Source organism: Sciurus carolinensis, chromosome 4, assembly GCF_902686445.1.
Source record: "Sciurus carolinensis chromosome 4, mSciCar1.2, whole genome shotgun sequence".
Classification (NCBI taxonomy): domain Eukaryota; kingdom Metazoa; phylum Chordata; class Mammalia; order Rodentia; family Sciuridae; genus Sciurus; species Sciurus carolinensis.
In genome coordinates this window covers 120916906-120988994 of record NC_062216.1, presented here as the reverse complement: position 1 = coordinate 120988994, position 72089 = coordinate 120916906, and positions in this window count along the sequence as shown.

The following is a 72089-nucleotide window of genomic DNA, read 5'->3' as shown; positions in this document are numbered from 1 at the left end:
ATACTTTTTTTTCTCTTTCCTCATCTTTTATTGGTACATTACAGTTGTACCCAATGATGGCATTTGTTGTTACATATTCACATATACAAACCATATAACAATCCCTGAGTACCTCTAAGACCCTGGGAAACACTATTTAATTATTTGTTCTGAGTTTGATTTGTTCAGATTGTGTATGAGATCATACAGTATTTGTCTTTTGTCTCTGACTTATTTCACTTAGCAAAATGGTCTCTAGGTTCAACTATGTTGTCATAAATGACAGGATTTCTTTCCTTTTAAAGCTGAAAGATATTCTACTGAATATATATATATATATAGATATATATAAACTATACATATCTAGATATGTATATATGTGTGTACATATATATATTTAAATTTATGCATATTCATGTATATTTTTTCTTTCCTATTTTCATCTCTTCTGTCTTTCTGTTGATAGAATTTTTTTAGAATTTTTTTTTTTTTTTTTTACTTACCTGTAGTTATTTTGAGCATATTTAATTAGTTTCTTAGTGAATACTCCAGGGATTTCAATATAGATTCATTACTGATATCACTTTGCACGTATAAATATTTTGCTACTTTGGAATATAGAAAACAATACAATTTTAGTCCCTTTTATTTCCCCATTTAATACAATAATTATATTAAGATGTTCCTTTACAAACCCTGAGAATGATATTAATATAAAATTTTTATGTCCAATAGTAAAAACTTTTACTTCCAACAGTATATTTTTAGGAACTTAAAAGGAGAATAATGTATTTGATTTACATGTGTATTTATTTATTTTTTTCTTTTTCTTAATTCTAATTTTTAAAATTTCCTGATTTTATGCTTCCATTTGAAGGAATTCCTGAACAATTTACTTCTGGAATATATGTGAGCAATTATCTTACTTTTCTTGAAGAATGTCTTTATTTAACCTCTACTTTGATGAATAATTAAATGGTTAAGGAATTTGGCTTTGCATTTCTTTCAGCACTTAAAAAAATATATTGTACTACTTTCTTCTGAATGCCATGATTTCTGACCAGAATTCTGTTGTCATTCTAATTGTTTTTCCCCCTAGTGTTTCTCTCTCGCTGTTGTCGATAATTTGTCCTTCTACTTAGTGTTTTAAAAATTTGATTATTTTCTGGTTTTCTAACACTAAGGAAAAGCAATGGCATTAAATGTTATTTTTATTTTTATTTATGTATTTATTTTTTTAATTCATTTTTATTGTAAACAAGTGAGAGATACCTTATTTCTCTGTGGCACATTGTTTTGTGCCTTTCTTTACAATGTTGCTTTTCTTAAAAATGAAATACTAGAAATAATGAATGACTAAAATATACACCATATATGATATCTCTATTTATATTTAGTTTTAGGGTAGAACTTGATCCTCATCTTGATTAACCATTTGAAATAAAGTGCTCTTTGTCATAAAAGCATATATTATTAAAAAAATTCTGATTATAATGCTTTATTGAGTATATTTTTTCAGATTTTTTTCCATTAGGGTTGCTAAACTTCTGTTATGCTCACATCTTTTCCCAAATTTGGGGACCTGTTAACTGTTATTTCTTTGGTTGCTTGTTCAGATCTGTAGTCTTTCTCTTCTTCTGTGACATAAATGATCTGAAAGACAGATCCTTTTTTAGTCTACTACAAGTTTCTCAATCTGAAATTTTTTCAGCATAATCTCTTGTTCAAATTGGATAATTTTTATTGACTTATCTTCAAGCCTACTGACCATTTTTTCATTTGTTATCTACACTGATATTTATTCCATCCAATTTTTAATTTTCTTTATCCTATATTTTAGTTTTGAGATTTCCTTTGTTTTTCATTTATATCTTCCATTTATTTTTTAAGAGTACCTATTTTTCCCACTTTTAAAGAGTGTAATTGTTACTGGAAGCACATTTATGAGAAGGGCCTTCAAATCCACAGTAGATAATTCTAACATCTGTGCTGTCCTAGTGTTGGCGTTTGTTACTTGGTATTTCTCACTCGAGATGAGATTTCTCTGGTTCTTGGAATGATAATAGTTTTTCATTATATGCTAAAAAAATTAGGTATTATGTTACAAAACTCTTGTTCTATTTAAAATTTCTATTTTAGCAAAAAGTAAATCTGTTCCGGTTCAGAAAATAGGTCCTGTCCCACTTATATGTGCTACGGTTTAAGTGCCAATTTAATTTTTAGTTCTCCGTGCTATTCTGGTCTTCCCTGATGTGTGCTCCCCAGAGGTCAATATGAAACCTGGGCACAATTTCACTTTATATCTCACTCCTCGAACTGTCACAGTTAGGTCTGATTGGTTCAAACATAGGTCACTTGGGGCTTCTGCTGAAGACTAAACATACAAATTTAAGAATTCCTCTCCCACTGGCTCTTCTCAGTTATGTTCCCCCACATTCTATTCAGAGGGGTAACCTTGCTGCCTCACTTTTGAAGAGTAAATGTAGAAATCAATCTACAGGTAATGTTTCCATGTTCACTTTCCTATGATACATTTGTTTTAAAAGTAAAATTTTTTAAATTTAGTAGAATATTTTAATACTTTATAATGATATACAAAATGAACATTAAAGTTTTTAAACCAAAGTGAGTTTAACTAATTATCTCATGGGAAATTATATTGAAAGTATTATTGGTTTTAATCTGTAGCCACTTACTTTGAGGGAAGAAAAAATTTCCAAACAAAAGCTTACTACTAAAATCTTTTGAAAAGATATTTTATTATATAGAGAAAACTTAAAATAAGTTGTACAGAAAAGTAGAAAAGTTTCCATTTTAATTTCATTAGATATATCTATGTATGTGGTATATATGATATATATATATATATAGTGTGTGTGTGTGTGTATGTGTGCATGTATGTATATATACACACATACATATGTGTGTATATACATATATGTGTGGATATATATTATATATATATTTATATGAAAATTTAAGATCTCCAGAAACACCTATATATAAAATCAGGAAAAGTATGAGCATCTGTTTCTCAAGAGTTTAAAGCACCATCTAACTTTAATAACCATTTTCCAAGTATAGAAATGTAGTAGATCTTGAGCTGAAGTCCTAAAAATAAAAATTGTAATAATTTGATGTATTCTTGGGATATTTTCATAATGTAAATTTGACTTCTAATGGTCTTTGGGTTGATTAAAAAACTAAATACAGATTTTATTTTAAAGTAAATCATTCATAGGATCAAATAGAAGAAAATAATATTAGTTTTTAATATTTCTGAATCTTAGAAGTACAGAATCTTGGTATTCAGGGTTGTGTCCCATCTGGAAAACTATTCTCTTTGGTAAAATTCTACTCATTTAATTCAAAGCACATGTATTCAATTTGAATCCCTTAGTAACAATTCTTAGACAATATCTGTGATTTGTTATATAATTTACTATTGTGCAACAAAGTACTATAATGTATTTAAAGGCCTCTGTTTACTCATTTGATTTTCCACTAAAGTATAAATTTCTCAAGGTCAAGCCCCCTTGTCTTTCCTCTTTAAATTTTTAGTATCTAGCAAAGTGTCTGAAAATTAAGTGCTTGATAAGGTAACTGCATAAATGATTCTGAGAATTGAAATAGTCTCTAGAATGCCACACAACTTGATTGGAGCAAGTCTATTATTAGAGAATATTTTATAAGGGGGATTTCTGCATGGTGTGGAGTACCACTATTATAGAATCTTATTCTATATTACATATAAAAGCCATTATCATCAGTGCAAAATTGCTTGATGTAAGTGTCCACTTGGATTCTGAGGTCAAACTTGCAGGGATCAAAGTTCATCTCTACCATTCACTACCTGTGTTATCTTGGAAAGTAATTTTACTTCTCTTATATGTCCTTATCTGTAAAATTCTCATAATAAGTAATGTTTTGTAAGAATTAATGGCTTCAATAAATCATATTCCCATATACACTGACACTTGTTTTGTCCAAGGACCTGCTCAAAACAATAGGATAACAATAAATGTGTTGTAAGAGCTTGAAAAGTACTTGTATTTTGGGTTTGTCTTCTTCCTACTTCTGGAAAACTTGCAACTTCTTTTATATAAGTAAGACCAGATAAGCTTGCTGGGATGATATAACCCAATAATTCCTGTCAACTTTGATGACAGTAGCAACCAAGAGCATTAACAGACTTCTGAGTGAGAATAATCAGCAGCTAGCTGACATACCAGTTGACTACAGCTGTATTAGAGAGCTTTGCTGAGGTTGCCAGGTGAGCCTCACACCTGAGCCTTGTCCAAATGGCTAAGCCAATGAAAAGGGAATTAATGAATAATTGTTTAAATCACTGAGTTTGGAGAGGCTTGTTATATAGCAACAAAGTAAGCTACATAGTATAACACTATAATAAATCTTCATAGTACTTAACAGAATGCCTATAAAAGTAATTAACTACTCAATTCATTTTTGTTTTATCTACTGCTGTTATTACTTCAATATCTCTATTTAACATTTTCTAGGGTGATGTTTTAAACCAGAAAATTTAGGAAGATGAAGAGGATTTCTTGAGAAATAATACAGTTCCCATTCCTTAGTGATGAATATTTAGTTATTATGATTATTGCAAATATCATTCTATAGACATCTTAATGCAAGTGATTGTATCAATGTCTGAAAAAATATGTATACCTAACCATGTAAACAGAAATTGCCCCCTATCTCTACATATGTGTCATCAATAGGAACTCCACCTTTGTAGTCGGGACAATATTTTGATGCTGTTTAAATCTTCTATGTGCATATCATTGTTCTGTTAAAACTAGAACCCTTTTTAAAATTATTTTATTGCAGTCTCCACTAATCGCTTCTTTTAACCCCCAGGAATATTAGTGTCCAGAATATCACTATTTTAAGGTCCTAGTTCTTACTAAAGTTTAAATGCTAATTGTCATCAGTGTAATGTGAATTGTATGATAACAAAGCAGAGCATGGCTTTCTTTAGTCATCACCTATTTATTTACAGGGCAAAAGAAAAAGGTATTGATTGAATTAATATTTTTGCTAGCAATATATTTGCCATAATACACTGGGGCACATCCAAGCTGTGCACTCTGCAGTAAGGTCAATGAAATTTTATGAAAGAATTAATAATTTAGTTGCATTAGAAAATAACAGAGAATTTTTTGACTCCAAAGTACAGTTAGTATATTTGAAGACAAAATGTCCTTACACAAAACGAATATTAATTAGAAAATTATGCTTCTTGACAAAGTAGTCATTTTTCTTTGTTTACATACCAAAATACCTTAGGATAAAAGCAGCATTTTTCTAAAAGTGTATATTTTTAAGCATTTTATATATAACTGTGATTCTTCTAATTCTATAGGTAAAGTATTAATGAGAAATCTGATCATATGTAATTAGGGCATGGTAGGTTTTAATAAATACAACTGAAATATTCTTGCAAGCGCCCCTGTAAATTCTCGAGAATGAGTTAGATGGGGAGTTTGATGGTCCTAAAGAGGAAGCCCAGTTGTGCCCCCTGGTACTCATCCTCTGAATTGGTGTGAAGTAGAGAACCGTAGAGAACTTGCAAATTCCTGGGGGAACTACAAGTCAAGTCATTTAGTTTGTGTTGTTTAGAGGTTAAAGATTCATTGCTATGCTTTATTTTAAAGTAAAAAAAATAAATAAACTCAGTATTTTGATTGTAATGTAGAATTTTATATTAATATGGTCAAAGCCTTATTACTGAAAGTTACCCTCACAAATTTCCACAAAGTATTAAACAAAATGAACTTCAGATGATTATACTTGGACAGCTAGAACCAAGAGCTATTATTTCTCAACTTCTTAAACCATTTCGGTATAGCTGAGCTCATGGTGCCTACGGTGAATTATTAGAAGTCACTCCATGTGCTCAGTTTCAAAGAAAAATGTTCATTTTACCTAACCTCAATACCATTGCTTTGTTTGGTTTTTATAGCATCTAACAGATTTTGTCATCTGGAAATTTATATCGCTGCAAAACTGGCAGAAAAGTACTGAGCAAAGAGTATACGAGGCAGTTTAAAAGCATCTCTGAATGATGCAAAGCTCAATCAAAGGAGGACACATGTGGCCCCACTTGTTTACTAACTTAGTTTGAGCTATTTAAACCTTGTGTCCGCAGCTCCTGGAACAGTGGCATATCACAAATGCATACAAAAAGAGAGTAACATGATTCATTGCTTTCCATGACTTTCATAGGAACGTTCATATAATGAAAAGCCAAATATATGGATCTGTATACATATATATGAATGACTGAATTTACAAAAAGAAAGAGCATTAATACTTTACAGTCTCAAAATTTTGTTGCTGATGTTAGGGATACTTTTCAAGTAGGTACAACTCATTCCTTCCTTCAGCTACATATATGGAGTAGCTATTTTATGCAACCTACAGTGCAAAACACAGAAAACACTATATGAGCCTGATGCTCACATTGCTTGTAAGAAATGCTAAAGGAAATTCTTTGACGTGAAATAAAAGGAAAATAATAATATAAAATATATAACAGATAAAACTCATTGGTAAAGGAAAATATATATCGGGGTCAGAATACACTAATAATTAATACACTAATACTCTAAAGGTGGCTTTTAAATCATTCTTGACATTATTATAAAAGTAAAAAGGTAAGTTGGGCATGGTGGCACAGACTCTTAATCCCAGTGAATCAGGAGGCTGAGGCAGGAGGATCGAAAATTCAAGGCCAGTCTTGGCAATTTAGTAAGACCCTGTTTCCAAACAAAAAATAAAAAAGGACCAGGGATGCATGTTAGTTTTAAATTGCCACTCCCTCGTACAAAAACAAAAAGTAAAAACAAACAAACAAAAAGCAGTTCAAAGGCAACTGTAATAAAAACAACTGTAGTTGTAAATAATTGGTTAACAGATAACACATTACAAATATATGTAAAGTGTGGCATCAATACAATAAAATGGGACAGGTGAAAAAATAAAATTGTGGAATGTGTATGTAGTTAGAATTAAGATACTATTTTTTTTATTAGAACATTATGTTTTATGTAAGCCTGATGGTAAATGCAAAGAAAATAATCTCTATCAAAAGATATCTTTTATCAAAAGATAAAGGAAAGAAAGTGCCCTCTAAAAAATAAATGAATCACAGACATGCACACACCACACACACACACACACACACACACACACGAAATAGAGGAACAATAGAACTACAAAAATCAGTAAAAATTTACCAGCAAATTACTCCCTGTCACTAATCAACTTAAATATGAATAAATTAAATTCTCCAAACAAAAGACACAGAATGGCAGAATGGATTAAGAAAACAATATCCAATAATATATTGCTTACAAGAAACTCACTTCACACATAAGCTTAAGCATCAAAGGTAGACTGAGAGTGAAGGAATAGAAAAAGATTTCAGGCAAATGGCAACTGGAAGAGCAAAAGCTATACTTATATAAAATATACCTAAAGTTTATTAGCTGTAAAGAAACTACAGAAGAGACAAATATTATTATACTATGATAAGGGGATCAATTCATCATTGAAAATTTTATATGTAACAATTTTGTATATATGCATGCTACATTGGAGAAACTAAATATGTAAAGTAAATACAACAGATCTGAATTGTGAGATATACTGTTATACAACAATAATAGGGAACTTACAACAATGGATAAATCATCCAAACAGAAAATCATTTAGTAAATAGTGAACTTGAATGACACTTTAGACCTAATGGACCTAACAGGCATGCATGGAACATTCCATTTTGCAGAAGCATAGTACACATTCTTCTCAAACATGAATGGAAAATTGTGCAGTCTGGATCATGTTAGGCCACAACACAAGTCTTAACAAATTTAAGAAGATTGGAAACACTGCGTGTGATTCATTACAAAGAAAAAAGGAAGCTATATTTAATTTGCCATATTTGATCAGTTATCAGTGCTCTCTAGAGTGACAGCCATATACATCCTTGGTCTAATATCTTTCAGTAAAAAGGAATAGGAAAACATTCGGCCTTTGGGTGGGGGTGTGGGGAGTGAGAGAAAAATGGGAGAACTTAAGATCATGCAGAAGGTAATGAGAAGGGGGTATGAAAAATGGTGGAATGAGGCAGACATCATTACCCTGTGCACGTGTATGATTACACAAATGGTATGAATCTACATCGTGTACAACCATAGAAACAAAATGATGTACCCCATTTGTGTACAATGAATCAAAATGCAATCTTTAAAAAAATTTAAAAAATATATAAATAATTAAAAAAAGAATAGGAGAAGAAGGAGAAAGAGGAGAATGATTAGGAGGAGGAGGAAGTCAAAAAGAAGGGAAAAATAAGAATGATGCATATATAGTGAGGGTAAGCAAATCACCAATAATTTGGTAATCATCACTTTCTTTATCTATAAGGTGAGGAAAAGTCATGCTGACCCTGCATAACTTATTGATTATAGGAAATGTAAAAGTTGGCATAATATGTGAAATGTTTAAACTCAAATTTCTATATTCCATGTAAGTAACTTTGGGGTATTTTACAAGTAAACAGAGATATATTTTAGCGGGCCAGGATACATTAATTCATATGTCTATTACTCCTTTTCATAAAGAATGAGTGATAGTTTGTGCCTTCTGCAGCTCAGAATTTCATAAAAGACCAGTTTGTATATTTTACAGCCCCTAGGGGGAAAAAAGAACATGAAAACAAAATGAATCACAATAAAAATTTTAAATGCTCTGTTTATTCTTTAATTTTCAAATTCTGAAAGGAAACCAGATAACAATTTATGCAATGCCATGGTTTAAGTATATGAGACTATTTAAATGTGTGAAACATTTATTCAACATATTCATTTATTCTTTCATTTATTAAATGAATATTTATTACAAACCTGCTGTGTTAGTGAGTGAAATTCAAAATAAATTTAAGGAAGATTTCTGCTACCAGGAATTTGCAAAACAACTCAGACTTTTATGTCAGTGTGTCAGTCAAGAAAGGTCAAACTGTGAAAATATGGTACAGTGCTTAGAATTACAGGCTTGTATGCAGACAAAAGAGGTTTCAATGATCACACTTTGGCAATGTATTAGGGCACAATCTCAGGTTATTCCATTTTAGGAAGATTCAGGCTTTTCTAAATGGAGGACAAATGCAAATGTCAAAGGGAGATAATAATAATATATATCTTAAAGAATTGTCAAAATTCAGTGAGGTAATAGATTTAAAGTGTTTTACATAGAATTTGACATACACTAAGTATTTAATAAATGGTAGCTATTATTTTCGTATTATGTCAAGCGTACATTTAATCTTTTTGTTCTTTATATAAAAAAGGAGTGAACTATTTTAAAATGAATAATAATAAATGAAGACAAGGAAAAGTTCAGGGTAATATGAAGTATTAGGAGTGCTTTATATAGTTTCAATTGTTTTATTTAGCTGTGAAAACTTGGGGGAAAAAACTTTACACCATTTTATTTTGTTTCCTCTTCTAATAAATAGAATAATAACATCTACTCCCCAAGGTTGTAGAAAAGTCAATGATACGAAGTAGGCAAAATCCAGATATTCTCTTAAAAGGGAAGCGGGCTTTGTTTTAAAAGAGGCTTAAATAAATATTTTGAGCTAGGAGAGAAGATACTGAAGATAGTAATCTAAGCTGTACCTTGCCTTCTCAAATTATTCCATGAGAAAATGAGAAGAGCTTCTGTTTACTCCTGCGGCATATTTGTATTTCCTCCTGGGAAAGAAGGAGTAGAAAGGGGGAAAATGGACAATAAGTAAACAATGGACTGGAGAAAGAAACCATATACAAACACAGTAAGGTATTTCCGAGCTAACAATGCTACTGTGCTTTGCTATTGTTACTGGTGATAGGATTGTGTCTCCCCACCTTCCCCCATTTTACAGATGATTACTCTCCACAATTTCATGGACCTTTAATCAATGTTAGAGCTCTAGATATATGTGCTTCAAGGTTGTGATAGAAGAAATAGTAGAAAGCAGAAATCTAAAAACTGGAACATGTGTGGTTTGATTAATGAATTCAACCAAGCCTAGTTCACCTAATGACAAAATGGCACTTTTAAAAGAAACATTTTGTCAATCCATTCTTGCTTTTCTTTATGCTGCCAGATCAATAAGTTCTCCATGCTCCCCTTGCCACTTCCCATTGGCCGAGGTTAGCATTAAATTCAGATGAAGTAAACATAATTACATTTGTACTTTTGCTGATAGTGAATAAAACAATTTTAGATATAATACAAAAATTTTTGAAAAATTTAATTTGTTCCATCCCATTTGAATGAAGAGAAATCACTTACTCAGGCTCATGTTAATAATGTTCAAAGGCATTTTTTAAAATTATTTATTTATTTTTTTAATTTTTTACAGATTGCACCTTGATTCACCATACACAAATGGGGTACATCATTTCATCTCCATGGTTGTACATGATGTAGACTCATACCATTCGTGCAATCATACATGTACATAGGGCAATGATGTCTGTCTCATTCCATCATCTTTCATACCCCTCCTCCCTCTCATTTCCTTCTACACAATCCAAAGTTCCTCCATTCTTCTCTCACTCCCCACACCTCCAACCCTGTTATATATCATTCTCCACTGATCAGGGAAAACATTTGGCCTTTGGTTTTTGGGATTGGCTTATTTCACTTAGCATGATATTCTCCAATTCCATCCATTTATTTGCAAATATCACAATATTATTATTCTTTATGGTTGAATAATATTCCATTGTGTATATATACCACAGTTTCTTTATCCATTCATCTGTTGGGCATGTAGGTTGACTCCACAATCTGACTATTTTGAACTGAGCTGCTATAAACATTGATGTGGCTATGTTACTGTAGTATGCTGATTTTAAGTCCTTTGAGTATAAACCGAGGAGTGGGATAACTGGGTCAAAAGGTGGGTCCATTCCAAGTTTTCTGAGGATTCTCTACATTGCTTTCCACAGTGACTACCAATTTGCAACTCCACCAGCAATGTAAAAGTGTGCCTTTTTCCCCACATCCACGCCAACATCTATTATTGTTTGTGTTCTTGATAATAGCCATTCTAATTGGAGTAAGATGAAATCTTAGAGTTGTTTTAATTTGCATAGACTTTTTAATATCACTGTCATCAAAATTCCATCAGAAAAATCTTCAATTTAGTTTTGCTACTACCTTTGTCCTTGAAATTATTAGTCACTCAGGAGCTGTCTTAGCTCTCCATTGCAGTGACAAATAACTGAAATAAACAATTTATATGGTGGAAAATTTCTTTTGGCACATAGTTTCAGAGGTTTCAGTTCATAAATGCTTTGCCCTATTGCCTTTGGGCCTATGGCAGCCTAGTACATCATGGTGGGAGCATGTGGTGGGGAAGGCTGCTTACCTCACTGTGGCTGGGAAGTAATCAGAGAGACACGAGGGGACATGGTTCCCATGGCCCCTATCAAAGAGGCGTTTGCCCCAAAATGAACCTAATAAGTATAAATGACCAAATTGCCTTAGCTTCTCTGCAATATCAACTTAGAATACTGTAATGAGCCTACACTCCAAATGTGATAGGTTTAGATGAGACTGGACAATATCTAGTCTCATTTCCAGGTAATGCTTGCCATTTTATGTGAGATCTGCTGATCTTATAAACCAGGTCCACCCTTTTGGATAAATGATACTTAGAAAAATCTTGGTTGATGTTATTGGTTGAATATATATCCCTGACTGCAAGTTCGTATATGAAATCCTCACCCCTTGTGAGATGGCACTGGAAGTTGGGCCTCTGAGTGAGAGATCATTAGGTTATGCAAGTTAAGCCCTCACAAGTGGGATTAATGTCTTTAGAAAACAGATTCAAGAGTACTGTCTTGCTCCCTTTCCTCCATGAAAGGACACAATAAAAAGTCCACAGTGTGCAACCTAAGAGACATTTACTATATCCTAACCATCCTGGCACCCTGATCTTGGATTTCCAATTTCCAGAACTGTGAGAAATAAATTACTGTTTTTAAACCACTCAGTCTATGGTTACTTGTTATAACAGCATAAACTAAGGTAGTAAACATTGGGTTATTGCAAATCAGTCATAAATTATATTATTTCCAGACAAATGTGACATCCCAATTGCCTATTGCTTTGTAAACAGATGATCATCAATTTTGGTATCTTCAACAGAAGAGTTTTTACACTGTCATGTTTTTTGTAAGTCAAGGAGAGTTTTATTAGGTAATTCCAGTTTGGGTTTCTCTTGGGGATGTAATCAGATGTCAGCTACGACTAGAACAACGAAGAGCTGAAGCACCTAGGGCTATGTGGGCATTCTTGTATCAAGACTCCTCCATGAACACCCTTTAGGTAAGGTAGTTTGAGCTTCCTGACAGTCTGACCACCTCACAGTAGAAAGATTTTATAGTTATAATGTAATATCTGACATTATTTTATTCTGAGTAGCATATGATGAAAATTTGGCACATATTCATTTTATTCTATGTATAAAAACTGTGCCAATTATAGTTTAAAAGTCTTAAATTAGAATTGTATACATTTTTCTGCTGCAACAGAAAAAAGTATTTTCACTTGGTTTCACCATTTCTCTTTGTGTAATCTTGGGAAAATCATCTAACTTCATTAATCCTAAATGTTGTTATTTGAAAATGTGAATAAAAATAAGTACCTTATAGTGGCTGGGGGTAGCTCAGTGGTAGAACATGAGGTTAGCATGCATAGGTTCTGGGAACAGTTGTCGGCACCAAAATAAATAAATAAATAAATAAAGTAAGTGTAGAGTTCTTTTATATGGCACATGTCAATCCTAATAATCATACATTCGAGTTTAAAGTTGAAGAATTATTATATAAGAATTTAATAAATGAGACTGAGGTTTAAATAATTGCTCTAAATTATGCAAGGAACTGTAAGAGAGAGTAATCATTGTTTCTGTTTTCATTTTTGTTTGTGCACTTTAAGGCCTGTGTTCTGAGATTTTGAGAAATATTTATAATTCGTTGCCATAATAATGGGGTAGGAATGGAAAATAAGACAGACATGGGGAACTTTAGGAATGTACTAGATTTTAGCACCTTTCCAAACATGAATGCTGCAGTTTGGATCTTAAGAGTCCCCCCAGAGATCATGTGTTAAAGGTATGGTCTCCAGCGTGGTGCTTTTGGGTGAAACCTTTATAGAGGGTGGGCCTTGTGAGAGTCTCTAAGTCATTGGCAGTGTTCCCCTAAGGGGGTTTTAGGGTCTTGGTCTCTTTCTCTTTATTTTTTTTACTTCTGGGCCATGAGATGAGCAATTTTTCTTGACTACATGTTCTCCCCATGATGTGCTACCATCCACTGGAGGCCCAAAAGTCCTGGTCTGACTAATTATGCACTGGAACTTCCAAAAGTGTGAGTCAACATAAACCTTTAATATTTATAATTTGATTGTCTCAGGTGTTTGTTATAGTGTTGAAAAAATGACTAACACAATGTACAATCTGTATAATATAATATATAATGTACTAACACTTTCTGGTCAAGTAGTGAATACATCTGACCATATATTTGAGTTTCCATATAGAGAGGAGTTTCACTGGCAACAACAACAGTAAACAGTCATTGAATATTTTCTGTTATTTTTTTAAGGTACTATTTCAATAGTGTTGCATATTTTAACTGACATGTTTTACCACAACTCTATAAGAAATGTTACTATAATTATTCAAACATAACAGGTGAGAGAATTGATACTCCAATTTATTAAGCAATGTATGGCTGTGTTCTGAATGTTTGTACCCTCCCACTTTTTGAATTCATGGGTTGAACCTAACCCCCAAAGTGAAGTTAGGATGTGGAACCTCTGGAAGATAATTAAATCTTAAAGAAAAAGACTTCATCATTGGGATTTATCCGTTTGAAGAAGAGTCTATAGAAATCCTGGTAGCTACCTCTACCAGTAAGATATATTGAGGAGACAGGCCCACCAGACACCAAATCTGCCTTAATCTTGGAATTCCCAGTCTCCAGAATGAAGACAAATAAATGTCTATTGTTTATAAGCTACCAACTTTGTTGTATTTTATTAAAGTAGCCTAATCATACAGGAAATGTACCAATGTGACAGAATTTAAAATAATGTCTTCCAAATTCAAACCACCTAGCTCTACTTCTTTCTGAGCCACCACATACAATTTTACTCCATATGCAACTGGGGCATCCACAAGTATGTATGAGGAGTGAGACCCTTTGTCTTCCATTCCCTTTGTTGGAGCACGAATTCATGAATCAGTTCTTACACATTGGGAGATGAGTAATATGATTCCTTATACCCATGTCTGAACTGCTTCAGAGTGTGCTTCATCAGGGTTCATTACAGAAATCTTATCTAAAGACTGACCAGGGATCATTCTCACTGGTTCTATATATGTGATTTCTTTATCTGGATCCACCTCCATAGTTACCATGTACACTCAACGTAAATCTAAGGTCTCTCTAAGAGGATGGCTACAGTTAGAAAAATGAGCTTAAAATATGTATCCAGACAAATTTGTTAATTTAAGACTCATAATATAATGATAGCAATGTTTCTTTGTGATGGCATAATGGCCTTTTTGATTACCAAATTACTCTAGGTTACAGCTAACAAATTCCCAAATTAATTGGATTCACACAATATCTAGAATAGGGAAATGAATCCACATAATTCTTGTCTTAGTGCACAGTTACCTCGTCATTGCACAAGGACATTAAAATACTTTTTTCTAATGGTGTATAGTACAGTACACATGGCCCTGCACGATGATATACATTTTTAGCAGTTCAGAGTTGGAAACACTAATGACATTAGGGTAGAGAAATAGATTGAAAAGTGAGAGTACAAAGGTTTCCCCAAAGGTAACACAGAATAAAAGGTCATTTGTTGTGAAAATTGAGTTTAAATATGAATTTAGTTTCTTATGATAGCATAAGAGAAAATATTCTTATGTGCTCTAATTTTAGCCATATTACTTATGGCATATGACCTTCTGTATTACTTAAAGTTCCTATAGGGAATTAGCAATTTAAATTAAAAAATGTCAATTAGATAAAAGACATGCAGTAATATTGTTTTCTTTTAAACTCTTAGAGATCAAAGTCTTTATGTTTTGCTACAGAGAATATTTGCTTTGAGAAGAAAATAAAACATTAGATTTTTCAAGCCTCAAATTTGTTATAAATTATTTATATCTAACATGAAAAGTCAAAAGAGTTGGTAGTTTTAAAACTGATTTGAAGGAATTTGAAGAATACATAATAATGGCAGTGTGTACAGTATAGAAAATATCTAAAGAAGTTTTTAGAATTTCCACTTACAGTCTAAATGAGAGGAATATGCCTTACAGGTAGCTGTAGAACTCAACTCTTGAGAATACCATTTGAGTGCTGTTAAATATAGAAATGGCTTTTAGAAACACTGTAGTGTTTTCCTCTTTGGAGAATGTTTTTAAAAATTTAGCTAGCTGTTAACATCCAATTCAAAGATCCTCTGTATTCCTACTTATTTGCTGTCCATAGTCATATTGCCATTAAAACTGACTAACTGATGCTTCTTCAACCACTGTGTCTTCTATGGAAGGGTATGGCATTTGTAGGTTAAAAAAAAGGTTCTTAAAATTTCAAAGCAAAAGTTCATTGTATCAACTTCTGATTTGGTGCACACAACAAAATTATTTTGCTTTACTGTCAACTGCTTTTCAGGTACAACATCATGATCATGTGTCCTAACAAAAGTAATATCCGATGAATGGTTAAAATAACCGTATTATTATATCCTGTGTGTGAGAAAGAAAGTCATCTAATGTAAAGAGAGTTCTGGCCCACTCCCTTGGCTCCTGGAAGGTAGTTTTTCAGCTGTGAAACAAAGTGTCTTCATTTGTCTGGTGGTCTTGAGCCAGCTAGATAATATCAGTGTGATTTATGGTGGGGTCTTTAGGTCACGTGATTGGAGACTAAAGTCAATCATGAGGCTCGTCAACCAGGTTTACCTGACCAAGCCCTAGTGAAGTCTGTGGACTAAACTATGATGAAGTCCCTTTGTTGGAAATCCTCCTGCATGTTGTCACACTGATGCTGGGAATGTAGTGATGCTCACGACTCCACAGGAGACAACAACTGGAAGCCCCGATTTGGAACTTTCATGAATGCTGCCCCATACATCCCTTTTCTTGGTTGATTTTTATTTGTATTTTTTCCCTTTAATAAACTGTTAACTATGATGAAAATAGCTTTCCATGAGTCCTGTGTGTCCTTCTAGCAAAGTATTGAACCTGAAGTTTTGAGAACCCCCTGCATTTACAATTCATGTTAGAAGTGAGGACTGTCTTTTGATCTATGCTTTCTCTGACACTGCAGCCTCCTATTCAAAAAAAAAATTCAAAAATTATCATCAAACGTTTCATACAATACGAATGCAATCTTACAGTGAGATCCCTTTTATAAGGTGGCATAAAAATACTTTGAAAGGACTTATGTGTAGTCAACCAACAGAAAAAAAATGGCATTTTTTCTTCTTGCTTCTGCTAGCAGAAACCCTGCAGTGACTTTATTTTGTAGTCCTGTGATCAATATAGTTTAAATGAACACATATTCAGTTCCCATTAGAAGTCTGTAATGAAACTACAATGAAAACAAAGATGTAGATTAATATGATTCTTTCCATTAAATGATTTATAAATATGTGATGACATATATAAATTACCTATAATTCTAGATAAAAAATTAATGATATTAATAGTACTCTTCCAGTACAAAACAATAATTTAGAAGGTACTATAAAATGCATTTGGATAGGAGATGTCTTCCTGTTTATTTGTATTTTCCTCAATTTCTTTCAATCATTATTGGTAATTTTCACTGTACATGTTTTTAATTCTTTGGTGAAATTAATTCCTAAGTATTTCATACTCTTTGATGCTATTATAAATGGAATAATATTCTTAAGTTCCTTTCTGGACTGTTTACTGTCAGTGTACAGAAATTCCACTGTTTGCATGTTGATTTTATGTCTTGCTATTTTACTGAATTGCTTTATCAGTCCGAACAAAGTTGTGTGTGTTTGTGTGTGTGTAATCTTTAGGGTTTTCTACATATGATAAAATATCCTCTGTATACAGAAATAATTTTACTTCTTCCTTTCCTAAATTGGATACCTTTAATTTCTTTCTCTTTTTTACTATTTCTTTTTGTCTAGTTCTCTAGGACAAAAACAGGCATCATTGTTCCTGTTGTTGAGAAAAAACTTTCAGTCTTACACCATTGAGTACAATGTTAATTGTGTGTTTTACATATGGCATTTATTATGTTGAGATACATTTTTTCTATTTCTAGTTTGTTGTTATGAAAGGATGTTCTGTTAAATGTGTTTATAAGTCAAAACTCATGTTTCTTTAATGCCAATATTCAATTTAAATGTTTTCTTGTGTTTTTAGTTAAGTGTGCTTTTAACTGATACATAATACGATAAAAATTACAAGATCTGTGGAATAATATGCAATAACAACAGTGTCTTATATATTCCAAAGTGATACAAGAAAATATTTTGAATATTTTTACTATGAAAATGACAAATATTTGAGGAGGTAGATATATTTAACCTGAGTTAAGCATTACACAATATGTTCATGTGTTGAAACCTTCACATAATACCTCTCAACTGCATATTGAGAAAAGGGTCTACCATGCATGAAGATGTCCTAATCATATCTCCTTCAGGAAAAGGCTTTCTGTTCCATGGCAAGGAGTGTATTTAGCTGACAGTCTCCAAAATCTCTGTTACCTTTAGCATTTAAGAACAGACCAAGTTCTTCCTGGATAACCCCCTGCTAATGACTGGGCATGGTATAGGTAATAAAGACTGGCCATAAGATTCTGATAACAGTCTCCTCATGGTTGGGTTGACCTAGAATTTGTCACATTTTACCATCATCTAATGTTCTGCCTGTCCAGTCTTGCTTTCTCATCTTTGACCTTTGAATTGTGATACCCACTCCCTTTCCCCTTTACCAAAAAAAAAAAGAAAAACAAGGACAAAAAAAAAGAAAGAAAAGGGTCTACCAAATGCTTCTTCCACATCAACCGATCATGTAATATTATCATGTAATATTATGCCTGTGTGTGTGTGTGTGTGTGTGTGTGTGTGTGTGAGAGAGAGAGAGAGAGAGAGAGAGAGAGCATGTATGAGTTCTCTTCATTCTACTAATGTGGTATACTAATTTTCATATGTTGAGCCTTCCTTGTATTTCATGAATAAATCCCACTCTGCCACTCTGTCATGGTGTGGAATCCCTTTAATATGATTCTGAATTTAATTTGTAAGTGTTTGGTTGAAGAGTTTTACATCTATGTTTTGTCTGAGTTTGTGCTGGCCTCACAGAATAAGTTAGGATTTGCTTCCCAATACATCGGTACTACCTAAAGTAACCTGTGGATTCTATGTGATCCCTATCAAAATACCATGAAGCGTTATCAGGGCAGAGAGAAAAATCTATCCCAAAATTCATGCGGCATTTCAAGAAGCACTGAATACTGTGGCAATCTTAGTAAAAAAGAAGAACCAATTTGGAGGACTGATATTCATTTTTAAAACATACTAAACATGATTATGAATGCAGTGTGACATGGGTATGAAGACAGATAAAAGAATCACAAAAAAGAGAGCACAGAGTAAGCCCTCACTATGTAGCCAAATGGGTTTTTAAAAGGTTGTCATCACCATTCAATTTGTAAAGGACAGTTTTTCTACAAATAGTGCTGTGAAAAATGGATATCAGCAATGAAAGAGTATAGTTAGATCCCTTCCTGACATCGTGTATAAAGATTACCTCAAAATAGACCAAAAACCTTAATGTAAGTCCTAGAACTATAAAACTATTCAAAGAAAACACAGGAGAAAAGCTTAATGGTAATGCATTAGCAAATGATTTATTGGATATGACACCAGGTACAAGCAACAAAAGGAAAAAAAAATTGATAAATTGGACTTCATGAAAACATTTGTTAAGTAATTCTCATCAAAAGACACTATAGCTAAGTAAAAGCTAAATTCACAGAATGAGAAAAATAATTTTAAGTCTTAGGTTATAGTAAGCTGTGACCAAAAGACCAGACAAGAGCAATTTTACAGGAGGAAAAAAAGTTTGTTTGTTGCTCAGGGTTTCCGTGGTCTTAGTCCTTAGATGGTCAACTCCATTGCTCTCTGCCCGAGGTGAGGCAGAGGACAGATGAGTATGGCAGAGGAAAGCAGCTGGGGACATAGCACCAGAGAAAGTGCTGTGTTTAACAAGGACAAAATATATACCCAAAGGCACATCCCAAGGGACCCATCTCCTCCAGGCACATCCTTCCTGCCCACAGTTATCACCCACTTAATTCTTATCAAGAGATTAATACACTGATTAAATTAAGACTCTTATAACCCTATAATTTAACCTCTAAACTTTACTGCATTTTCTCACATCTGAGCTTTTGGGGAACACCTAATATCAATATATCTAATAAGGGATTAGTGTCCAGAACATAGAATTCCTAAAACTCAAAAACAAATAAAACATATGAACTGATTATAAAATGAACAAAGGCCTTGAATAGATATTTCTCCAAGGAAGATATACAAATGGCCAATAGCACATGAAAAGTGCTCAATACCACTGAACATTAGGGACATGCAAATTAAAACTTTAATGTGATATTATTTTACATTCATTGGCAAGACTTTTATACTACTGTACTTCTATACTTCCCCTCACTTCCCCTTTTACTGTGGGTTAGTTTTCCACGGAGGAAACATTTGACCTTTGGTTTTAGGGGACTGTCTTACTTCACTTAGCATAATAGTCTCCAGATCCATCCATTTGCTGGCAAATGTCATAAAGTCATTTTTCTTTATGGTTAGTAATTCATTCTGTATATATATTACATATACCACATTTTCTTTATCCATTCATCTGTTGAAGGGCACCTAGTTTGGTTCCATAGCTTAGAATGAGATATATTCCATGCTTGTATAATTATATCAAAATGGATTCTGCTGTCATGTATAACAAAACAAAACAAAACAAGAAAGAAAGAAAGAAAGAAAGAAAGAAAGAAAGGAAGGAAGGAAGAAAAAAAGAAAGAAAGAAAGGAAGGAAGGAAGGAAGGAAGGAAGGAAGAAAGGAAGAAAGAAAGAAAGGAAGAAAGATAGGAAGAAAAAATAAATATTGGTAAGAAATTGAAGAATTGGATCCTGGTGCACCTATCATGGGGATGTAAGATTGTGTGTAGCTATAAAAATTAAGCATAGAATTACCATATAATCCAGCAATTTTACTTCTGAGTATATACCCAGAATAATTGAAATCAATGTCTCAAATAGCTACTTGTACATCATGTATATAACATCATTATTCACACTACTCAAAAGATGGAAGCAACCTAAGTGCCCGTCAGGAGATGAGTTGGTAAAAAAAGGTGGGACACATGCACACATTAATATTATTCAGTTTAAAAAGGAAGGAAGAGTTGGATATTCTAAATTACCATTATTCTCATAGATAAGCCAACAGGCTCTGCTGTTTTGTTGTGCGGTTTTGTCTTTCAGAGGAAAAGATTCTCTCCTCCATACTTCTCATTTTGCTAAGGTGGGAATATCATGTTAGGGAAGAGATAAGCAGAGAGCTAGGTGCCCAGTGGCCTGCTTTGGTTGTATAAACCATGTGTTAGATGTATTTGGGAAGCACAACTGCTTGACACTTGAAGATATTGTCAACGTGGTGCCCAGATCTGTATGGGAAGTTCATTTTTATTTATTATCTTCCAGGTGCTGTATTTTCATTGTTCAACTAAAGGCATTAATTCCCAAGTAATCATTTTCTATGTTTTTCTCCCTTTGTCAATCCCTCTTTGTCACATCCTGGAAATTCTTTTTTCTGGGTATTCTCTCAGTTTTAGTCAACTTTCTTTGCTGCTGTGACCAAAACAGAACATAAAACAACAACAACAAAACCAAAACAAAAAAGAAGAAGGAAAAGTTTATTTGGGGAGCTCATGGTTTCAGAGGTCTCAGTCCATAGGAGGTTGGCTCCATTCCTCAGGGCTTGAGGTGAGGCAGAAAATTACGGCAAAAAAGGGTGGCAGAGGAAAGCGGCTGGGACCATGATATCAGGAAGCAAAAAAGCTCTGCTCTGAGAGTACAAAATAAAAACCCTAAAGGCATGCCTCCAGGGACCCACCTCCTTCAGCCACACCCAGTCTACCTACAGTGACCATGCAGTTTACCACTCTTGATAGGGATTAGCGCACTGATTAGGTTAAGATTCTCATAACCCAATCTTTTCACCTCTAAATTTTCTCGCATTGTCTCGCACCTGAACTTTTGGGGGACGCCTAATCTAAACCATAGTTCCTAGATAGAAATTTGGTTCATTAATATTTCTGAGAAATTATATGTTGAAAAGAAGGTTTTCCCTGTTACAGCAGACTCCATTAGAATATAGTGTTTTGAATTTAGTTATTATCTGCACACCCATTTTATGAGTGTTGAAAGCATGCATGTCAGTGTGGTACTTTTTTGTGAAACAAAAGTCCCTACTTAAGCTTTCTTTAATGCCTCACAGTAGGCCTCACTCAGCTATGTGAAGGGAAACACAGCAAAACTCTCATAATTCTCCAACCAAGAAAGTATTACTAGATGGAGCTCAATTCTCTATGCACACATGTAAATATCTATGTTATTTTGAAAAAAAGAGGTTCCTGCATGTTACAATAGTTAAGGTTTCTTAAAGTGCTTTGTAACTTTAGTCATTAGAACTTTGGTCTTTAGACCTGTGGATTCATAAGAAGTTGAGGTCAAATCAGGGGCAAGCTTTTCCTTCCTTTATGAAAGTTGACAGCTCCAGTAGATCACCTTTGGTTCTCAGAGACAACAGAGGAATTAAACAATCTCCATTGTTTACATATAGACCTATCTGACTCCATATCTGAACCACATAAGCATGTTCTTCATAACCATTCAATTATCCCTCTCTTTTCTGTTTCATACAATAAATGAACAGGATAATTGCTGGGGTGAAACTGATTGTATTTTATAAGTAACGAGCATGAGAGAACGATCTGTGTTGTAACAAGTATTTTGAAAGTCACCCTTGGAATCCATTTAGCTTACTTGTGAGCTACGCGGGACTAGGAATTCTGCTTCTCCCACAGGGTGTGTTACTTCTCACCGAAGTGGTGGCCTTATCCTCCAAAAGGGAGGAATGTGTCTGACTCTAACTTCCTAGTAATGTCCAGTTCTATAGGTGTTTGGCAGCTCACTTCCTTATAAATTCTTGTCAAGTGGTTTGGTGTCAGTCAAATCTGTTTATAGACCAATGATAAAATTGTACTTTGTTCTCCTCTCATGAAATTGTAAGAAAACGTGGATTAGAACACATTCCTCAGAAAGGTAATCCACAGTAGGTACAGAAGGCAGTCAGCGCAGCAAAATTCACTGGGGGTTGAAGGTATGGTTACTCCTCTAACTCACTAGCTTTATTTTCACCCCTTTTCACACCCCTGTCTTTGCTCTTCTTCCTTCTTTGACAACAATCACATTGCTCAAGGTAACTTAAAATTCACATGCCAAATAGAAGATCAATAGAAACTGAGCATCTAGAGATGAGCTGAGAACTGCAATTAAAGAGTTAACTAAACCTCAGGGAGACAAAAATTTGCTCCAGAATTCAGATCCCGGTTAGTATTTATTAAATGCATTCTCCTTTGCTACCAGATAATGTAGTGTCAGACTGGGGAAAAGATGCTCCCCAGTTTGACCCAGCCTCTCTCTCCAGCCAGTTTCCCGTCAGTGACCTGTTTCCTAAGCCTCTCCACAGTTCTCAAACTCTACCGATTGTCACTCCTTTGCTGTTGCTATTTGTGCATATTATTTCCTTCTGATTTGGGGAAACAATATATTTAATTTTTTTAATATTTAGCTCAAAATTGACAATGTCAAAAGCATGTTTTTAACATATCTCATAAGCCCCTCCACTATCTGAACTGAAAACAAGCTGGTTTCTTGCCCTTTTGTAGCACTTTATTTTTGTGATATAATTGATTCCTGTATATGTTCATTTTCTAAAATGGCATATAATCTCATCACAGGAAGTGATCAAATTGTGCATCCTTTGAGCCAATGACTAAAACATCTCATTAATGTGAGTCGAATGAGTGAAGAAACGACTTCTCTTCTACACACTAGTAACTTCTAGAGGTTTAGGCTACACAAGAAGCCCTACCCACAGGAAAAACATAAATGAAGGTTGATGACCTTTTATCATCCATGCAGAGAATTAGAAGTGGTATAGTTTTAATTCATGCCTTGTTTCAGATGTCTTCTAGCTGTTTCCTGCCTCGCAGATAGTGTTTATCCAGGCAATGGCAATCCAATTAATATTAACTAATATTACCTAATTAACTAATATTAATATTAATTAAACTATATATAATTATATGAATAAAGCCACTAGGAAAAAATTTAAATACCCTTAGGATTGTCCAGATGTCTGTTCCTATCTTTTAACAGAGACAATTAAAAGCTTTGCATATTTTAAGCTTCACCAAAAATATGCAAGTCTTTATAAATATTAATCTAAAATTTAAAGAAAGGATTGATTTCCTGTTTCTTTCTTTGAAAATATTTTTATTTTAAGTAAATCAATTGTTATTTAATAATTTTAAATATTTTTAAAAATTAAAACAGGTTTTAAAATTTATTTTTAATTTATACACAATTCTAAAAATCATGGGATACAGTGTGATCATTTGATTCATGTACACAATGTACAATTATCAAATCAGGCTAATTAACATTTCTATCTCCTTAAAAATGTGTCTTTTCTTTGTTTTGTTCTTTATCTTTCTTAAGAGAATGTATATGTGTGTTGCTCTGGTTCTTAAGTTTTCCATGACCTGAAAGTAGACCCAGCTACCTCAGTGGTCCTAACAGAATATGAGCAGCTGTGAGGCACCACAGGGACACCAGAACCTCTAGGACTTGCGTTAAGTTTAGTTAGACAGAACATGCACACAAGTCAGGCACAGCAGACTTACTACTTACAAGTAGAAATGACAAACAGGAACTTAGTTTCTTAGTCCATTCAGGCTTCCATAACCAATACTTGAGAGAAGGAAATATATAAACAATAGAAATTTATCACTAAGAGTTTTGGAGGGTAGGAAGTCCAAGGTCAAAGCAAAAGAAGATTCAATGTCTGGTGAGGGCTTCTCTGCTTCGAAGATGGTGTCGTCTAGCTGTATCCTCACATGGTGTAAGGGGTGAACAAGTTTGCTCTGGTCTCTTTTATAAAGGTACTAACTTCATGAGAGCCCTCAGGATTTAATCCCCTTCCAAAGGCCCATCTCTTAATTGTACTGCAGCAAGAATCAAATATCAACATATGGTTTTTGGGGGACACAAACATTCAGGCCATAACCCCTAGGGTCCGTGGTGATCCAGTCCCCCACTTGTCTGCACATGCTCCATGTTACACTCCATCCTGAGTTTACATAACTTAGATATTTGTTGGTTCACTGAGTTCAAGCATTGAAGAACATTCTATTCTAGGGAGGATGAGGACTTGGCCTGTGTTGTTCCAGAAACGTCCTCCTCTTTTTATATATCATACTCAGTATGTTCCAAGACCTGAAAGCATAAAAGGGAAAGCTGGCTCAGTGAAGGCCATGTGGAGATTGGTGCTCCTGTATGTATGTATAGATATATATTTGTATATGCATACATACAAACATTTACACAGTCACATTCACATATAGGTATAAAATGTTACATTTATATATAAATGTATGCGTGTTTGTGCTTGTGTTTCTTTTCTTGTTTACCAAATTTTTATCAAACATTCTGGGATTTGTTTTTACATTACATACAGTTTTAACTGCATTGCACAGGAACTAAGGGTAGGTGTCCCTCCCCTGGGAATGACCCTTGGAATACTTGCTATATTTGAAAGTGTTAAATACTTCTATTATTGTGCACTCAACATACATGTGACTAGAATACAATGGAATAAAGTCCTAGAAGTCTTTCTATTAATGAGTTTATTTACTGGGTTATTATCTATTTTCAAATCATTTGACTCATTTAAGCTTTTCCCCTGCAAATGAATATTACTCATATTACTTATATGGATTTAAACGGTACAATATTAAACATGTACTCATTTTTTAAAAATAGATTTTCAAAAATCATGATTTTATTAAGAGGTTTTGAGAAGCATTTTTAGATGATTTTGACCAATACAGAGAAGGGACAAATGTTGTCTAGTTTCTACTTGACAATAAAGTAAAACAAAATAATCATGAATGTTCCTAATTCTAGTTTCAATCCTTCTTACCCAAAACAACCTTTGCAGTCTGTAAGTCCTAAATTTAAATAAAGAGATTTTTGTTTATTTATAGAGATGTTAATATTATTTAATGTATTCAGATCAAGAATACTATCTATTTATCCAAAGTATTTTTAAATTATGAGATTAAGTTGTATATGTAAGAAACTACCACCAACCAAAATAAGAAGTTTACAAAGCTTTTCCTTCCTCCTTTTTCTCTGTTTTCAATTTGGGGATAATAGGTTGTTTGGTTTCTGGTCCCAGTTTTGCTACTAATAATTTCTGTGACCCTACAGAAATGACCTGTTTTATTTGGCTTTAATATCCTCAGCAATAAGTCTATGTTTCTCTACTAGAAAACACTAATAATGACAAAAGAAACAGTTTTGAGTCATTATTACCTGTTAGGTACACTTTAAATACCTCACCTTTATAACATAAGAGGTAAATAATACTATAATTTCCAATTTATAGAGACGGAAGTGAAGACAGACAATTTAAATAATTTGTCCACAATCACCCAAATGACCAAACTGGGAATCCTAAGTGGTGTGATTTTAGAATTCATGAACTTCACCAGTGTTCCAGAGGAAGTGAAAGTCTTTTACAATTCCAACATGTGGTCTTTCTAAATTTATCACTTAATCTATAAGAATTTAAATTTAATTTCATAGCAGAAACTAAAAATGAAGCATTATTTTGTCTGGAGACCAAATATTTTTAAAATGGGACTTGTGCTAATCCACATGTTGAAAAGAAAGGTCACAGAGACCATGGAGAGATTTTTACTTTAGTGAAGGAAAGTAAATAGTAATAAGACAATGTTGAAATATAATTACATAAATTACAAACTAGAAGCATTATGTTAATTCTGATGACTCCTATAATTCTGTTCATTGTTTAGCAACATTTCTTTATATTGTGAATAAAATTGGTACCTCACAATAGAAATTAATAAAAAAGAAGTCATTAAAGATTTTCGAAGCCCTTTATTTTGCTGGTTTACTTCCTTATATTCAGTAAAAGTAATTATTTTGCTTAAATGACTTCCAAATCTATAGATGACATTGACACTGAGTTAGTTTTGGGGTTCAGAATTTTATTAAAAAGCTAATTTGATTGAATATTCATATATCATACATGAAATTTCTAATACTTAAAAAATCGTGAGAACAAAAGTCTTCAGGATAGTAAAATTCTGAAAGATATGAAAGTAAGTACATTAGAAAGTTATATCTCCCCAAGTGATCATAACTCAGTCCCTGTGCACAGATGGAACATTTTGGCACTGCATATGTACTACAACGTGTATGTCTTTTTATATATACTATATGTAGCCTGCCAAAGCTATTTCCACTCTGGGAACCATGAACTGAAATTTTCTGACCCATGTGTATTAATAATCAAAGTCTTAAGATCATAGTAACATATTTTTTGGCAAAAGCTTCATTTTTTGTTTTATTTCCAATGTATATGAAGAAAATAGTGACTTTGATTACACAGAGAAATAAATGTAGTTTTGAATAAATGTACATTCATAAACTTACATTTTATACCTGCCTGATATAAGACATACAGGTTCTGTCGGGGGCCCAGTAACTTGTTATTTTAATAAACAATAGTAAAACCACATGTTTTACGGTGATAGTTCCTTATTCCCTAATATTCTGAGTCCAAATTGCAGCAGTAATAATCTCTACCTAAAAGTAAAGTGGTAAAATTTGATTTACAGAAATATGCATTTCTGAAATTTTTCTAGACTATTGTATTTTTATCTTCATGGACATGGGTAGATAAGGTTTTTATCAGGCCAAAGAAGGATGAAAGGGGCACTTTTATAGAGAATTTTCAGTCTTGAAAACCCAGATTGATTTTCTAGAATATAATATACCCTGAACATTACCTAGATGGTTTTGGGATGCTCTATTCTCCTGGCTGAAAATCTTTAACCTTTTGTTCAGTCAGGATTACAGTCTGACCTTAAAATGCAAGAAAGTGGCATAAGACTGAGTGTGATACAGGAATGATCCCTATATTCTTTGGTCATAAATTTGAGACAGAAGCATTGCTGGGCAACCCAGAGAGCTGGTTGTTAAACATATGCCGAATTCATCAAGTTATCAAGTTTTTTTTTTTGTCATAGATATTTCCACCACAGTTGATTTCAAGCTACAAATAGAATGTCAATCAACTTTGAAAGTTTCTAAAAATTTGGCAGTTCTTGTGTACAATCTATGCTGGTTCTAGCAATCCATTGCATTGGTGTTCCTTAAAACTTCACGGTTCATTTTGAATAACACAATTTTATTTAACCTGGTACCACAAGGAATATCCACTAACAAAACAATGTTTAACTTGGTCCAGTAGGTCATAAACATCCAATGTTATTGAGTCTTTTCTTCATTTCACAGATGTATGTATTTTAAACTCAAAGAAAATTCCTGTTTGGAATGTCATGGTGTGAGAGTACCTGGAAATTATTTTTATCTACATTTTACCTGAGCTAGGCTTTTATAAATAAAAACAACAAATTCCTGTGTAATGACTAGTATTATGAACATTCTTTAAGAGACAGCAATACTCCTGAAGGCGTAATGCAGATGAGAGAGATTCAGCTCTGTAAACTAGTTGGCATCTTACATGTTTCTAAAAGAGTGAGCACAACAAATCCCTTTAATTCTGAATAAATGGATAAATAAATAAATAAATGAAAAAATTGTGCTCTTTGGCATTCTGACAAATACACGATAAGGAATAAGAGTAGGTTACTTGCGCGATATATCTGAAAAATTGATTTTTTGTTTTATTCTGACAGGAAAACAAAGTTAATATCTGGTCTTTTATTTATTTTTAAAATGAAGAATAATTTGAAGTCTGTGGATGCTGCCATGGTAAAGACATTTGTAAATAGAATTTGAACAGGCTAAAGACTTATTGATTTCATAATCACGACTTGGTTACAGGGGGTGGAATTGAAGGTCTCCACACTAATGCTGTTTGATGAAGAACAATGGGAAAGTAGACACAAACATTGGTATAGAGGACTGTGTCTTCCAGCCCTTCATGTATAGGATATTTTATTAAAAATTCAGTGAGCTATGCACATAATTAGACATTCCTGCTGTCACGATGAATCACCTTTGTGAACACTCTGATGCACCTTGACATGGGGAGCTCAAGCTGGCTGGCTCGCCTCTAAATGAGGATCTGCTGACTAATTCACATAAACTTCTCTTGCATTTCAAATCATTCAGAGAGACTCCTCTCAAGAGGCCTCTGAACAGAATAAATGTCCCTATTTCAGATGTTGCTGCCGAATAGAGGAATTTTGGAAATGTCAGAGAGAATTTCTTATTTTCACAGTGACTGCCATTGAGTGTCATGGATGGGACACAGGGAGTGGGCTGGAATAGGAAATATTCTTCAGTATATAAAATAGTCCTGTTCAATAAAAAAGTTGTCCCCCCCCTCCAATATAGATAAAATGTCTGTGGTAACCAGCCTCCAAAATGGCCACCAAAGGTCCCCAACTCATGGTATTCACCCACTTATATCTATCTTCCCATCCCACATTATACTAGAGTTGGTCTGTGTTATCAATAGAATATGGCAGAAGAGATGGTATGCCATTTCTGAGATTGGGGCTTAAAAGACACCTGGTTTATCTCTCTCTCTCTCTCTTTCCTTTGGAGGAAGCCAACTGCCAGGGAACACCAAGGATTGTCAGGAACCACTTGGGGGAAGAATCCAAGGAAGAATCCTTCCTTAGAACTTCCGGTGGGAGCAAGACTTTCTTACACCTTGATATTACTATCATCATAGCCTCTGGAACTGTGAGAGAATTATATGTTACATTAATGCACCCCATTTGTAGTACTTTGTAAAAGTAGCCTAGAAAACCAAAATAGGGGACACTGAGAAGTACAGAGTAAGCTAAAGCAGGGAATATAGTTAGGGAGCCCTGGGCGGGGGACTGCTGCTATTTTACACAGAGGTGAAGTGTAATTTGGAGTGAATTACATTCAAAATTGATGTAATGTTGAGTGAATGCTGGGCATTGGACATGCGACTCTGTATGAAGGCCCTTTTCTTCTGTCCCTGGCAGGGACAATTTGAGAAAATGGTAGCACAGGTAGATCTCTTATCTATTGCCTGTGCTTCTAGACATCTCAATTATACAGAACGTAAAATAAAATGTAAGTTACAAAGTACATAGTATATAAAAATGTTCACTATCATAGATTCTTTAACGTCAGAAGAGGTTCAGTTTGACAAAGTAGAATCCATGCTAGTTTAACAAATTTGGTGATTTTATATGTAGTATTAAAAAAAAAAAACCTAGAGAATATCGATAGATGCTGTATAAAGTTGACCTACTAAGAAAAAAAAACCTACAAAAGGGTGCATAGAGGTCATGATTAAAATGCCTATTCAGTACACATACAAATAATTCTGCACACTCAGAACTTGAGAACAATACTGAATTAAAAGAATGCAATATTGTTAAGATGACTGAAATTGTTGCTTCTTTCATTTCTTTTTTTCATTCATTAAAAAAAAATCTCCAGTAAATATCTGACACATACCCTGGAATTGTGAACCCTTAGAGTACATAGTTTATTATCTTAGGCTTATTCAATTATAGAAATGAACATAAAGGCTTGATATTCTCTAATATGTGCCTTATTATTCAGTTAAAGTGCCATGGGAAATGGAATGGAAGTAATCAATATAGATCATATTTTCTGGGAAGGTGTCACAGGACTCTGATATTTGACCTGGACATCTCAAGATATATAATTTAGCTTCCTAAAATAGGTATGTACAAATCAGAAAAAAAAAATGAGAAAGGACAGAATTTCAAAAATGTTATATTTTAGTTTAAAAAGTTTTTCTGGTTGATGACAACAGTTGTCTGTGCACTAAAATTTTCTAGAAACTGTTTAAAAGAAACACTTTCCAAAGGTCTTGCTGTGTCCAGTTAATTAGCATCTCTAGGGATGGGACCTGAAGACCAAACAGCCAGATTGTTTGAATGTGGAGGCAGTCTTGGGAGCCACCGGCTAGAACATACTCTACGCTGGAAAACTGGTGGAACTGGAGGCGAATGATGCACAACCATGCACTGCATAACAAGGCATCTGGACATGACATCGCCATCATAAGCCTGGATAACCCAACACATTTCTTATGCTAATAATTCTAATTTAATTATAAAGTAAAGCCATTATTTGGAATAAAGTGGTAAGACGTGGTTATCAAAATATTGTCACTTGTGTTGAATTTCCTATTTCCTATTGAAGCCATTTCTCAAACTACAGTATATGGACATCTGTTGTCCCTTGCTTTATTTTCTGGGGTCTGAGAACCATAGAGATTTATTTTCTACCTTTGTGTTCTATTTAGTGATACCCATAAAGTTATATGAAGGGATTTTGTATCATCTGGATGACTGTGTCCTAAATACTACATGATTATCTGTACTTAGTGTCCTATTGGAACGAAGTAGAACTACTTCAATTATCAGGGGCTACTGTGAGAGGAAGTAAGACAGAGGTACAAACACATTAAGTAAAGGCCAAATAGTAGCACAGCACAGTGTAATGTAGAAACTGTTTTTATGTGATTCAAAACAACATGAAAGTGAAAAATTAAGACCTCACACAGTCAGAAATGGATTTAGGCATATGAAATCCAAGTGAATCCATGCTAATAGCAGTGAGCTACATATTTGCACTATGAATAATGATTATTAGAACTAAGTGATGTCTCAATCATGCTAACTTGAGCTCCTTCTTAATTTTATATCTTTCTTATTTAATTTGGTTTTTATGGTCTTTCAAAGGTATAACAGAGTATGCCTCGTTTCACATTTGTATATTTAAAAAAAATTGGGTAACTTTAAAAATGAATAAGTCAATACTTCTCGGAAAAGAAAATTACTTTTAAATAGAAACTTATTTCTATTTTAAAAGACAAACATTAAGTGTGTCTTTTAAACATATAAATTTATATATAAGTTTTTAAACATTGCTTTAGAGGTAGGGGAGAATGGGAGTAATGCAGAAGGTGGAAATGAACATTAATATTAATTTGCTTCCATCATTTGTTAATTTTGTATGTTTTATAAAACACTTAGCTTCTATGAGCCTTGGTTTTTGTTATGAAAAATAAGATTAAAAATATAGTTCTTTGGGGTTATACCTAGATTTTGAGAATATTAAATAAGATCCAGAAATTAGTAGATGGTAGATAAACATTACTGGCTTACATATTCTTTAATGTATTTAAATCTCTCTCTCTCTCTCTCTCTCTCTCTCTCTCTCTCATGTGTGTGTAACATGGAGGCAAAATGATATGCTAGGAAAGGCTCCCAAAGCCTTAAAGCACTTACCTTCTGTAATCTACAGCCTATGAGTCTCCTGATAATGGCAGAAGAAATGAGCGGGGCAGTGATTTATTGGAGAATTCTCAGAAAAGAGGGTCCTGTGATGGGGCCAACACCTGCACATGGTTTTGGTCTTAATAACTTTCCATTACACACACTTCCTTTGGCATCACTGAAACAAGGTTTGATTTATTTTTGATGGATCTTCTCCACATCGGAACTCTATTGCTTTCAAAGCTGTTGCTGCAGCAACACCTGAAGTGATTTTTATCACTGCCATAAAAACATTAAATGATTTCAGGTGCCAGAGACCTTTTTCAGGTTCTGCTGTTTGATAAGTGAAGTCAGTTGTTAAAAAATGTTTTTCTGCTGCTTTAACTTTTGACATGCCCCTAGAAAATCTATATTCTGTATCCAACAGGATGTCTGATGCTTTACAAATATGGGGAAACACTGACAGATTGAGATTTGTGAGGAATAACAAAGGACATTTAAGCAAAATTACATGACACATTGTAATTTTTATTTGTTTGTTACTGTTATTTATTTGAGTTAGGTTTCCTTGACTTTCATGTGATTGTAGCAGGTAGGATCTGTTGAAAAAAGGATGTAGGAGGATTCTACAAGCTCTTTCTTACTCCCAATGTAGAGAACTAAAAGTCAATTGCTCCAGTACATCCCTCACGCATTAGGCAATTATAAACAAAACAGTAAAAATTCTATTTTTAATTTTAATGTCATCTGGCACACATGTCTTCTGAGGTACATTCAAATGACTCTCCATATCAGGTCAATTTCTAAGAAAGGGTAACACAAATTTGTGCACAGTGTACATTTGGAAAAACCTAACTGTATAAAAATTGCACAAGAATTGGAGAAGCCATAGGTGAGCTCAGATTTACGATATGGAGAACTACTATATATAAACTACTACTATAAAACTTGTAGATTTACATGGATAATAATAATTATTATTTCACTATTTTTTTAAAAGATCCTGACATTTTAAAAGTCCTTCTTTTAATTAAGCCCATCTTAAATTTTGGAATAGTGCATTAATTTTTATCCATATTCTCAGAACAAATGTACATATAATTAGATTTGACATAAATTCTAACCAAGCTTGTCAATATGTACATTGTGAAAAGTTCAGATGAATCTATTTTTACTTCTGGTCTACTTTTTAAAATTCAAAATAGCAGTGAAGTTTTACATTCAAATATCCAAATTATTATATGTATTTTTGGATCAGTAACTATCTTATGCTAACCTATTGTATTGCCAATTTTTGGAAACAACAAACCCAAATGCTACTAATGCTTATTTAAGAAAAAAAAAATAAGATTTTTGCAGCATGATCTTGTTTCCAAAACATGGAAACGATTGGCCAAACAATGTGATGGACAATGTCCTGGTGTGTGGTTACCTAATTTTATGACAAACTATTATGTCAACTTGGGCAAGTAACTTAAGATACATGTCTCATTTTTTTCTTCTGAAAAAGGCAAGTGTTAAGTTTTTCTTTTTTCATGGTGATATAAGAACTAAAATAACATTAAATTATGAGACAAACTAGTGTTTTTATATATCATGAAGAATACTGTAACAAAATATTTTAAACTATTTAAACCATAATATTAATTTTAGAATAGAATAGAAAATAGAATATGTATAAATGTAAGATTAACCATAAAACATTCGGGTATTTATTTCCACTATGAGATGGCATAGACTTACTTTTCCCCACTTCTCTCCTCTAAGCATGACTTAATAACCCTGAAATAATTCAACAGACAATCATAAAGGACCTAAAAGGTAGAAAGAAGGTGGACTGGCTAGAGACTTGATTGCTTAAAAAGCACTAACTATATAACCCATGAAGAAATACTTTCTAATGACTTCAGTTTTGTTCATATTTTCCTTTTTTATAAATACAGTGTGAAAGTGCTACATTATCCTCATAGGTTCCATTTTGTACAATGCAACTGAAATCACTTCTATATAATATAGAAATTGCACAGAAATGTAATTTTCTTAATTTAATTACCTTCCCACAAAAACAACTAAAGATAAATGGATTGCTCACCTTATTTTGGAAGAAACATATATTCCACAAGTGTTAATTATCTAATGGTATGCAACACACTTCTGTCTGTTAGATACTCTTTAAAAATTCAGTACATTTTGATAATACATATTGAAGATAACTATAGGGAGTTTCAGATTTTGTATATATTCTTTATTCTTACTCATGGAGTAGTTTAACATTTTTCTACATAAAATCAAATTGCATAACGTGTATTGTTATGTTATTATTCGTTAAGACAAGGCTCTTGCAGCAAGAACAGAACTGTAGACTACCAATTTTATATGTGCTGAAACTAAGCTTCAGTGGCAGAGGTGAAGAAATGATATTCTCTGATGAAGGAAAGCTAAGAATTTGTCACTAGAGAATGTAACCTTAAAGAATGACCAAAGAACAGTCTCCAAACAGAAAGATAATAACCAAGAAAGTTTGGAACTTTAGGAAGAAAGTAAGAACACCAGAATTGGTAAACCAGCCATCAGCATAATAGGCAATCCTTCTCCTTATGAGATTCTTAAATCATTATACAGATTTTTTTTTGCTGCCATAACAAAAGTGGTGGCTTAACACAACATAAAAACTTTATATGGCAGGTCTGAAGGTTAAAAGTCTGACATGGGTCCTCCTCAACTAAAAGTAAGGTGTTGGCATGGCTCCAATCCTGGTTTTCAGCCCCTTGGATTTTGGCTAGAACTAAATCTGTTTTCCTGTGTCTCCAACTTACCTACCCACCCTACTGGGACATGCTTATCTTCATATGATTTTCAATACATCTGTATCTATCTACCTATCTTCCTACCTACCTATCTATCTATCTATCCATCTCCTGTAGCTTATTGGTGCTGTTTAGTTCTTGCTTTGCTAATTTTCTGTCCAGTAGTTTGAATTACTCAGGAAGTATGTGTGTAATACACACACACACATATATATATATGAATAGCACCATTAAACAACATGATCCTTTTTACATTCTGTAGAATGAGAACATTACAAGCAACAAGAGAAACACATTTACTCTTTAGGAATTCTTAGAACATTCAGTAGATGGACAACATCCTGGGTAATGAAAAAAATCTTAACAACTTTTACAAATTATACACAGAATACATTCACTGATCTTAATGGAATCAAACAAGAAATCAATAATAGAAAAACAGGAGAAAACTTCCAAATACTTGGAAATTAAACAGCAGATGGCAAAGCAATTCATGTGTCAAACAGGAAGTCTTAAAATAAGTTTAAATGAAAATACATCAAAGTTTGTGGGAAGCAGCTTAAGCAGTATTCAGAATGGAATTTATAGCACTAAGTTGCTTACATTAGAAAAGAGGAGACATTAAAAATAGATAAATAAGTTCCTACCTTTATTAGTTAAAAAATAAAAACAAACTCCACATAAAAAGAAGAAAGAAAATTAAGATTAGATCAGAAATTAATGAAGTAAAAGAACAAAAGAAAAATCCAGAAAATTTTAAAAAATGGTTTTTACAAAAGTTCAATAAAATGAATAAATCTCAAGAATATCAGAAAAGAAACAAGGGAATATTGTTACAAAACCTTAGAGATGTTGAAAGAATAAGGGAAAATTACGAACAGATTCTTTCTCATAAAGTCAACAAGTTAGAAGTGAACCAATTTTATTAGAAGACAGTCCCAAATTAGGTAAAACCAAGGTCCTGAAAAATTCCATAAACTTAAAAAAATGGATTTGCAATTAAAAGTACTCCCTATCCCCTGAATCAGAGAGATTCACTGAAAAGTTTACCAAATTTATAACAAAATTGACACTAATTTTACATAAACCCCTTCAAGGAAAGAGAAGAGGAAGAAATATTTCCCAATTCATTTTTTGAGGCCATTGTTACCTTAATACAAAATCAAAGAAAGGAAGTACAACAACATCCAAACCAAACAAAACATAAAACTGCCCCAGGGGGTTGCATGGTCTCCCCCAAAAGTTCATGTCCATCTGGAACCTTAAAATGTGACCTAATTCGTAAATAGGGTCTACACAGATATAATTGGTTAAGGATCTTGAGTTAAAGCAATCCTGGATTCAGGTGGGTCCTACATGCAAGAGAAAGGAGATTTGGTCACACAGAGAGGATCTTGAGAAGAAAACATAGGTTCTAGTAATGTGTGCAGCAGCCAAGGAATGTCATCAGCTACCAGAGAAAGAGGCAATGAATTCTGGTCTGAGTCAGTTGAGGTTCCCACAGGATAATACTGTAGAGTAAGTAGGTGGCTGAAACAACATAAACTCACAGTTTATGAATTGGGAAATATTTCTTCCTCTTCTGTTTTCTTGATGGGGTTTATGTAAAATTAGTGTCAATTTTGTTATAAATTTAGTAAACTCTTCAGTGAAGCTCTCTGAAACTCACAGTTCTGGATACCAGATCAAGATCTGTGTGCTTAAAATAATCAGTTTCTGTGGAGGGCTCTCTGCCTTGCTTCTCACTGAGTCCTCACAAGGGAGAGGGAGATGGAGGTGGGGGGAGGGGAAGAGAGCAAGCTTTCCACTGTATCTTCCTAAAAGGGTACCAATCCAATCAAAAGGTTCCCACCCTTATGACTTCAGTTAAACCTAATTACCTAAGGCACCATCTTTAGTATCAAATCAAAGGAAATGACTTCAATATATGAAGTTTTGGAGACAGAGTTTAGTCCACAGCATTACCCTGGAGAATTAGGAGGAGCTGCTCCCTGTCATCACTGTGATTTTTGTCTTCTTATGTCCAGAACTGTGAGAAAATAAAGTTTTGTTGTTTTAAACCACCTAGTCTTTGGTAATTTACTGCAGCACCCCACAAAAAATAAAACAATGACAAGGTAATATCTTTTGTGAATTTATCCACAATTCTCAACACAATTTAACAAATCAACCCAGCAATGCATGAAACATATTATTTTTTTTTATTTTATTTATTTTTTTTATTTTTTTACGTTTACATAGGGTAATGATGTTTATTTTATTTTTCCTCTCCCCCCACCTCTCCCACCCCTCTTTTCCCTCTACACAGTCCTTCTTTCCTTCATTCTTGCCGCTGTCCTTAGCCTAACTCTAAACCTAACCCTAAACCTAATGCTAGCCCCTCCCACCCCCCATTATATGTCCTCATCCGCTTATCAGCGAGATCATTCATCCTTTAGTTTTTTGAGATTGGCTTATCTCACTTAGCATGATATTCTCCAATTTCGACCATTTGCCTACAAATGCCATAATTTTATCATTCTTCATTGCGGAGTAATATTCCATTGAATAAATATGCCACAGTTTCTTTATCCATTCATCAACTGAAGGGCATCTAGGTTGGTTCCACAATCTGGCTATGGTGAATTGAGCAGCAATGAACATTGATGTGGCTGTATCTCTGTAGTATGCTGAATTTAAGTCCTTTGGGTATAGGCCAAGTACTGGGATAGCTGGGTCAAATGGTGTTTCCATTCCAAGCTTTCTGAGGAATCTCCACACTGCTTTCCAGAGTGGCTGCACTAATTTTCAACCCCACCAGCAATGTATGAGTGTTCCTTTTTCACCACATCCTCGCCAACACCTATTGTTGCTTGTATTCTTGATAATCGCCATTCTAATTGGGGTGAGATGAAATCTTAGGGTAGTTTTGATTTGCATTTCCCTTATTACTAGGAATGTTGAACATTTTTTCATATATCTGTTGATTACTTGTACATCTTCTTCTGTGAAGTGTCTGTTCATTTCCTTAGCCCATTTGTTGATTGGATTATTTGTATTCTTCGTGTAGAGTTTTTTGAGTTCTTTATAGATTCTGGAAATTAGCGCTCTATCTGAGGTATGGTTGGCAAAGATATTCTCCCACTCTGTAGGCTCTCTCTTCACATTTCTGATAGTTTCCTTTGCTGAGAGAAAGCTTTTAAGTTTGAATCTATCCCAGTTGTTGATTCTTGCTTTTATTTCTTGTGCTATGGGAGTCCTGTTAAGGAAATCTGATCCTGAGCCAACAAGTTGAAGATTTGGACCTACATTTTCTTCTATAAGATGCAGGGTCTCTGGTCTGATTCCGAGGTCCTTGATCCATTTTGAGTTGAGTTTTGTGTAGGGTGAGAGACAAGGGTTTAATTTCATTCTATTGCATATGGTTTTCCAGTTTTCCCAGCACCATTTGTTGAAGAGGCTATCTTTTCTCCATTGCATATTGTTGGAACCTTTGTCTAGTATGAGAAAATTGTATTTATTTGGGTTTGTGTCCATGTCCTCTATTCTGTACCATTGATGTACCTGTCTATTTTGGTACCAATACCATGCAGTTTTTGTTACTATTGCTTTGTAGTAGAGTTGAAGATCTGGTATTGCAATACCCCCTGCTTCGCTCTTGCTACTGAGGATTGCTTTAGCTATTCTAGGTTTTTTATTCTTCCAGATGAATTTCATAATTGCTTGCTCTATTTCTGCAAGGTACATCATTGGGATTTCAATTGGAATTGCATTGAATCTGTATAGCACTTTAGGTAGTATAGCCATTTTGACGATATTAATTCTGCCTATCCAGGAACATGGGAGATCTTTCCATCTTCTAAGGTTTTCTTGAATTTCTTTCTTTAGTGTTCTGTAGTTCTCATTGTAGAGGTCTTTCACCTCTTTTGTGAGATTGATTCCCAAGTATTTTACTTTTTTCGATGCTATTGTGAATGGGGTAGTTTTCCTAATTTCTCTTTCTGAAGATTCATCACTTATGTATAAAAATGCATTGGATTTATGAGCATTGATCTTGTAACCTGCTACTTTACTGAATTCACTTATGAGTTCTAAAAGTTTTCTGGTGGAATTTTCAGGTTCCTCTAAATATATAATCATGTCATCAGCGAACAGGGATAGTTTGAGTTCTTCTTTTCCTATTCGTATCCCTTTAATTTCTTTGGTTTGTCTAATTGCTCTGGCTACAGTCTCAAGGACGATGTTGAATAGATGTGGTGAAAGAGGGCATCCCTGCCTTGTTCCAGTTTTTAGGGGGAACGCTTTCAGTTTTTCACCATTTAGAATGATATTAGCCATGGGCTTAGCGTAGATTGCCTTTATAATGTTTAGGAATGTTCCCACTACCCCAATTTTTTCTAGTGTTTTGAGCATGAAGGGATGCTGTATTTTATCAAATGCTTTTTCTGCATCTATTGAAATAATCATGTGATTCTTAACTTTAAGTCTGTTGATATGGTGAATGACATTTATTGATTTCCGAATGTTGAACCAACCTTGCATCCCTGGGATAAAACCCACTTGATCGTGGTGCACTATCTTTTTAATATATATTTGTATGCGATTTGCTAAACTTTTGTTGAGAGTTTTTGCGTCGATGTTCATTAAGGATATTGGTCTGAAATTTTCTTTCCTCGATGTGTCTCTGTCTGGTTTAGGTATCAGGGTGATATTGGCTTCATAGAACGAGTTTGGGAGGGTTCCCTCCTCTTCTATTTCATGGAATAGTTTGAGAAGTATTGGAATGAGCTCTTCTTTAAAGGTTTTGTAGAACTCAGCTGAGAACCCATCTGGTCCTGGACTTTTCTTTGTTGGTAGGCTTTTGATGACCTCTTCTATTTCATTGCTTGAAATTGGTTTATTTAAGTTGTGTATGTCCTCCTCGTTCAGTTTAGGTAGTTCAGATGTCTCTAGAAATTTGTTAATGTCTTCGAGGCTTTCTGTTTTGTTGGAGTATAGATTTTCGAAATAGCTTCTAATTATGTTTTGTATTTCACTCGTGTCTGTTGTGATGTTTCCTTGTTCATTCCGAATTTTAGTAATTTGAGTTTTCTGCCTCTTTCTCTTTGTTAGTGTGGCTAAGGGTTTATCAATTTTATTTATTTTTTCAAAGAACCAACTATTTATTTTGTTAATTTTTCCGATTGTTTCTTTTGTTTCGATTTCGTTGATTTCGGCTCTGATTTTAACTATTTCCTGTCTTCTACTACTTTTGGTATTGGTCTGCTCTTCTTTTTCTAGTGCTTTGAGCTGTAGTGTTAACTCGTTTATTTGTTGATTTCTACTTCTTTTTTTGAATGCACCCCATGAAATAAATCTTCCTCTAAGTACTGCTTTCATAGTGTCCCAGAGATTTTGATATGATGTGTCTTTGTTCTCGTTTACTTCTAAGAATTTTTTTATTTCCCTCCTGATGTCTTCTGTTATCCATTCATCATATAATAGTGTATTATTTAGTCTCCAGGTATTGGAGAAGTTTCTGTTTTTTATTCTGTCATTTATTTCTAATTTCAATCCATTATGATCTGATAGAGTACAAGGTAGTATCTCTATCTTCTTGTATTTGCTAACAGTAGCTTTGTGGCATAAAATATGGTCTATTTTAGAGAAGGATCCATGTGCTGCTGAGAAGAAAGTGTATTCATTCTGTGTTGGATGGTATATTCTATATATGTCCGTTAAGTCTAAATTGCTGATTGTGTTGTTGAGATCTATAGTTTCTTTATTCAATTTTTGTTTGGACGATCTATCCAGTGGTGAGAGAGGTGTGTTAAAATCGCCTAGTATTATTGTGTTGTGGTCTATTTGAATTCTGTAATTGAGAAGGATTTGTTTGACGTACGTGGATGAGCCAATGTTCGGGGCATAGATATTTATGATTGTTATGTCTTGCTGATTTATGCTTCCCTTAAGCAGCATGTAATGTCCTTCTTTATCCCTTCTGATTAGTTTTGGTTTGAAGTCCACATTATCTGAGATGAGGATGGATACTCCAGCTTTTTTGCTGTGTCCGTGTGCATGGTATGTTTTTCGCCATCCTTTCACCTTTAGTCTATGGGTGTCTCTTTCTATGAGGTGAGTCTCTTGCAGGCAGCATATTGTTGGATTTTTCTTTTTAATCCAATCTGCCAGTCTGTGTCTTTTGATTGATGAATTCAGGCCATTAACATTCAGGGTTATTATTGTGATATGATTTGTATTCCCAGTCAATTGACTCATATTTGTTTTTGACATGATTTGGTTTCTCCTTTATTTGGCTATTCCTTTAGGCTAGAGCCTCCTGTTGCTGATTTGCATCGTTGTTTTTCATCTCTTCCTCATGGAATATTTTGCTGAGAATGTTCTGTAATGCTGGCTTTCTTTTTGTAAATTCCTTTAGCTTTTGTTTATCATGGAAGGATCTTATTTCATCATCAAATTTGAAGGTAAGTTTTGCTGGGTATAAGATTCTTGGTTGGCATCCGTTTTCTTTCAGGGCTTGGTATATGTTGTTCCAGGCCCTTCTAGCTTTTAGGGTCTGGATTGAAAAATCTGCTGATATTCTTATTGGTTTCCCTCTGAATGTAATTTGATTCTTTTCTCTCACATCCTTTAAAATTCTGTCTTTATTTTGTATGTTAGGTATTTTCATAATAATGTGCCTTGGTGTGGGTCTGTTGTAATTTTGTATGTTTGGAGTTCTATAAGCCTCTTGTACTTGGTTTTCCATTTCGTTCTTCAGATTTGGGAAATTTTCTGTTATTATTTCATTGAATAGATTGTTCATTCCTTTGGTTTGTTTCTCTAAGCCTTCCTCAATCCCAATAATTCTTAAATTTGGCCTTTTCATGATATCCCATAAATCTTGTAGATTCTGTTCATGATTTCTTACCATCTTCTCTGTTTGGCCAAGTTTGCTTTCAAGATTAAATAATTTGTCTTCAATGTCTGAGGTTCTGTCTTCCAGGTGTTCTATCCTATTAGTTATGCTTTCTATGGAGTTTTTAACTTGGTTTATTGTTTCCTTCATTTCAAGTATTTCAGTTTGTTTTTTTTTCAGTATCTCTAACTCTTTATTGAAATGATCTCTTGCTTCCCGTATTTGTTCTTTTAACTGTTGATTGGTGCGATCATTTAATGCCTGCATTTGCTCTTTCATCTCCTCCTTCAATGCCTGCATTTGCTCTTTCATCTCCTCATTAGCTTCCCTGATTGTTTTAATTACGTACATTCTGAACTCCCTTTCTGACATTTCTTCTGCTGTGCTGTCATTGGGTTTTATTGATGTAGTATCTAGGTTTGTTTGGGACATTTTCTTCCCTTGTTTTCTCATATTGGTCAGTTGTCAGTGGGACCCTGAGATATTGCAGTTTTCCGCTACTGGCTTGTAGAGTTCCGGTAGATTTCCAGTGTATCACCTCCCAGCCTTCAGTGGCCTGATGTCTTGGAGGAATCTGATAAAGCAGCTCATCCGAAGAAAACTGCCCCTAGCCCCCTACTGGTTCCACGGTTTGGAAGTGGCTCTGTGTGGAAATGCTCTCACTGTGGGCCTGCACCGTGCAGCTGGCCGTGTGGGAGGAGCCCACTGCCGGAGTGTGGAAGGCTACCTTGGGAAGACTCTAGCTGCCCTGCCCGGCTCCAATAAGCCACCTCTATCTGTGCCTGCCACCCGGGCCGAGCTTTACCCAGTGGGCAGACTCACCCGTGACTCTATTTCAGTCTGAGTCTCTCAATGCCTCCCCTTCTTAACTCCAGGGTTCTGGAGCGACTGGGGGTGCAGTCTCCCTCTAGGCCGCCATCTTGGATCTCCCCGTGAAGAGAGCCTGCAGCCGGAGTGGGCAGAGCCGCCTGAAGAGGTCTCTGGCTGCCCTGCCCTAATCCCAGAGGCTGTTTGCGGATCGCGGCTCTCCCCTGGTTCGTTGCCGGAGTATGCTGCGCTGCAGGGGCTCCGGGACTCGGAGCTTGTTCTGGTCAGAAAGGCTCTCACTAGCGGGCCAGTTCCCTTCCGAGAACCTGGAGAAGCTCCATGAAACATATTATGTCCAGGAATAAGTGTGACTTCTTATTCCAAGTATTCAAGACTGGTTCAACATTTCAAAATTGTTTAATGTGATTAACCACATCAGTAAGCTAAAAAAGAAAAATCATATAATCCTATCAATTGACACAGAAAAAGGATTTGACAGTGTCAAATATCAATTTATGATCCAAAACGAAAACCAAAAACAAGCAAACAAAAAACTCAGAGCAAATTAAGAATAGAGGAAATCTATCTCAATTCAGTGAAGGTCATCTGAAAAAATGTACACTTACAGCACAGTTAAAACTTTTGAGATATATCTTAGGGCAGGATTCATGCTCTTATCAGTCTTAGATGTTCTACCACTAGAAGTTCTAGATCTAGTAAAAAGAGTGAAATTAATAAAAATAGCATGAAAAAAAGGCATACAAATTAGAAAGGAAGAAATACAGCTGCCCTCATTTTCACTGTTATGATTATAAAAACAGAAAATTCCAAAAAAATCTATGAAAACTTCCCAGAACTAATAAGTGAGGCCAGCATGATCATAGGTCAAAAAAAATCAACACACAAAAATCTACCACATTCTTAAATGCTAGAAAATTTTAAATTGAAAATTATATCATTTTAAATTGCTCTGAAAAGGAGATAATTCATTATAATATTAACAAGGCAAGTCCAAGATTAAGGAAAACTACACAATAATGATGAAAGCAGTCAAAAGACAAGTAAATAAAAACATAAAATCCGTTTATTTTTATAAGACTTAACATTGTAAAGATTATAGTTTCCTCCAATTAATTCTTATTCAAGTTTTAGTGAGGATTTTTGTAGACATAGACAATATTATTCTAAAATTTTTATGGAAAGATCTAGATTCTAAAATATCTAAAACAATTTTGAAAAACAATTCACTGGCAGAAATTATTGTACCCCACATTAATACTACAGAGGTGTAGTAATCAAAACAGCATGGTGTTTTGAGGATATGAGACACAGAGACCAGTAGAACAGAATAGAGAATACACCTATTATCTAAAAGTGATTTTTGACAAGGAACAAAACATTTCAGTGGAGGAAGGATAGCCTTTTAAACCAATGGTGCTAGAGCAACTGGAGTTCCTTGGACCCCAAACCAACCAAACAACAACAACAAAAAACTTACACAAAAAATTAAAGTGAACTCAAAATGGGCTGTGGTGATGTAGATATAAAACATAAAACTATTACATGTTTAAGGATAAACATGAGAACATCTTGAAGATCAACAATTAGACAAGGAGTTTTTAGACTTTGGTCTTGGCACCAAAATGATGATCAAGAAAGCGGAAATTGATAAATTTTACCTCACCAAAATAAAAAGCTTTTGCTCAGTGAGAGACAAGGTATCGACGGAGAGAAAATATTTGAAAATCTTATTTCCAACAAAAGACTATTATCTATGGTATTTAAAAACAGTAACAGCAATCTGATTAGAAAATGGGCAAGTAACAAGAGCAGACATCCCCCCAATGAGGTACACGGATGGAGAATAGTAAATGAAATGATGTTCAACTTCATACACATGATGGGAATCAACAGTATAAATTTACAATGAGATATCACTATCATTGTTTCAGAATAGCTAATATAGTAATAAAAGACAAATATTGGCAAAGATGCAGAAAAGCTGGATACATTACTGGTGGGAATATTAAATAGTACAGACATGATGGGGAACAATTTTATAATTTTTATAAAACTAGACATGCAAACTAGCTATTGCACTCTTGGACATCTATTCCAGAGAAATAAAAACTTCTGTTTACCAAACCAAATACAGATATTCATAACAGCTTCATTTTTAATAGTCAAGAAAGAAAAAAGAATCCATTTTTCCTCATAGAGTGAATGGTTAAACAAACTGTGGTACATCTAAAGACGAAACGCTGCACAGCAATGTAAAGAAGAAACCAGTTAATAACGTACAACAACGTCAGGGAATCACCAGAGAATTAGGCTGAACAAAAAAGTCATTCCCAAAAGCTTATCTTCTTACACAAGACAATTTATGTAACATTTCTTGAAATGAAAAAAAAATATATATATAATATATATTAATATTATATATATATAATATATATTAATATTATATATATATAATATATATTAATATTATATATATAATATATATTAATATTATATATATATGTGTATATATATATATATACATATATATATATATAATATAGCTTTGGAGGGCAGATTAGAGTTTGCCAAGGTGTTTTAGTCAGGACTGTTCAGAGAAATAGAACCACTAGAATGTGTGTGGATGTGTGGATATGAGTGAATGTGCCTTTTATGTTAAGGTACTGACTTACATGATTAAGGAGTCACAAAGTCCCTATCTGCAGGGTGAATGGGCAGACTGGAATGCAGAGAGGAACTAATGCTGTATGTAGTTCAATTCTTCAAATCTGAAATCCAAAATTTATTGGAAAAATTATCTTTTGTTCTGGAAAAGCAAGACTTTTATTCTATTAAGTACCTTCAGCTAAATAAAGCCTGCCCACACTAAGGATGGCAATCTACTTGACTCAAAACCCACCAATTTAACATAAAAACACCATCTCAGAAATATCCAGATAGATGTTTAACCACAAGTCTGGACACCATAACTTAGAAGACTTGGCACATGAAATTTACCATCACATAGAAGTAAAGACCAGGGTGGTGGCAGCTGCCTTGGAGGAAGGCACAAATGAATATAAAAAGGTAGCAGAATTATCTCTGTAACTATTATACATTGACCAGAGTAGTGTTATGTAAACTTATATACATGATAAAACTGTCCAGAGGTAAATACAAACATCCACATACAAACGAGTATTAATAAACTTGGGAAATCTGAAGATCAGTAGATTGTATCAATGTCAACATTCTGATTGTGATATTATACTCTAGTTTTACAAGTTATTATCATTGAGGGAAGCTGAACAAAACATACAAGGAATCCCTCTATATTGTTTTGTACAATTTTGTGTGGTTCTAAAATTATTTCAAAATCAAAAGTTTGATTCAAGAAGTCAAAGCTCATTAAATGTCCAAAAATGACTTTTGAACTTCTTATTTGATAATATCAAAATTTAGGATATATTTTCTCCCCTGAAATTGAATTTGACCTTGCTATAATTAAAAACACACACTATCTGAAATTTTCAATCATTACCCACAAAGTTCTTTGTAGTGGCAGTCTTTTCGCATGCTCTTTGGACCACTGACTTATCTCTACAGTTCAACTTTCTGCCTCAACTCTGAAAACTCACAGATTCCGGTTATTCGATATTTCCTTTCAATATTTGGAAATCCCTGTTCTACACATTGGGGGATATTCTGCTCTTTTAAAAAATTAGTGAAATATCAAATATCTTTTTTTAGTTCACTTAGCAGAATTGCCTTGCTATGATTTCTGTGTGTTATTCATTTTCTTTATTGCAAAAAGATCAGGCCTGCCAAGTGCCAAATAGAAAATTATATATAAAACTTCATACATTACATAAGGAATGGGGGAAGAGTCTATAGACTAGGAAAACGAAGCAAACATAAGGTAGGTGAAAAATTGTAATGTAGTCCAGGCATATGCATACATCTGCCTGTTTTCTACTCTCAAATCTCCAAAGCCAAAATTAACAAATATAAACAGAGAATCTGAGTAGCTATGTTATCTTCTTCATCTATTTCAGAGTAATTCCCTGGGAGTTTGTGTGGGAGTATTGATAGTGTCCATGTTGTGAGTGTATGTGCGATAAAATATCATGGCACTTGAACAGTTATATATGAGAGCATATCAAAGGATAATGTGGAACAGAATATTGGAAATAGAGACTGGCATAGGAAATATAAAGTAGAATGTGATTATAAATCTGATATCATAACATCACTCAGCATACTATGGACATGTTTACATTCAGCCTCTGAACTTGGAAATTTGTTGTAGAGAAACGTTTTCTATTTGTGTATGCAGTAAAGCCACAATTCTTTCCCATCTTCCATTTTGTTTTGCTTTTCCATAGACTACAGCAGGGAAGAAAAAATAGACTGTACTTTTATTATCTAAGTGATTTTTTTTTAAAGGAATTGTTGAGAAACTGACAAAAATAAGCCAAAATGTATTCAAAAAAATAACTCCACCAAAACCAAACAGATCAATTCATGAAAGGACAGCTTTATTTTACACACACACACACACAAATGTCAACTTTATTTTTTTTTATTTATTTTTTAAAATATTTTTTTTAGTTGTCAGTGGATTATTTATTTATTTATACGTGGTGCTGAGGACCGAACCCAGGGCCTCACAAATGCCAGGCAAGTGCTCCACCACTAAGCCACAACCCCAGCTTTATCAACTTTATTTTTAACTTCTAGTACCATCAAAATATGAAAAAAGGTTTATAAGGAGATACACATTTTTCACATCAATGGGTGCAATAATCTATTTCATTCTAAGAAAAAAAAAAAGTACTATACAAATTTCCACTGAGTGTCTGAGGAAGGATGATTAAGTTCTGCAGACGAAGTATTTAAGGAGTATTCATTAATTCATTACCAGCTGATGTAAGTTCTCATTCAATGTACTCCATGCTTTCATTGACTACTGGACTGAAATACACCTTGCACATCAGAGCACCTTTCTAAAGTAGTTGCGAAATTGTCAGCTCACAATCTCCCCTACTAATAAGCATAGTCTATAATGATCCTGCTAGCGAACCACAGATATGAAAACAATAATTTACCTGTTAAGGAAATGACCCATCAGTGAATGTAGAGTAAATGAGTTTTAAAATCTATTGTTTCAGTATACTTTTGGAATTAGAATTCTTCATTCACCTCTTTTGACAAAATCAGCTTGCACAAGATAAAAAAAAAAAAAAAAAAAAATTGCCCTTAAATACAGAAGTGTGGATACAGGGGTAGTACAGTGGTAGAGTTTTTCCCTAGCATGCAGAAAGACCTAGATTAGATTCCCCATGTGGAAAATAAATAAACAAATAGGATAAGAAAATATAGAAGAAATAAAAATAAGTATGATAATTTAAATTATTATTAAAAACATTGAAAAAACTAAGCTAAGCATTACAGGATATTTAATCAATGTATAAGATAACTCATGCTGTTCTCCCAAAATACAGAGTGAAAGAAAAAGAGAATATGATGATAAAGAAAATTACTTATATTGTAAAAATATAAAACAAGAAAAAAATTCCATGTTGTTAAAGTGACTCTAACAATAAACACAGGAGAAAAAATTAAAATTGCATTAGACTAAAACTCTTTAGAAGCTTGCTATAAATTGAAATGAACCAAAACAAGGCATAAAAATAAATTAATAAAAAGAAATGTAGTTTGACATAATATAATAACATTTTTAAATTTCATGAATAAATATAAATCCTATAAGGATTAGGAAATGTTTTAGATTTTGAAAAAATATTGTAAGAAATACACAAAATTAAATTGAAATTAACACATTCATTCAGAAAAGACAGTGATGTCTACAGAATGTGGAGGAAAATATTGTCAACAAAATCCCATACCAAGTCATTACTTTTTTGTTACATTGAAAAAGAAAGCATGTATACATCAAGATAGATAAATATGTAAATACATAAATAAATATGCTCTGAAGGAAGAGTTATTATGCTTTTTTTGAAAAAAAAAAAAACAACTCTGTTCTAGTTATCTCTTCAGTGAAATAAATTAGTGGATTAACAGGAGTCAAGTGGGTCATCAGCACTTGAAGATTTCTTATGTGGTCATAGTCTGGTGTTGCAGGGCCACAGTTACCTGAAAGGGAACTGCAGAGGCTGTCCAAGATGGCTTACTGATATGATTGGCAATCTACGCTACTTGTGAGCTGTAAATTCACCTCAAATGTCAATCAGAACACCTATAAAAGACCTCAGCCTGTAGCATGGGTTTTCCGGGAAGTGGAATTTCAGTTCCAAGTGGGAACATCCCAAAAGAGAGCATCCAGAGCCTGGCTATTCTAATTGATTAAAGCACAAGAAACAAAACTTTATATAATAAAACACTGGAAGTCACCCAGCACTACTTCATCTGTGGAGTCAAGAAAAACAAGCCTATTTCAGGTTTAAAAGAAAAATTAGATCCTATTTATTATCCACATTTAATGTATCGAATAACATGCAACCACACAGTACCCTGATTATTCAAATTAATTCAGTGGTGACTAAAACTCAACCATTCATATTCACAATTTAAAACAAAACAACCATGCGAACAAAAATTTCTGGGATCAAAAAGGAAATTAAGGTAATAATCATGGACCATTTAGAGAAAAGCAACCATGTTAATAACATATTGCAAAATATGGCTAGCAGTATCCAACAGAATAAAATGATAACTTCAATTTGTTTTATTAATAATTTTTTTTAAAAATGAATAGATTACTCTTATCTCTGAAATTTGTAGAACTAATAGGAAGTGAATATTATTGAAAAGGTTACAATGGTGAAAATACTTCAGTCACAAATTCATTTACAGAGAGTAGAATTCCCAGGATTATAAGACTTATTTTTTTTTTTTTTTCCCTGTGCTGGGGATTGAACCCAGGGCCTTGTGCTTGCAAGGCAAGCACTCTATCAACTGAGCTATATCCCCAACCCAAGAACTAATTCTGTGACAAAAAAAAATTTAGTCAAAATTTTCTGAGTTATACTACAGAAAAACAAAGACAAGTATATAAAATGAAACAGTTCTAGTCACAAATATGGCATAACGTTTTAAAAATTCCATAGAGTACTATATAGAAACATATGCCAGTTAATTTATATAAACTATCAAAAGATGATTTTTTAAGAACAATGTAAATCACCAAATATGAAACAAAAGAATAAAAATAAATACACTACCATATTACTTGTGAAAATCATAAGCATACTAAATCCTGATAGGACTTGGAAACAAAATATGGTTTATAAAGATATATGCAAATAGTTTTCAGTACAATAATGAAAATGAAGTCTAATAGAAAAGATTTACTTTCAGTAGAGCTGTAAATTGGTTTGGCAGATACAACATGAACCTTTAAGATGTGTTTCTTTGTAATGCAGTTTCTTCACTTCTTGAATTTTAATTTAAGAAATTTATCAAAGATGCCTGTAATTATTAAATGAAGGTATTTTAATATCATGTTTATAATAATACTGATAAATTGAAGGAAAGATATCCCATAGTATAATTCTCATATTGTCTATAATGCACATGTTTTGATTAGGTATATTAAAAGTAATTAGATGAATTATGGAATTAGGAAATGTGCAATTTTTTATAATTAGAAAATATATTAAAATATTTTAATAGCTCTCATTTTCAGTTATAATAACACTATATTCAAAGTGAAATAATAGGGAGAAAGCTAGAGTTTATCATCTAATAATACATTATTCTAGGCTTTTTTTGGTACTTCTGGGAAAAGTATTCTAAAATAAATTAAGATAGCTTGGAAGTAAGGAAACTGATAGATTATAGACTATTTCAGCTATTTGTAGGAAAAATAAACTGATATGACAGCTATTTGTCAAATAATCTTTGAACTTCCTTTACTTCCCTCTTTGCTCTAACTATACTATTTTCCTCTTCATATCTACTTGTTGAAATTGTAACTATTCCACTCACAAAACACTTTAAACCACTTAACATAGCTTTTTCATATATTGCTCTAGATTGTGGCTATTTATGAACATATCTTGCTCTACTTCCTGACTGTTAGAAGACAAGCAGCCTATTGGATTCCTCATTGTTGCTCCTAACTAGAGACATATAGCACAGTGCCTGACATTGAGCAAGTGCTTAATAAATATGTTACTAATAAATAAATGTTTTCTTAATTGAACCTCTTGTCAGAGTCTTTTTTTTTTTCTTTCTAATTCCATTTTTCTAAGGTCTTCAGAGCACTCAATGATTCCTTTGCAACAAAATGATTAAAATTTGTGGGAATGAAAGTTATGTCACAGATATTTCTAAATCACATTGCACTGTACATAGATGCTGTATTTATATTTTACTCTTTTCTTCCTTTTGCTTGCCTATTTCCCATCAATTCTGTTTCTATCATTTTGTGGTCTTTTTTTTTTTTTTTTTTAGGTGATGGAACTTTGCATACTCCATTTCTCACATGTCCATTATATTCTGGCAATGGGGAGTCATTGGTACACACACTTCCCTAGTATTTTCCTGTTTAATCAAAAATTATTGTTAATATTGGACTACTTGTTGCAGCAGTAGGAGGCTTAGGAGTCCAGTGGTACCAGTGTTTTGGGTCCTGTCACTAGTATCGGGTACATGCAGGTATCAAAGGCTTTTGATGATTCTGGAAGAAGCATTGCTAATTCCATTAGTAATGTGCTCTTATTCTGAATATTACCTGAAGGCAAAAGTTAAGACCTAAGATCTAAGATGTCAAAACAAAGAGGCATTGTGGAGGAAAATTACCGATGATGCAAACATTCTTGGTGACTGAAACATCTGTGTTTATTTTCATTAATAAACTAAACAAGAAGTAACCTGGTAGGTCTAAGCAGGAAATAAATGCAAACTACCTCATTCAGGTCGGAGGGTCTTTCTTTCTCTCCTATAAGGGACACGACTGACTGGAAACTGGTATATCTCACCTTTTCCTTCAAGATAGTTTCCTCTTCTCTGCCCAAGGAAGCTGAAGTTGCTTCACATTTGGCCTGCAGACTTTATGGTTCATAAACAAAGTGATTAAATATTCTCTAGAAACAATACAGGGAAATCAATGATCAGGGATGAATGGTATTCTGGTTTTTCATGCCCAAGTTAACACTCAGGGATTAGGAGTACATCGGTCAAGAGAGTTAGCAAATGTTATTTTCAGTGCCTCAACTGATCTCTCAAACACAAACAGCATGTTTATATTACTTGGTTTTGTTTGTTGAAAAATGGTGGAATGAGACAGATATCATTACCCTATGTACACATATGATTACATGAATGATATGAATCTACATTGTGCACAAGCCTAGAAATGAAAAGATGTACCCCATTTGTGTCCAATGATTCAAACTGCAGTCTGTAAAAATAGAAAAATAATTTTAAAAAACCACTTTTTTCTTTTTTAAAAACAGTTCTCAAAAACAAATATTCAAAAGTTATATGCAAATGTATTTGCAGAATTCCTTAAGAAAAGTATCTTTGTAATTGGACAATGCTGGCCAAAACTATTCTTCAAAGCAAGTTCACTGTTAGGGAGATGAAGCAACTACTTTGTATACTGTACACTTCAAAGAATGGTCCCCACAACAGTAGTAGAGCCCCAGGAGTGTGACTAGTGAGTGGTCTCTTTTAATATCATCTCCTTTCTTTTGTTTTCCTCCCATCAGAAAGGCTGTTATCTGCTTTCTGCAGTTACTAGTCTCTGAGTTCTCTTTCCAATAGTGTTTAATCATTTAGCTCCTCCATTGTTTATGTATTACATTAAATTCTCTGAAATCCCTAAAGGGAGTTTGACCTCACTCTTTCCTACAGATCTTTCTCTCACATTTCCACTCTCCCTCTTTCTTTTTTAACTGAACTATGATTCACATATGTGAGGTATGAACTATCTCACAGATTTATCATTTTTCTGCATGAGAGCATTTAGGAAGTTAAGAAAAAAGAAACTAATAAAACAAAATAAACAGTTTGATAAACTATGGATTAAAAATATTATTAGCTAACTACTGAGACATTTCTATATTTAGGCACTGAGATTTGAACCTGGTAAACTTTACCACAACTCTGTTTGGTAGCACCAACTAGATCATTATTTTCCATATACATATACTGCAAAATAAGTAGTCTTGGGTCCCCAAAGAAACACAGTTGGAAATTTGCAAAACTAGGGCTCAAATTCTTCATAGTTATTCATGGTATGTACCTTCACTAATTAATAGTCATAAATATTAATAGATAATATGCAACAATATGTATTGCGCAGTACACTTTTGCTGGTTAATAAATTTATTAAATGCATATAATCCAACTTATGAATTATAGCCAGTGGAATCGAAGAAAAATTTCTGAATGCAGAAATTACATCCCTAGAGACAGTTCTATAGTAATTTGATGCTACCATTTAGAGAATGGCAAAGCGAAGGTACAGTTGTTCTTACTTCAATTATATTCTGCCTGTAGTACATTATTTACAATTTTTTTAGGAATAAAAAATACCTATCAGATTGCCATTCCTTAAGAGCAACTGAGAGCATCATGTATTGGTTGTCCGTCAGAGTCTATTATGTTTTTTAAAATTTTTATGTCACTAAGATATTGGGCTTCAAGGGGTGCTTTGTAGACATATATGGGTTGTTATTATCCTTTCAGAATGCCTATGAGGTCAAAGTTATGTTTATAATAGTACTATGACATCATTTGCCTTTTTTACTGTGCTATTTTCATCAATGTTATAACAGCAGTGATGGATCAACCCGATGGCACATTAGCCCAAAGTAAGGCAATGGCCCTAAATGTAGTAGTATCATTATATTCTGTATCAACATAAACTTCTTATAAAAAAATCTGAGTTTTACTGAAAATTGGTCTTGAAAATAAATTTCATTACATCACAATATTTGAGTACATCTTTTAACTATTTTATATGACAAAATGAGAAATATGCTTGAAGCGTTTCTAACATATACTCAAGTATGATAAGGATTTCAAAAAAAAAAGGACTTGTGCCATAGTATATGCTACTAACTGATCTAAGTGCTTTTTTTTAGTGGAAGAACATTTTTACTTGCAAAAAATTTAACAAGCAATTTATGGTATTTGGCACGTATTTTGCTCAACAAAAAGAACAAAGAATCGTAACTTCAATAAAAACAATTGAAAGTATTTTTGTCAATGGTAAAATTGGGACCTTCAGTTAAAAATTAGAATTTTAGAAAACTCGTGTTAGTCATTGGGGGAAACTGAAAGCATTCAAATATATAATTATTTTATTGATGAGATTGGTTGTGATACTTAAAATGTGTTTTTTCATTGTTGTATACTGAAATGTATCAAACATTGGAAGAGTCACAAACTCAGTGAACCAGTATGCTACCAATAATAAGTGCTTGATATTTCAAAAATTATGTCTGAGATTCACACTGAATATGAGACAGATCAATGGATTTCAGAGCAAAATGAGTACAGATATCATTTTAGAATTCACACTGCAGTGAATTAAGAAACTACCACTTGTTAATATTTGTTGTACTACCAATTATCACATTCCTACCAATTATTCACATTCCATGTGACACTGGAATTTTCTTAAACCAAAACAAAGTTTTGATATAGAATATCTATAGAAGCAGATATGAGAAATCAATTGTTGTCTACTAATCCAGATATTATAGATATTTTAAAGCATGTAAAACGATGACATTTGTTAGGAGTTGCATATTAAAAATTCATTAATGCTAGTATGTGATAAGCTTATTGTTTCATAATGATTTTATTACTAAATATTTTTAACTCCTTATTTTTAATTTCTAATGTGAAAAATGTTAATATATATAGTCACATAAGCAACGTCTTTTCAGTAATTTTTCTTCCTGGCACCAAAATGATTGAGAATTGCAGCATGAATCTTTTATTAAGAATACTATTTAAAAGAGAAAGAAATCAGAATACTGTAGAATTAACATTTTTCCGGAAGAGGTTTCCTCAGTTTTGTTAGTGTAGCTGTTCTTGAGAGACAGAGAAAACACTTTTTATCTCTGTTTGCTGAGTACTGCAGCTATAATCCTCCTTACAGGAGGAATGAAATGAGTACCCACTGTTTGATTATTGAAGGGTAACAAAAATAATGAATTTCATATGGCTAAAAGGAATGGGTAATATGTAAGCCAGGGATTACTATTTTTCACTGTAACTTGGGCATAACTCTGTTTGGGCTAGTCCCTGGTTAATTCTATTTCCCCTGTTTATCCATTTCACTTGTCTTTTTTTTTTTTTTTTAATTTGAAGAAATTCTTTCTCTCCTTTTCTCCTTCCCCTTCTCTTCTTCCATATTCTTTTTCTCTCTTTCTCTTCCTCTTTCATTCTCTCTAACTGTACTGAAATATTGGTGGATCCAGTTTTAAAAGGCTTATGTTCATGATCAGGCATCTAGGGCATTATCTACATTATCTTCAATTGTAGCCAGTTGCTCTTAATTGTGGGGTAGACAACTCAAATAGTAATAACTACATCATTTAAAAATGTTTGACAGGAAAATAATGGAGTCTTTTGAAACGCATAGTTCTTTCTAGGTAGACAGCTTCTATACAGAATAAAACATTTTCTGAGAGAGAGAATGAGAGGGGAGCATAAATCGCAATGGTCTCACGGCTACTAGTGACCTGTAACAGTGGCACTCCAGGCTCTTAGTCCCTGGAATGACTTTTGTTGTGCTGTATCCATACACAATACGTAAAGTTAGTACCATTTAGTGTCCTTTGATGCACAGAACTGGAAAAATATTTGCAATAATAAAATTGTTATAACATTCTTTATTTCCAATATGCTTTTTGAAGTAAGTAGCTGTTTATAGTCTACATTTTTAAGTTTCTTTTTCTCTAGGTACTTCGAAGAATTTTACCAAGCTATTAGTACTTTGACTTACTCTTCTTCCACTTCTCCAATTACATTTTTAAAAGGTATAAAGGATGATATTTTAGAAAAATAGTCTTCCCTAAAATATCATTTTTTTCTTAATGTTTGGAAATTTGCTTATTCATACTTTCTGCACTCACTTTTCTTCCTTTTTAAAATCATTATCTTCTTCAGCATCTGAGCTGTTTTTTTCTTGTAATTACTTTATAGATGGATAAACAGCACTAGGAAGTAAAAGAGCATTATATTTATGTACTAACTATAAGAATGTAGTGCATTCTGGACATAGAATCATTTGATATTTGTAGGTAAGTTATGGATGAAGAAGAAAGGAACTGAAGTGAGTCCAAATCTAGGTAGTAAACAGAAGTGAACAATCAAGAAAAGGTGAAGAATGAACTTAATTAAAGTACTGATGGCAAAGTAAGAACCAGGATCCAGAAAACTACTAGACTGAATTTTAAGAGACAGAACAGGCAAATATTAGACCTGGACATAATTCAGAACAAACCAAAAGAACAGAAAAATTAGATACTGTGATAATGTGGATTATCTGAATTTTGGTGCAGTCCATGCAAGCATCTCCTGTAAAAAGAATAGAGACACTAATAAAGTCAATTTCAACTCCCCTGACTTCATTTCTAAATTTTTTGAACCATGAATTTTACTTTGTTTGAATCTTGTAGCACTTGTCATGTGACAAGTTCTGTCCTAAGCATCTTTAAACATAAAGTCACATCATTTCCAAAACAATGTTTTTCTGTGTATTTCAATCTTTAGTTCATACTTATTTTCTAATTGTTCAGTTTCTGGAATTGCTTTTTGTTTAAATCTTCAGACGGACACATAGAAGTTTTTTCTTAGAACTTCAGCTTCCATGTTTAGTCATGAACTCCACCTTTGCCTTGAGCATTCTGTGATTGTTGTTACATCTCTCTTCCATTTCTTGATTCTCAGGCATATGGATGTGTGTCTTATGACTGTCCCGCTGTACTGACTCTGAAAACAGGAGAGAGTCAAGGAGGAATGGTTCTTTTCAGAGAGTTCTGTAATTTTGGTTTTATCCAGAAATAAAGGAGATTAGAAGAACCATACCAACAATCAAGACATGTTTTTTAAAAATATTTTAGCACATTCAAAATTATACCTCAAGTACTTATTTAGGTACATGATATTTATGAGAAATTTGACAAATTGTGTAGTTGTACTATAAAATTAATGCTTCCATTGTTAAAATAATTCTGCTGTCTTGCAAAGCAAAAACAGAAAAAACAATATGCTGGAACAGGAAAATCAATTTCAAAAGAAGTCTGTGAGACCTCATTTTTTTCTTTATCCACCAATGTATTTAGTTTTATTTTAGAATTTTGGAAATAATTGAAAGTATCTTTTTTTTATTGTAAACAAACGGGATACATGTTGTTTCTCTATTTGTACATGGAGTCAAGGCATACCATTTGTGTAATCATAAATTTACATAGGGCAATGTTGTTTGATTCATTATGTTATTTTTTCCCTTCCCCCCCACCCCTCTCACTTCTCTTTTCCCTCTATACAGAGTCCTTCCTTCCTCCATTCTTACCACCCTCCTTCACGAAATTGAAACAAAAGAAACAATCAGAAAAATTAACAAAATAAATAGTTGGTTCTTTGAAAAAATAAACAAAATTGATAAACCCTTAGCCACACTAACAAAGAGACAGAGGGAGAAAACTCAAATTACTAAAATTCAGAATGAACAAGGAAATATCACAACAGACACGAGTGAAATACAAAACATAATTAGAAGCTATTTTGAAAATCTATACTCCAACAAAACAGAAAACCTCGAAGACATCAACAAGTTTCTAGAGACATATGAATTACCTAAACTGAACAGGGAGGATATACATAACTTAAATAAATCAATTTCAAGCAATGAAATAGAAGAGGTCATCAAAAGCCTACCAACAAAGAAAAGTCCAGGACCAGATGGGTTCTCAGCCGAGTTTTACAAAACCTTTAAAGACAAGCTCATTCCAATACTCCTCAAAGTATTCTATGAAATAGAAGAGGAGGGAAACCTCCCAAACTCATTCTATGAAGCCAATATCACCCCGATACCTAAACCAGACAGAGACACATCGAGGAAAGAAAATTTCAGACCAATATCCTTAATGAACATCGACGCAAAAATTCTCAACAAAATTTTAGCAAATTGCATAAAAAATATATTAGAAAGACAGTGCACCACCATCAAGTGGGTTTTATCCCAGGGATGCAAGGTTGGTTCAACATCAGGAAGTCAATAAATGTCATTCACCATTTCAACAGACTTAAAGTTAAGAATCACATGATTATTTCAATAGATGCAGAAAAAGCATTTGATAAAATACAGCATCCCTTCATGCTCAAAACACTAGAAAAAATTGGGGTAGTGGGAACATTCCTTAACATTGTAAAGGCCATCGACGCTAAACCCACGGCTAATATCATTCTAAATGGTGAAAAACTGAAAGCATTCCCCCTAAAAACTGGAACAAGGCAGGGATGCCCTCTTTCACCACTTCTATTCAACATCGTCCTTGAGACTCTAGCCAGAGCAATTAGACAAACCAAAGAAATTAAGGGGATACAAATTGGAAAAGAAGAACTCAAACTATCCCTGTTCACTGATGACATGATTATATATTTAGAGGAACCTGGAAATTCCACCAGAAAACTTTTAGAACTCATAAGTGAATTCAGTAAAGTAGCAGGTTACAAGATCAATGCTCATAAATCCAAAGCATTTTTATACGTAAGTGATGAATCTTCAGAAAGAGAAGTTAGGAAAACTACACCATTCACAGTAGCATTGAAAAAAATAAAATACTTGGAAAGTATCTTTTAAGCTTCTAACCGTGTTTCGTGTTTTGTTCTTTACCCATATATACAGAACTTTTAAAATTAGACCTTTATCTCAATTTTAACAATTATTTGCCCTTATTTAATGTCCCTTTGACTTTCAAGCAGATTAAATATTCTTGTTTGTTATCCTACTGCTTTTTTAAGAGTACAATGGGGTATGATACATATAAATAAATAAATACATGAATCAAGAACAGCTAAAAAAGTTTGGTAGTTCTGTAGTAATAGCACTGTATATAATATTCTGAAACTAGTCAATCTAATGCCCATTTATGTAACTGTTACAAATAAGAACATATATTTCTAGTGTTTTCAAAACCTTATATAGGAAGTTATATGAATTTATTAATACAAAATTCAATATATAATAGTTATCATAGTAGACTGTTCTTTTTCTCTCCGTCCAGGATTCACACTTCCCAGTAGTGAGTCCTTATATTATCCCTTCTCATATGACTTTGGCCTTTCACCTGTGATTAACTTTGGCCTAATTTTCTGAGAACTTCATGAACTAAGATGATTTTTTTTGTTTCCTGAATTTCAGTTCTCGACTGTTGAAAGCAAGAAGTAATATTTATCTTAGAAGTTTGACATTATAAATGTAACCCTTGAAACTGTTAAAGAGACTGAATTGCTGCCACATATGATTTAGATACTAGGACAAATTGAGTCCAAACCATTAGAATATTTTAAACTTTTTGTTTAGTTAGAAAAGAATTAACTCACCATACAAATCCTAATTAATTAAAACATTTAGTTTAAAAATCTCTAAATGATATGATTATTGTTTTAATTATGAAGCAGTGGGCTAAGATATATCAGTTCTCAAACCATATGTTTTCTGAATTCATGCAGGTTTTCAGAAAAGTATTTCTATTCTTTTTGTTTTGTAATTCCACAGAAGATTATAATATTTGATAACATTCTGTTTTTAAAATAAGCCAGAATGAGTGAGCATGTTTCATTGACTTTTTAATGAATTCTGAATTTCTGATTAAAACACGCTGTCCTTGTGGAAGTGGTGGAGTGACTGAAGATGATTGCTGTGGTAAGGAATGAGAAAGACTAAGTATTCACCGAAGACAGCCTGACTAGGTTTTGATGGGAACCCATTATCAGGAACCTGCGGTCACTTTAGATAGATGTTGGATGTTTGATGCGGTTTTCACTCGAACTGTAATCCCACTCTGAACACATCATGAAAACTAAAGCAAGTGGGTAAGTGGGAGGGTGCAACCTCTTTTAGGAAATAATTGTGTGCTACCTGTAATATAATATTTCTATTTTTTTTCATGTATTAGCAAAGTGGCATTTTGAAGGCAGGCATTATTTGTTTTTTATAGCCTACAAAGACTTGCAAAAATTTTATATATTCATTAAATATTACTAAAGTGAAAAAATAAAAGGAAAGCTAAGAAGGAAAGAGTAAACAACGGCAGGAAGATTAAAGGATGTCTATATACACACACACATATATATATATACTTTCCTTAAGTATTAAAAAATACTTAGAATAATAAAGAGAGAGAGAATCCTGTCAAATTCATATGTTTGAGAATCTGCCTAGAGCCAATTAATGGGGACCAAATAAATTGAATTTACATTTATGCATATTTTATGGAATAATTTGTTTCTAATTAACAAGAAAACAACATATCAATAGCTATCGTTCCTGTTCTGTCATTTCTAGGAATTTATTCTGGGAATAAAGTATAACATGCATTAAAAAACATAAGTCCAATAATGTTCATTTAAACTTTTTAAAATAGTGAATATGTGTATTGGTATGTAAATAAATAAGTCATATGCCCAACAGTAGAGTCAGAAAAATATAAAACAACATGATGTATGCAATTGGGCTATATTGGCCATAAAATTATGTCTTAGATGAAAAATAATAATATGGTAAAAATTGTGACATAGTAATTGAGGTCTTTTACCACATTGTTTATATTATATAAAATTGTTAATTTTCTTGCATTGTGAAAAATAAAAGAATGGTATATGATTAAAACATTTACTGTTTTCATGTGTGGAAAATTATGAGTACCTGTATTTTCTTAATATACTTTTCTGTATAAAACAAATATTCTACTAAACATATTCTAGTAGAAAATAGAAGTCTTTTAATGCTAAAATTGAGGAATTTCTGTAAAAGTGTTATCCAAAAATAGATTCTCAGTTTTTGTAATATATATCCAATTCAAGATATCATGGGATTTGGGTCAGATGAGTTGACTACTTTCTACCATGTTACAATGTTTTTAAGGATTTTAATTCTATAAAAAGGCTGTCAAGTTTTCATTACATTATATTCCTTTATATTTGATTCATCTATGTAAGCTTATGGTCCACAAATGACAGGGACAGGAGACGGGAAGCAAACCTCGGATCAGCAAGCTTTCCTTTATTCTGCAGTGAGGTCCATCCAGCAGGCACGAGAGGGTTCATTTGCTAGGTATGGAGATGGTCACCGGGTTACAGAAGGAGTCTGGGTTTTATAGTTTCATTGGAGACTTGAGGATGTAGTGTTTGGACAGTCAGGGGCTAGTTGTGCAGTTTAAAACTTCAACTCTGGAAGGCAGTTATAAAAAGTCCAAAACTCACTGTGACTGGGAAAAGCTCACAGCTCGGTGTTCACTGCTTATCTCCCTTCCTCTGGGACCCATTGTTACCTAGGACTTCACTATTTGCTTTGCTCCTTCCACAACTCAGCTGCATGGGGAAGGGTAAATGACCAGGGTCCAGCATTTCAGTATTTGCCTTCTTTCTTCAGGATCCAGTGGAGTTAGGAAGGGGTAAATATTTATTTTTGGTGGAGATGCTAGAGATGAACCCAGGAAGGGATGAAAATTTGCTTTTTCCCCTAACAGCCCATTGTTATTGGGAACAAATGCTCTGGGAGAGGGTTAATGTTTGGCTAATTTCCCTTCCTCCTCACTGGCCACACTGTCCCTCCATTTTTCTTGGGGAGCTGTCTTCTAGGAATATTATTTTCCATAACCCTTCAATCTATAATTCAATGAGAATGACAATAGCTTAAAGACATCATACATTGTGTTGAACAAAAATCCCATGATTATTATCTATCTCCAGCTCCAAATAATTCTGTAGACTCCAAGATGAAAATATATTTGGTATTCTTGAGGTGATACAGAGATCTAAGGTACCAGGTCTTGATTTCAAGCTTGAGGGTTTTTATTTTTTCAACTCATTAAAATTTTCTCAAAAGCTCTTTCTTCTAAGATTTCCAAAAATATTGCTTGACTTCTTTATTTTCAAGTTTTAGAAGTCAAAAATTTCTTTTCATATTCTTCATGGAAGGATAGTGTCTCCTTCTGCTGATAAATAGGCAGGTACTTTAGGAATACCAAGTACTGTGCACTGGGCACTCTCCTCCTTCCATGAAGACAAGTTTACAATAAGATGAAAGGAAGACTCTGAACATAGCCAGTGTGAGTTATTTAGACAAAACAATGCAGATGCTTTCTAGTTTACAGGCTGTCCATTCATTAAAAATTGGGTTTAATCAGCATCTTTCAAAGAGGCAAAGATCAAATAAGTATAAAATTCCCTTACTATAGACAGAGAAAATCATATGTAACCAATGAATCCAATAAGGCCTTTAAGAGTTGTTTGCAATAAAGAAATACCAGAAAAATGATAAAACTGATAAAATCAGGAAATGTGTACAAAAAATGGTCATTAGAATGTTTTTCTCTTATAAAGTTTTACATTTAGATTGTCTAGTTTTTGTATCCCAGTTTTCTTTCTTTTTAGTTGTGACATTTCTAGATAGTTTTCTGTTGATATTGTTAGGAAGAAACTGAGTGGATAAATAAAATCCACAGTTTATGTAATAAATGACATATTTTGCAATGAGGTTAAAGACAAAGAAAATTAGAGTAGATTTCTTTTTAAGGAATAGTCATACTTTGAGGAAAATCAAGGTTGTTATACTCAAAATTAGGAAAATAATCCTATACCTAGGTCAACAAACAAAACAAAGTTTTTTGTTGTTACTTATATTGTCATTTATTTGTATTTTAGTGTCATTTATTTATTTCTTAAATATTTCATTCCCTCATGTGTCTGCACAACGGATACTTTCACTGAGGTTTTCCTGCCAAGAGAACACTCCAGAAGCAAGCCTTGACCTTGGTATGCAAAAGGTAAGTTTCTTGTAAGAATTTCATAACAGTAGTGCATTATTTTAGGTTTTGCCTAAATTTAGCCTATGTAGTGGAGAATAATGGTGTAATGCTTCTTTGGTTCCACTAGCTGGCTTTACGTAGGCCTTATATCAAGATCAACCTGCATTGTGCTCTAATTATGTTGATTCTCTTGATATTTTTCAGTTTTTCATCAGAGTCATTTATCTCCTTAAAACTACCACAGTCTTAGATGGAAGCAATCTCATAATACATTTTCTGTTTCTTCTTTCAAACTCAAATTATATAGAAATCTTTAGGAAAAATCCAAAGACTTAATGTCCCTGCTCTGATAATCTGATATAAAACATTAATTCAAATCAGTTTTTGACCAATAGTCTCTCACATACAAAAAAAATCATGATAATCTTTATTTAGTACCATCCCACATTTTTATTTGCACTGGTTCCTTGTTCAGGACCTAGCTGTCAGCAATAAATAAATTACTCCCTAGCTAGTAAATCACACTACTCTCCTGAGCTTCTCAGAGAAACAAAGAGAAATGATAAATCTATAGCCTTAAGAGGTTTATTCATAAATATCCATTTTGTTTAAGGCGTTTTGGGTCTCCTTGGTGGAAAAATCAGTTTTCTTCCATAAACCACTAGGAAGGTGTTTGTCTGGAAAGAAACATAAAAGAAATAGTGTTCATTATCTGATTTACATTAAACTTGAGGATTCCTTTATGAAATTAACCATATGAGAGAAAAAATGTTTATTTTTGAGTGACTATTGTGAAAGCAATATTTAAAAATCGGAATGGAAGAAATGACCCCCTTCTGACAAATATTGAGAGATCATTGATTTTCTTTCTTTCAGCTTTTCCCACTTTAGGAAACATTCCCAGGTTTCTGGGAGAGGAATAGCTCTTATTTTTTCATATTTGAAGTGAAAAATGAAGAAAGTACTGGTTGTCTGGGCTATATATCTTAAGTGACGCAGATAATAGTTTTAGTAAGTGCCTTTTTCTTTAGAGATTCAAGCCCAGACTGAGAGCAACTAAAAGCCTTCCCTCCCTGACAGCATCTGGACTCACAAGGGAAATATATTCTGTCATTGTGAACTTATTCCTAAGTGGGATAAAATTTTTCGACTAGCATTCAGCTGCTTAAAATTCAGTTGACTAGATACAATACTTTATGATTACAAAGCACAAATCGTATCAGTGTGGCAGACTTAGGTATTAATCTATTAGCTAGTTTCCAAATTTTTAGGTAGGAGGAACTTGTGGGAAAAATTGCAGAAGATATTTTAGCAAAGAGTTCGGTATAAGTTCATGATATCTACATAGATATATACTTAGAAAGAAACAAATAGCTGTGTAATATGAAGGTGATATGAATTTGCATATTACATAAACCAGTGACAATCTAGAGCTCATTGCGTGTATCCTGAGTCTTTTCTCCCAAGAATACCTAACTAAATTAAAATCAATACACTCTTCAAAAGCAATTTTTAGAGAATTTAAATTATTAATATTTCATAACCACTTACTTTAAAATTGATATTTTACTTACCTTAGTGAAAAGGTCGCCGAGAAAGGAAGCAAAGAACACATGTGAGTTTTATTGTGTAGGTTGAATGGATTCTAAATAAAGGAAACACATGAATTAGGGACGAAGAGAGCCTAACTTTGAGTCCTTATAAATGTATAATTCTGTAGATTTTAGTTTGTTTTCTGTAATTAGACATACATTGTTCTGTGGAACAATATTGATTAGGTAGTAGTTTTGTTCTTACATAAAAAGCATTTTATATTTGCAGAACTCTTGGTTGTTTATTTGATTTCACCTCATAAGGTGAGTGACAAAAGCTATTATTTTCATAAAGAAAAGGCCACTGTCAGCTTTAACTCAAGGTCAGTGTGCGTTATTCATGGTCACTGGGGTTTATGTTTCCATTACAGCATCTGCCTTAGAACATAACTGAGGAAGGCATTTTAGAATTGAAATCCCAAAATTCATTTAACCACTTGTAATTCATGTTATACCAAACCATACCTTAGGAGCATAGGTAATGCCATTCTGAGTCTGACAAAGACCCATTAATTTTGTCAAGACATTTTGTTTGGTCCTTGAGAAAACATAAAATTAACTAAGACATGGTCTTGCCCTTGTGGAGTTTATAAGCAGGTTTGCAACCTAGATGGACATTAGAACCACTGAAGGAGCTTATAAAAATTACTGCTGCTCAGTGATTAACAAGGATTCTCATTTGACTGTGTGCAAACCAGATGGAGAAGTTCTGTTTTATAATTCAAACCTGAGTGCACACTCTAATCATTCAAGAACCTTTTGAAATGCAGGATTTGAGGTCTGAGTGGCTCCAGATATTCTGCATTTCTGACAAGCTGCAAGTTGATGTTAAGCAAGAAAAAAACAATTCCAAGAAGATAAGTACAAAACATCATAGTGCCATGCTCCCATTCCAAATAAACAGGAACAAACTTACATCAATTGTCATTAGGTAAAATTTTTTAAAAAGAAAAAAACATGTGGGATGTTCCTTATTGTTCTGTGATTGATATCAGAATAAATGTCCAAATTTTATATCCAAAGTGATAAAAAGAACACAATGTTGAAACAAATAAACAACAACAAGAACAACAAAAGAAAAGATGGGAAAACACAGGTAGAAAAAAATGTAAAGTTGTTGGGGCCTTATATTTAAAAACACCAAAATTGGTGACTTAAGACATTTGTGTTTAGTGAAAGTACAGTCAAAAGTACAACTTTAACTCAAAATGAATTTTAAAATATTTTGGGTAGTTCTATTTCTTTGACAAAATGCATGACAGTATAAAGAAAAAGCAATATATTTTACTTTCTATTTAAGTGTTATAGCTGGATGTCAAGTTGATCACTAATGCAAAGTTGTTTCAACATTTTTATCAATTTATTCCCTTAACGTTTTGATAGTCAAACCATCTTTTTTAAAAAAAGATATCCTCCTTTGTATGAATTATTTCTACTTCAATTATAGCCAGTCTCATCACCACACCTTTATTTGTAAAAAAGTTCTATGTGTGATGTAATCCGCAGGAGAAAATTACAAGATATATCAAAACCGTTTCCAATGATGTGAAATTTCACTGGGAAGCTGTGCAGTTTTTTTTTTTTTTCCTCTCTCCTTGGTATATTCCTTGCCTTCCATATTTCTACAGTTCTCTAAATCATCTAGGGAATTATCTAATAAAAGTTAATTATTTTTAATAAAGGTAGTCAATGTTAAATGGAAGGATAATTGCTTGGGAAGAAGTTGATTTCATAATCTGCCCAATTCCTAGTGAATATTTTAGTGCTATGAAGCTTTGTTCCCATTTGCACATTAGCACTTGCAGAAGGCCACTCATGTAATGACACTTTTCTGCCCTGGCGTTCCCACTTTGCATTCACCATTAGTCCTGTTGAATCCCCTTATACAACTGAGTTCAGTGGACTTAACCAATCCATCAAGGCCCTGTCAAGTAATAGAAGGTGGGGCATAAAAAAAGAAAAGGATGTTGTTGGCTCAATACAATGAGGCCTATTTAAGAACACCTTGCCCAAGCTTTCCATCTCTGTTGATGTTTTTGCAACTAAAATTTGACCTTGGTTCTGCACATAATGCACTCTGACATTGCATCAATGCCTGTAAAGGCTACTGCTGTTATCTAGTGAGAGAAATGGTATATCTAGTCCCTGATGTTATCAGTTAAGCTCCAAAAACATTCAACATCTGCATTTTTGCATTTTGTACACCTGACCATTGCCAGCTATTGACTACTTCCTTAAGGAGTAAAGATCATTCCAGATCTCTTTGTTTTTCTGTAATTGTTGTTGTTGGATTTCTTTTGGGGAAGTAGAAAGCAAATCCAGTACATGTTTACATAACCCTGGAGTTAAATTATAGAAGAGAGTTAAAAGATAAATGATGGTTGGATTAAGAATATATTCAAGGTATGTAAAGTTCCATAATGGGGTTTGGTTTGCACTGACTAAACAATTTTTTTTTTTCTGTTTGCTTACATTTCCCTGTATCTTCACTTCTAGAAAATATCAACATGGTATATTTGGGAAGTAATAAATGTATCCTAGAATATCAGAACAGTATAGATAATCTTCATCTTACAATAAAATAATAAAATTATGTTCTCTGAAGAAAGCAGAGGCAATAATTTATAATCATTTCTACCCTTAGAACTTAACTTTTAAAACGAATCAGGGATACCAAGTAAGTAACATTCTAGTAAAATTTACTACAAGAATAGGTTATATGTATTCACATATAAAATTACTGTGAATGCTAAAATATTGTTTACTTTTTAAGTCATTTACATGTTACATATTTTTAATTATTTTGAATTAGAAAATGTTATTACTTTAAAAGTATTTATATATTTTTCTAAGTACTGATCATAGGTATTATCATAATCTCTGTTTCTAAGCTGTTAAAATCATATTATTTATTAAAAACATTCTTATCTGTCCAAATTCCTTGTGCTTTGATTTCTACATTACTCTTTCGCTATTCATTGAGATGACTACAAAATTTTCCAAGTTCATGATTTATTCATCTTTCCATTTTAATATTTGTTTGCTTTAAATTTGTTAGTTTTAAATGAACAATACAGAAAGCTGTAAGTTTTTATAATATTATGTTTAACTGATACCTATAATCATTTTTTGAGTATAACTCTTAGTTCACACTGAATAACTCAAGATAACTTTTATCCCTCTGTCTTCTGGTTTCTTGTCTCATAGTTTAAAGATTAAATTTTAATAATAAATGCCAGAATTCTAAGTAGTTTTGGGTTCTCAGAATCTCACCAACCGGCAGAAGCATCTGATTGCAATACACTGCTTGTGAACTGAAACTCAGGAGCTCCTCTTGGTCCATAGCCCTGTTTGTGAGGCCTGTTTGTTGTCAGTTATCAATTATATACGTGATCTTTGTCTTTAATATTGCAGGAAATGGATTTAGTGCCTGAGATGGATGATTAGATTCTGAAGTTAGGACACATAGGACCAGAACAGAGTTCTTAAGCAATGAAAGGAGTCTGCTGATTCAGCCATGATCCATTGACTTTCTCTGCATGGTTTCATCAAGTGCCATTTGGTTTTGACACAAGGGGATTCCCTTTAGGTGGACTCAGGGAATAGAGAATTCTCTTTATTCTTTTCAAACTAAGTATTGGAAATAAACCAAGATAATAAAAGTGCTATTTCATTTCAATGCTTTAATAACTAAGCATATTGTTTTCAATTTCTGTAATTACAGCAAGAGTTGAACTATATGTGATAAAGCATAAGAACCAGACAGATTTTTCCAACTAGTTTTCTTTTCACAATTATTTTCTGCATTAAAATAGAAATAAGATCAAAATTAAAAACAACAAAAAGTGTACTTCTTAAAAGTAGTTCATATTAAAAAGATTGAGTCTAACCCTAAAGATAAAATGAGGTTTTACTCAGTAAAATGTAATTATTTCACTTTTAGTCTCTGAAACAATTCGAAAACTTGGAGGAAAAAAATGAAAGCAACATTCTGATTATGATCAATTTCTAGTGATAGATTTTTGAACTGAATCATGAATTGTTATATCATGGTTCAGTTTCTTCTGGCACCAAAATAAAAATCAAGTATATTATCTCACAATTGTATGAAAATAAGTACTATGAAATAAATTTTCCTCTAAGTACTGCTTTCAGAGTCCCAGAGATTTTGATATGATGTATCTTTGTTCTCGTTTACCTCTAAGAATTTCTTTATTTCCTCCCTAATGTCTTCTGTTATCCATTCATCATTCAATAGCATATTATTTAATCTTTAGGTGTTGGAGTAGTTTCTGTTTTTTATTCTGTCATTTATTTCTAATTTCAATCCATTATGATCTGAGAGAATACAAGGTAGTATCTCTGTCTTCTTGTATTTGCTAACAGTAGCTTTGTGGCATAATATATGGTCTATTTTAGAGAAGGATCCACGTGCTGCTGAGAAGAAAGTGTATTTGCTCTTTGTTGGATGGTATATTCTATATATGTCCATTAAATCTAAATTATTGATTATATTACAGAGATCTATGGTTTCTTTGTTCAATTTTTGTTTGGAAGATCTGTCCAGTGGTGAGAGAGGTGTGGTAAAGTCACCTAGTATTATTGTGTTGTGGTCTATTTGATTCCTGGAATTGAGAAGGATTTGTTTGACATATATGTATGAATCACTGTTTGGGGCATAGATATTTATGATTGTTATGTCTTGCTGATTTATGCTTCCCTTAAGCAGTATGTAATGTCCTTCTTTATTCCTTCTGACTAACTTTGGCTTGAAGTCCACATTATCTGATATGAAGATGGATACTCTGGCTTTTTTGCTGAGTCCATGTGCATGGTATGTTTTTTCCCATTCTTTCGCCTTTAGTCGGTGGGTATCTTTTCCTATGAGATGAGTTTCTTGAAAGCAGCATATTGTTGGATCTTTCTTTTTAATCCAATCTGCTGGTCTATGTCTTTGATTGATGAGTTCAGGTCATTAACATTCAGGGTTATTATTGTGATAAGATTTGTATTCTCTGTCATTTGGCTCATTTTTGTTTTTTAACATGACTTGGGTTTTCCTTTATTTTGCTATTTCTTTAGGGTAGTAACTCCCTTTGCTGATTTATATCCTTGTTTTTCATCTCTTCCTCATGGAGCACATTCAATAGAAGAAGGAAAAAATCAACAAATAAATGACCTACACTACAGCTCAAAGCCCTAGAAAAAGAACAGATCAACACCAAAAGTAGTAGAAGACAGGAAATAGTTAAAATCAGAGCTGAAATCAATGCAATTGAAACAAAAGAAATAATTGAAAAAATTGAAAACATAAAAAATTAGTTCTTTGAAAAAATAAACAAAATTGATAAACCCTTAGCTACACTAAGGAGAAAGAAAACTCAAATTACTAAAATTTGGAATGAACAAACAAATATCATGACAGACACAATTGAAATACAAAACATAATTAGAAGCTATTTAGAAAATCTATACTTCAAAAAAATAGAAAACCTTGAAGACATCAACAGGTTTCTAGAGACATATGAATTACCTAAACTGAACCAGGAGGACATACACAATTTAAATAGATCAATTTCAAGTAATGAAATAGAAGAAATCATCAAAAGCCTACCAACAAAGAAAAGTCCAGGACCAGATGGGTTCTCAGCTGAGTTCTACAAAACCTTTAAAGACAAGCTCATTCCAATACTCAAAGTATTGCATGAAATAGAAGAGGAGGGAACCCTTCCAAACTCATTCTATTAAACCAATATTGCCATGATACCCAAACCAGACAGAGACACATCGAGGAAAGAAAATTTCAGACCAATATCCTTAATGAACATTGAAGCAAAAGTTCTCAACAAAATTTTAACAAATTGAAAAAAAATATATTAGAAAGATAGTGCACCACGATCAGGTGGGTTTTATCCCAGGGATGCAAGGTTGTTGGTTCAACATTCAGAAATCAATAAATGTAATTCACCACATCAACATACTTAAAGTCAAGAATCACATGATTATTTCAATAGATGCAGAAAAAGCATTTGATAAAATATAGCAACCATTTGTGCTCAAAACACTAGAAAAATAGGGATAGTAGGAACATTCCTTAACATTGTAAAGGTTATCTATGCTAAGCCCATGACCAATATCATTCTAAATGGTGAAAAACTCAAAGTATTCCTCCCCCCCCCAAAAAAAAAAAAACTGGAACAAGACAGGGATGCCCTCTTTCGCCATTCCTATTCAACATTGTCCTTGAAACTCTAGCCAGAGCAATTAGACAGACCAAAGAAATTAAAGGGATATGAATAGGAAAAGAAGAACTCAAACTATCCCTATTTGCTGATGACATGATTATATATTTAGAGGAACCAGGAAATTCCACCAGAAAACATATAGAACTCATAAGTGAATTCAGTAAAGTAGCAGAATATAAGATCAATGTTCATAAATCTAATGCACTTTTATTCATAAGTGATGAATCCTCAGAAAGAGAAGTTAGGAAATCTACCCCATTTACAATAGCCTCAAAAAAAAATAAAATGCTTGAGAATTGATCTAACAAAAGAGGGGAAAGGCCTCTACAATGAGAACTACAGAACACTAAAGAAAGAAATTAAAGAAAACCTTAGAAGATGGAAAGATCTCCCATGCTTTTGGATAGGCAGAATTAATATTGTCAAAATGGCCATACTACCAAAAGTACTATACAGATTCATTGCAATTCTGAATAAAATCCCTATGGGTCCCTCACAGAAATAGACCTAGCATTCATGAAATTCATCTGGAAGAATAAGAAACCCAGAATAGCTAAAGCAATCATTAGCAGGAAGAGTGAAGCAGGGGTTATCGCAATATTAGAACTTCAAGTATACTACAAAGCAATAGTAACAAAAACCGCATGGTATTGGCACCAAAATAGACAGGTAGATCAATGGTAGAGAATAGAGGACACAGAGAAAAACCCAAATAAATACAATTTTCTCATACTAGACAAAGGTGCCAAAAACATCCAATGGAGAAAAGACAGTCTGTTCAACAAATGGTGCTGGGAAAATTGGAAATCCATATGCAGCAGAATGAAACTAAACCCCTATCCCTCACCCTGCACAAAACTCAATTCAAAATGGATCAAGGACCTCGGAATCAGACCAAAGATCCTGCATCTTAAAGAAGAAAAAGTAGGTCCAAATCTTCAACATGTCAGTTTAGGACCAGACTTCCTTAACAGGACTCCCATAGCACAAGAAATAAAAGCAAGAATCAATAACTGGGATAGATTCACACTAAAAAGCTTTCTCTCAGCAAAGGAAACTATCAGCAATGTAAAGAGAGACCCTACAGAGTGGGAGAAAATCTTTTCCACTTATACTTCAGATAGAGCACTAATTTCCAGAATACTTAAAGAACTCAAAAAACTTTACACCAAGAATACAAATAACCCAATCAACAAAAGGGCTAAGGAAATGAACAGATATTTTACAGAAGAAGAACTACAAGCAATTAACACATATATGAAAAAATGTTCGACATCTCTTTTAATAAAAGAAATGCAAATCAAAACTACCCTAAGATTCCATCTCACCCCAATTAGAATGGCGATTATCAAGAATACAAGCAACAATAGGTGTTGGTGAGGATGTGGGGAAAAGGGTCCACTCATACATTGTTGGTGGTTGCAAATTAGTGCAACCACTCTGAAATGCAGTGTGGAGATTCCTTAGAAAACTTGGAATGGACCCACATTTGACCCAGCTATCCCACTCCTTGGCCTATACCCAAAGGATTTAAAATTAGCCTACTACAGTGATGCAGCCACATCAATGTTCATAGCTGCTCATTTCACAATAGTCAGACTGTGGAACGAATGTATATGCCCTTTAATAGATGAATGAATAAAGAAACTGTGGTATATATATATAGCATGGAATATTACTCAGCCATAAAGAAAAATAAAATTATGGCATTTACAAGCAAATGGATGAAATTGGAGAATATCATGCTAAGTGAGATAAGCCAATCTCAAAAAAACAAAGGACGAATGACCTCGCTGATAAGCAGATGATGATACATAATAAGACGTGGGAGGGAGGCAAGAATGGAGGAAGGAGGGACTGTATAGAGGGAAAAGAGGAGTGGGAGGGGTGGGGGGAATGAAAAAAATAACAGAATGAATCAAACACCACTACCCT